This window comes from Brachyhypopomus gauderio, unplaced genomic scaffold (genome assembly GCF_052324685.1).
Source record: "Brachyhypopomus gauderio isolate BG-103 unplaced genomic scaffold, BGAUD_0.2 sc45, whole genome shotgun sequence".
Lineage (NCBI taxonomy): Eukaryota > Metazoa > Chordata > Actinopteri > Gymnotiformes > Hypopomidae > Brachyhypopomus > Brachyhypopomus gauderio.
Window position 1 is genome coordinate 68371 of NW_027506871.1, and position 72089 is coordinate 140459.

At 45.0% G+C, this 72089-nt stretch overlaps 2 protein-coding genes across 10 annotated transcripts in view; both read left to right on the top strand.

Annotated features, from left to right (window-relative positions):
- Positions 1–15590, top strand: part of LOC143486768 (polymeric immunoglobulin receptor-like) — a 24862-nt gene extending 9272 nt beyond the window's left edge. The window contains exons 2-6 of one of the 7 annotated variants that reach the window (XM_076986195.1): positions 10118–10237; positions 11618–11737; positions 12602–12916; positions 13158–13478; positions 13867–15590. In XM_076986195.1, coding sequence (XP_076842310.1) covers positions 14306–15589 — 1284 coding nt within the window. In that variant the 5' untranslated portion in view covers positions 10118–10237; positions 11618–11737; positions 12602–12916; positions 13158–13478; positions 13867–14305 and the 3' untranslated portion in view covers position 15590. Of the gene's footprint in view, positions 1–10117; positions 12917–13157; positions 13479–13866 lie in introns of all 7 variants that reach the window. The other 6 variants (XM_076986198.1, XM_076986192.1, XM_076986191.1 and 3 more) reach the window with 6 other exon arrangements.
- An 18504-nt stretch (positions 15591–34094) lies between these two features.
- Positions 34095–60551, top strand: LOC143486770 (polymeric immunoglobulin receptor-like). 3 transcript variants are annotated; one of them, XM_076986200.1, is made up of 6 exons: positions 34095–34201; positions 35202–35498; positions 42538–42855; positions 49886–50203; positions 54623–56910; positions 60239–60551. In XM_076986200.1, exons 1-5 carry the CDS (start codon positions 34153–34155, stop codon positions 54634–54636), a joined length of 996 nt encoding a protein of 331 aa, XP_076842315.1. In that variant the 5' UTR covers positions 34095–34152; the 3' UTR covers positions 54637–56910; positions 60239–60551. The 3 variants fall into 3 exon arrangements, with proteins under 3 accessions (XP_076842315.1, XP_076842316.1, XP_076842317.1); XM_076986201.1 differs by lacking the exons at positions 49886–50203; positions 54623–56910; positions 60239–60551 and adding an exon at positions 46516–48348; XM_076986202.1 differs by lacking the exons at positions 49886–50203; positions 54623–56910; positions 60239–60551 and adding an exon at positions 43181–44292.
- Positions 60552–72089: the final 11538 nt, after the last annotated feature.

Below are 72089 nucleotides of genomic sequence, written 5' to 3' on the forward strand. Positions count from 1 at the left end.
CTACTACGAAGACCAATATATGTGTAGTGTGCAGAAAACAGTTCAGAACATTGGAAATTCTGACCAAAAATGTTGTTTAATTTAGGGAGTTTTGCTCAGGATATTGGAAGAATTGAAGTAAATCAGAAGATGTTTTTTAATACCATTTTAGATGGTAGACTTTCTTTAATTTCCCAGGCCTCTGCCATAGGCATCTTCATAGTGCCTAGAAGTGGTCTTCTGCATGCTCAAAACAAATGACTGGATCTTCATCATCTATAGATTCATCATCTATAATATGAGCTGTCACACCAAGATCATTCTTGTTGCTAACAGAGGTCCAGTGATCCCCAGTCAGAGCCACATTTGTGGCACTCTTCACAATAACCTGTTTTAATTCTTTCCTCATCATACAGCTGCTGGATTTTCTTCGACATTGTCTTTCTGGGGTGAGTTTCCCAAAACGTTCTTAGTGCCAAGTACTTCGTCACCTCGTTCTTACGTACGAGGTTAAGAAGTACTTGGCGCTAAGAACGTTTTGGGAAACTCACCCCTGGACGGTAGTTCGTAACTTGCATCAGTTGACGCAATTCGCAGCGCTTCTTGTAAGCATTTATCTTCGACCACAGAGAGCGGACAACACAAATAATGTGACGCATCATGTATAAACGTGTGCGGAGTTGCGCGCTACGGCCATTCGCGAAAGTTTAATCCAGTCTTAATGGTCCAATGAAGGTCATTTAAAAACCAGGATGTTTCCTCACAGGATGTGAATTACGGACGTTTGGTCACCCTATCGTACTAGGAATACATTTAGCAGCTAAGTTATCATTACTGACCTGCGCGTTAAGCTGGGCGTACACTGCGATTTTTGGCCCATTTTCAGCTGATTTTTCACTCGTTTCGGCTCAATCGCGTGTCGTGCATCGTATAGTTTACACAGGTAAACGAGGAACGATTCACACCTCACGACCAACTCCCAATCAGAAATCGCAGCGTTGCAAGAACATCAAACATGTTTGAAATTCAAATCGCTCCTCGTGAGAGTATCGCACTGTTGAAGCAGCTCCACGAGCCGACTCTCCCTGCGATTTAGTCGTACAGTTTGAGCTGGAGCTGAGTACACGATTTAAAATATCGCACAGTGTACGCCCAGCTTTAGCAACATGTTTTGCGTTGAGGTGGTAACGAAGGGTGGAAGTGCTCCTGTGATAAGCGAACTCCTTCCTACATAAAGTGTAAATAACACTATTTTTGTTTGTACTTCCATCTGAAAGTTTCTTATATTTAAATTTCCCATCCACCAGCGTAGCCTCTTCAGTCATCTCCATCATGATCATCTTATTGTGTGTCCATAATCTGTATGCCCGGAACTCGCGCACTGAGAAACATTCCACGGTGCAAAAGTGTCTCGTCCGTTAAATGCGTTAAAATGCGTTAATTTTTTAGTGCGTTAATTTTCCTGTAATTAATTAATCGAAATTAACGCGTTAAAGTCCCACCACTAATATATATATATTTTTTGTGCCGCAAGTCACTCAAAAAATATCGAAAATATCCACATTTTGGTGGATTAAAATAATAATAATAAATAATAATACATTTTTATATAGCGCTTTCCACAATGTTCAAAGACTCTTTAAAATAAGAAAGACGTCACGTTACAGCCCCTGACCCCTCCCTTTTGGGTGTGTGTTTACGTTGTCTACGTCTAGTCATCTGCGTCTGTGGATCTTCGTGGGTGTGGGTGTGTCTTAATGTGTTCATCCGTCTCACCTGTGGCTCGTCTCGTCATCACTCGGGGTTTATGTGGTTCGTCTATTTAATGTGCATTCGCGCAGTGTCCCGTGCTTGTCTTTGTTTGCGTTGTCCACATTTACATGTGTAAGTGTTATACGTGTGCTGTCTGCGCTACTTTGTATATTAATAAAGTGACAAACAAAGGCGAAGGAAACGCGGTGGAATTAAGGAAAGACTCAGACAAACACCGCATCGGCTTTCATTACCCAGCATTTTTCTCGCTAATGTGCGGTCTTTGGTAAATAAAATGGACGAACTACGTCTCCGCATCACCTACAGTAAGAGACTTATGGACAGTAATGTATTTATCTTCACGGAAACATGGCTAAACGGCAGCGTACCTAACAATGCTATCGAGCTGGATGGACGCTTCACACTCCGGGCAGATAGAACAGCTGATGACTCCGGTAAGACTAAAGGTGGAGGACTGTGTATTTATATTAACAAAGCTTGGTGCACAAACTTTACTGTTGCTGGGAGTCACTGCTCAGCTAACCTTGAGTTTCTTATGGTTAAGTGTATACCTTTTTATCTGCCTAGGGAATTCACCTCCACCATTATAACAGCAGTCTACATACCACCGGATGCTAATGCTAAGCTAGCTATAAACGAACTTTATGCAGCCATTAGCAAACAACAGACTGCTGACCCCAAAGCTGCTTTTATAGTTGCTGGTGATTTTAATCACTCTAACTTGAAGACAGCACTTCCAAAATTTCATCAGAATGTCTCCTGCAGCACAAGAGGAAACAAAACTTTGGATCATGTCTATACAAACATCAGTGGAGCTTACACCGTAACCCCCATCCCCCACCTGGGGAAGTCTGATCACCTTTCTTTGTTCCTCATTCCCAAGTATTCACCGCTTATCCAACGTGTGAAGCCATCAGTAAGAACCACCAAGGTGTGGCCAGCGGAGACAGACTTACTACTCCAGGACAAGTTTCATAACACAAACTGGAGTGTGTTTGCCTCACAGGCTACCAGTGGCTCTCACGTGGACATTGACTTGTACACCTCATCTGTACTGGATTATATCAAGACCAATATTGACAACATCACCACACAGAAACAGATCACCACATATCCAAATCAGAAACCATGGATGAATAAAGAGGTGCGTCTTCTCCTGAAGGAACGTGACTGCTTTCAAATCAGGTGACGCACAGGCCTACCTCATATCCAGGGCTAATCTGAGGAGGGGCATCAAAAAGGCTAAGCACTGCTACAAGCTCAAAGTGGAGGATCATTTCTCCAACTATGATCCTGGACGCATGTGGCAGGGCATTCGAAACATCAGCGAATACAAGACCACCAACTCCACCCCGATAAATGCTGATGTCTCCTTTCGGTATTGTCCACCCTGGATGTCCTTGGCCCGTTCCGGGACTGAGGTGTACCTAAACCGACCTTGCTGGAGATACCAGATGGACTCCTAGTCTCAACATGGAAGTGGTCACGTCGGCTCTCAGACCATCATGAGAACAACAAGCGTGGAGGGGGTGTGAGGGGAAAAGCCAATGAACGATTGTCAAATCATGTGTGATTTATGTTCATCCAGTCATATGATTTAATCACCTCATGTTCACCCCGTGGGCATCTTATGTGCTTATGAACTAGAGTATAAGAGATGAGAGCTCGGAGTGGGGAACTAATAATAATAATAATAATAATAATCTTTATTTGTATAGCACCTTTCATACATACATGCAACTCAAAGTGCTTTACAGTATAATTTAAAAAGAAACATAAAAAGAAGATAAGACAAAAAGAAAATGTTAAAAGAAATTAAAGATAAAATATTAAAATAACATAAAATGTAAAAAAAGTAAAGTATAAAAAGAAAACAAACAATAAAATAATTAAATAAGGTGACAAATAATAAAATAACAGAATAAACTAAATAAGGTTGAGAGTTTCTTAACTAAAAGCAGATCTAAACAGGAATGTTTTGAGACTGTGCTTGAAACTATTCAGGGATGAAATGCCTCTGAGCTCTTCAGGAAGAGAATTCCAGAGCTTTGGGCCATAGTGGCTAAAGGCACCCTCACCGATCTTTAATCGGCTTTTAGGAATCACCAGTAGATTACTGTTTGAAGACCTGAGAGACCTGACTGGAACATATCTAACCATCATTTCACTGAGGTAAAGAGGGGCAAGACCATGAAGACATTTAAAAACCAAGTCTAGAACCTTAAAATCTATTCTAAAGCTGAAAGGTAACCAGTGCAGTGAGTGGAGTGCAGGTGTAATATGATCTCTCTTTCTCCTGCGGGTCAGAACCTTTGCAGCTGCATTCTGAACTCTCTGTAGGTGCGAAATATAGCTCTTTGGAAGAGCAGATAGAACAGCATTACAATAATCTAGCCTTGATGTGATAAATGCACGGACAAGTTTTTCACTTTCAGCAGGAGAGAGCATATCTCGGACCTTAGCGATGTTTCGAAGGTGAAAGTAAGCTGTCTTGCATGTAGTCATGATGTGTGATTTGAAGCTGAGCTCATTATCAAAGGTGACGCCCAGGTTCTTAACTCATTGACTGGCATTCAGATTCATTTGATTTAAATAAGTCTGGACATCATTCCTTTGTGAATCACTGCCAAGAACAAGAACCTATGTCTTCTGTTTATTTAATTGCAGAAAATTGTCAGACATCCATGTCTGTATATCATCTATGCAGTCAAACAGTGAACAAATTGATTGTAGGGCTTTAGGTTCTAGAGAAATGTAAAGTTGGGTGTCATCTGCAGAGGTGGGACCAAGTCAGTGTTTTGCAAGTCTCAAGTAAGTCCAAGTCTTTATACCTCAAGTCCCGAGTCAAGTCTCAAGCAAAGACACTCAAGTCAAGTCAAGTCTCGAGTCAAGACAGGCAACAGTCAAGTCAAGTCCCAAGTCTGAAACTTGGAATTTCAAGTCCTTTTGAGTCTTTTTTTTTTTTTTACCAATGTTGCAGGTATATTTTAAATGTAAATAATAGACATGCGTTCTTTTTTAAATCTGTATTCTCCTCAAATCTTGATAAAACATGTGCAACTGAAAACACGAAGTATAAAAAAAATTTAAATTACACCTCTTTATTGCACAGTTCAATTTGTTAAACTTAGCTGCAAAAATATTCATACTTTAAACTACAATTTTCCAGAAATAAATATTCTGTGAAAAAGTCATAAGTAGAACTCCATGTTCAAATAAAAAGTGCTGATATTTTCACAGTACAATACAAAGAACCATAACAGCATTTTCCCTCTCTTCTCTTATCTGGTTTCTTGGAGAACATGTGTGAGTGACACAAGACAAACAAATATAAGAACTGAACAATTAACAGGAATCTGCAACTTTAGACATTTCAGTAAACTATTCTGCATTGCATTTGCTGGCCAAAAGTCTGTATGTCATTTGTGCACGATGAATGATGTCCCCATAGCTGAAAACTCGCTCCACTTTTGTCAATATATTTTTTTCTCGACGTAGATGTCTTCAAATACACAATCCATGCTGAGATAGAACTGGATATGATGGTGACAGAGAGAGGCTCTCTTCCCCGAGTTCAGATACAGAACCCAGGGTTGCCAACTCTCACGCATTGAGCGTGAGACACACGCATTTGACCGTCTTCACACGCTCTCACGCCACACATCCGATTTCTCACGCCGGAAAAAAATCTAGTTTATTTACCTCTGATCCACATCTATGATTCAATGAGTTACTAGTTCGCTCTGGCACCAACCACTGGCGATCGATCGATCGCGATATAATACTTAATTTGTGTCCATTTTACACCCCGTCCGGTAAAAATTTACGTTCGCTGACCGCCCCATTTGATTGGTTGTGCTGCAGCTCATGCACACACACACGTACAGAGTGTGGAAAAGCAGAGGACCGGTCTGCGTCAGAAGGACGGAAATGAAATTAATGGGGCGCACTTTATAAATATTAATATGCGTTTTAAAATTTAGATTTGGGGTAAAAAAAATCAAGTCTTTGCAAGTAAACAGGTTCAAGTCCAATTCAAGTCCCAAGTTATTGGTGTAAAAGTCCAAGTCAAGTCTAAGTCTCTGAATATTTTTTCAAGTCAAGTCAAAAGTCTTAATATTAATGACTCGAGTCTGACTCGAGTCCAAGTCATGTGACTCGAGTCCCCACCTCTGGTCATCTGCATATTGATGATAACTAATACCATGTTTATTAATGATATGTGGTAACGGAAGCATATATAGGTTGAATACTAACGGCCCAAGAATTGATCCTTGGGGGACCCCACAAGTTATTTTTTGACGTGTGGAGGAAGAGGTACCTAATGCTACATAGTAATCACGCCCAGTTAGGTATGATCTAAACCAGTCTAAGACTAAGCCACTAAGGCCTACCCAACTCTGTAGTCGATCAAGAAGTATTTCATGATCAACGGTGTCAAAAGCGGTGCTTAAATCTAGCAGAAAAAGGACTGAGAGTTTGCCTGCATCCTTATTCAATCTCAAGTCATTTACTACCTTAACTAGGGCTGTTTCAGTGCTATGGAGAGCTCTGAAACCAGATTGAAAAGTGTCATTTATTTGATTTACTTTGACATAATCATTTAACTGGATTGACACAACTTTTTCAATGATTTTGCTGAGAAAGGAAAGGTTAGATATAGGTCGATAATTATTGAGAATTGTGGAATCAAGATTTCTGTTCTTCAATAGTGGTTTAACCATTGCTGTTTTAAAAATGTTAGGGAATTCACCCAATTGCAGAGACTGATTAACAATCCTTAGAACTTCATTTGCTAATGAGCTCAGAACCTGCTTGAAAAAGCTTGTTGGTAGAGGGTCCAGTTCACAAGTAGAGGATTTTAGTGATGAAATCACATCAAGTAGTGTTACCATGTCAACTTCTTGAAAATAAGACATATTAAAGTTAGGCTGAGTAACTGATATAAGGGTTGATAGTCTATTAGTGCTTGTAGCTATGTTCTGCCTTATACTAGTAATCTTGTCCCTAAAAAATATTGCAAACATCACATTTTTCAACTGAAACAGTCTCAGGGAAGACACAGGAGGTGGGGTTTACTAGCTGATCTATACTTCTGAACAAGACAGCTATCATCAGTACATCAAGACAGTACATCAAAATGTACTTGCAATTTTGACCTTCGCCAACGTCTCTCAGCCTGCCTACAATCTTGCCTAAATTTTACTATAGATGGAGTATTTCTCCAGGGCATCTTAATTTTACCAGAGATAATTTTAGTTACCTTTGGTGCCACAGCATCAATACAGTTTCTAACTCTGTGTGTGAATGTTTCAACTAGCTCATTCCCATTTTCTGAGAGGGGAGGGAGGGACTGTATCATGTCTGTGAAGGCCACGGCACTGCCAGCACTGAGATAACGCTTGGTTATTGTGCGCTTTTCACTGAGTGTTCAAGTAGATAATGACATATTGAAAAATACACCAAAATGGTCAGAGATTGTAACATCAATAATTTCAGTATTAATAACCTCTATGTGTTTAGAAATGATCAAATCTAAAATGTGGCCATGCTTATGAGTTGGGCCTGATACACGCTGTATGAGATCAAAAGAGTTAAGCATCCTCATGAACTCTGAAGTGATTGGATTTGTGGATGTATCCATGTGAATGTTAAAATCCCCAGCAATTAAAACATAATCAAAATCAATTAAAACCCTTGAAAGCATTTCTTCAAAATCTTCAAGAAAATCTGCATGTAGTCTGGGAGGATGATAGATAACAATCAAAAGAACTGAATAAGTACTGTTGAGTTGTACTGCCAGATATTCAAATGTAGGATGTTCCCCTAATGAGATCTGCTTACAGCGGAATGCTTTATGGTAAAAACATGCAACACCACCACCTCTCTTATTTACTCTAGAGACATTAAAATAGTTAAAGTCAGGAGGCGAAGCTTCATTTAGCACTATTGCTCCATTGCTATCAAGCCAAGTCTCTGTTAGAAAAAGAAAGTCCAGACAATAATCTTCAATTAATTTAGCTATTATGAAAGACTTGTTTGTGAGTGAACGGACGTTTAGTAAGGAGACTTAGAAGACTTGATGTGTTTGATCAGCATCGCTTACATCACTTTTGCATTTCACTGGGATCAAATTTTGTTTGTTACAATGTTTTGTGCCCTTATGTTTTCTTCTGATTACATTTTTATTTCGATTCTGAGAACCATGCCACCGGCTATTTAAAAGAACTGGAATGTAACACTGACTAGGAGCATGGGTTCCAGTGTGTCAGACCTGAGAATTCACTGAGTGTGCAGGAGAAGTAGGTGAGTTCCTACAAGACTGCAGACTGTAGTGTTGCAGAACCTCTTCAATCTCCTGAAGTTTACCTCTGAGTCTTTGGACAGATTCTCTGACAGGAGATGGTGGGCTCCTTTGACTGACATTACTGACGTTACTGCTGGCGGTTGGGTGCAGGTTCCGAATGTGAGTGATTCCATACATTAGATTATCCACAAGCATTTGAGTCCCAGCCCTGTTAGGGTGAAGCTGATCCGGTTTAAAAAGCTCAGGACGCCTCCAAAAAATGTTGAAATTGTCAATGAAGTTTACCTTCCGATGAGCACAGGCTGTAGTGAGCCAGCTGTTTAGAGCCAGCAGTCTGGTAAAGTGACCACTGCCCCGACGTGCAGTTGGTATTGGTCCAGAAATGAACACTTCACACCGGGAAAACTCCAGAATGTCGAGCAGATGGTTAAAATCCTGTTTCAGAATCTCAGACTGTTGTTTGTAAACATTGCTAGAGCCGACATGTACAATCAGTCTTTCCGTAGCTGGATGTTGCTCCATACATCTCTGATGACTGAGTCCCCAATCGGCAGCGTTTTGGGATGTGGTGGTGTTCCTCGTCTCCTTTCACCTTTAATGCCTCGGCGGCTAACATGGTTAGCATCCTGATGGCTAACATGGTTAGCACCCCGATGGCCAACATGGTTAGCACCCCGATGGCCAACATGGTTAGCACCCCGATGGCCAACATGGTTAGCACCCCGATGGCCAACATGGTTATCACCCCGATGGCCAACATGGTTATCACCCCGATTGCCAACAAGGTTATCACCCCGTTGGCCAACATGGTTAGCACCCCTATGGCCAACATGGTTATCACCCCGATGGCCAACATGGTTAGCACCCCGATGGCTAACCTTATTAGCACGCTTATTAGTTAGCAGTCGACTGGCACGGATTGCAAGCTGGTTGGGACGACTCTTAACATGCTTGTTAGCATGCTGCTGGCTCACACAGTTGGCAGCCTGGTGGTTGGTATGCTGATTGGGGTGTCCTTGATGTCCTAGAGAGGGAGGCAGTGTGTTGTGATGAGACTGCTCAATTTCTGCTATTTCAGTTGGGGCGAGAGCTTCATATCTGTTATCTAAGAGAATGTTCTGTTCTGAAGATTGCTGCTTGCCGCTGCTGCCGTGCTGGTTTCTGCTACGTTCCTTCCCCCGAACAAGAGTTCAGCCCTTATCATTGTTGTTGTTAACGGGATTAGGAGTTGAGGCCAAGATGAGCTTAGGCTTTGCCCCCAGTACATCCCAGCGACAATGCAGAGAGACGTCTCTTTCTTTGCCAGTCACAGGGACTGTTAGCAGTTTGTGTGGCAAGAATCGAGTCCAGATATTCTTCCTCCTCCCTTATAGAATGTAAGGTATGGATTCTTTCCTGAAGTTCTGCAACCCTCTGAGATAGTTTGATACACTCAGAGCTCAAATAGATGATGTGGAAGCATGAGCCATAATCGCAAAAGCACCGGGCACACAAGGCTCAAATATCCAAGTTAAAAATCCAAAGTGCAAAATTAACACCCAATAAGTTCTGGCATGTATCACAGCTGAAAACAATATCAGCTGCTGATAAAACAGTGCACAAAAACCACTCACAAGGATGAGGCGCAAAAAACAGTTCACTCGCAGTGTCGGACTGTCAGAATGTCAAAAATGCTAAATTATCCTTTATAGATGAATGTAAAAAAGCTTACCAAGTGAAGTAACGAGTAATGGATCCTTTTAACTTGTAAAAAATAACTTAACTTGTAGTTATAACTCAAATAAATGAAAAAAACAGTAAAGGACAGGCAGAGCTGGCAGAAAAGCGTCTGTACAGGAGGAAAGCAGGAATTAGCTCTCGTTAGCAGGTGCACTTGAGTGTATGTACAATGAGAACTCTGGATTGATCCATACTTGTTTAATAAATTTATTTAACTTCATTATCTTACCTAACTGTTTCTGACTTTTATTGTGCATACCATTTATGGGTTACATAATTTTCAGAACACTATGGCCACTCTTCATCTGAGTATGTGTGTGTGTGTGTGTGTGTGTGTAGCATGTGAGACACAAGGCTTGCGGGAGTGTAAGAGTGGGCAGTGTATCCCCAGTAGGTTTCATTGTGATGGAGACATTGACTGTGAGGATGGGAGTGATGAAGAAAACTGCCTCCAGCTGAGTGAGATTACACACACACACACTCACACACACACACACACACACACACACACACACACACACACACACACACACACACACACACACACACAGACCCACACCAAACAGCTGGGTGAGATCACACACACACGCACACACACACCACACAGCTGGGTGAGATCACACACATACACATACGCACGCACACACACACACACACACACACACCCCCCAAACAGCTGGGTGAGTATAACACACACAAACACATACGCACGCACACACACACACACACACACACCCCAAACAGCTGGGTGAGATCACACACATACACCGAACAGCTGGGTGTGTATAACACACACACACACACACACACACACACACACACACCACACAGCTGGGTGAGTATAACACACACACACACACACACACACACACATACAAACACACACCAAACAGCTGAGTGAGTATAACATACACGCACACATCAAACAGCTGGGTGAGTCCAACACACACACACGCACACACACACACACCAAACAGTTGGGTGAGTATTACACACACAAACACATACGCACGCACACACACACACACACACACACACACACACCCCAAACAGCTGGGTGAGATCACACACATACACCGAACAGCTGGGTGTGTATAACACACACACACACACACACACACACACACACACACACACACACACACACACCACACAGCTGGGTGAGTATAACACACACACACACACACACACACACACATACAAACACACACCAAACAGCTGAGTGAGTATAACATACACGCACACATCAAACAGCTGGGTGAGTCCAACACACACACACGCACACACACACACACCAAACAGTTGGGTGAGTCTAACACACACACAAACACACACACACACCAAACAGCTGGGTGAGTTTAACTCACACACATAGTCCAAACATCTGAGTGAGTTCAACACACACACACACACACACACACACACACACACACACACTGAGGTATCACTTCAGTTTGATTCTGTGTGTACTGGTCATAAGTACCTCAGTCTCTAACCTGGGAGGGTCTATTTCACATGCTACATCTGTATGTCTCTGTTACCTCATTTAAAGAACTATTCTCTATTAACTGTGTATTGTAGTGTGTTTCACCTACTAAACCACATATACAAACACTGTGCCTCATAATTATTAATCAATCCCATTAAACACATAAATTAATCCCATAATCCTAATGATCTAAAATAGACAATCTGAAATTGTCTTTAAAAAATAGTTACTATCATTAGTAGCCTACTAATATTAATTTTACATGAAGGATAATCCCTATGAGGGGTACCTATGGCCACTCTCCATCTGAGTGTGTGTGTGTGTGTGTGTGTGTGTGTGTGTGTGTGTAGCATGTAAGGCACGAGGCTTGCTGGAGTGTAAGAGTGGGCAGTGTATCCTCAGTAGCTTTCACTGTGATGGAGACATTGACTGTGAGGATGGGAGTGATGAAGAAAACTGCACCCAGCTGAGTGAGATTACACACACACACACACACACACCCTGGAGTGTGTGTACTGTGTGTAGATAACACTTCAGTTTGATTCTGTGTGTACTGGTCATAAGTACCTCAGTCTATAAACTGGGAGGATCTATTTCACATGCTACATCTGTATGTCTCTGTTACCTCATTTAAAGGACTATTCTCTATTAACTGTGTATTGTAGTGTGTTTCACCTACTAAACCACATATACAAACACTGTGCCTCATAATTATTAATCAATCCAATTAAACACATAAATTAATCCCATTTAATTATCCAAATAGACAATCTGGAGAGAGAAAATGATACAGTACTTCTCTAACACACAGACAGCATTAAACAGTATGTTTACAGCTATTTAGTGTGTGTGTGTGCATGTGTGTGCGTGCGTGCGTGTGTGTGCGTGTGTATGTGTGTGTGTGTGTGCGTGTACGCATGTGTTGGTTGTTATGGTAACTAGACAGTGTGGTGGTCCATTCCTCTTTCCCTTGACCAGGTCCATGTGCAACAACCTCATCTCACTGTGCTGTTTCCCACAATGCAGTGGGAGATGTGCACTGTGCTGTTTCTCACAATGCAGTGTGAGATGTGCACTGTGCTGTTTCCCACAATGCTGTTTGAGATGTGCACTGTGCTGTTTCCCACAATGCAGTGTGACATGTCCACTGTGCTGTTTCCCACAATGCAGTGTGAGATGTGCACTGTGCCGTTCCCACAATGCAGTGTGAGATGTCCACTGTGTTGTTTCCCAACATTGCTCTAGATACAGAACATGAGTTTCTCAGATCACAGAGTGAATGAATATGTTAGTATGAAGGTGGAGGTGATGGAGGTTTGGATGTGTGTCTACAGGCTGCACCAGGCTTCATCCACGTATGATCTCCAGATCCCCAGGAGAGTCTGTACTGCTGCTGTGCACTTGTACCCTTGAACTGGACACCAGTGCTAGGAGAGTCACATGGAGTCACATTAAACTAAACCTGTTTGGGGAAGACACAGTGGTAACAGTGTCTAATGACACACAGACCTTCAGGGACAGAGTCTGGGTGTTTGAGAATACTACATCCAGAAACTTCTCTCTGCTCATCTCAGACCTCACTGAAGAGGATACTGGATTGTACTTGTGTGGAGAGAACATTAATCAACATATACACCTGATAGTTACAGGTCAGTCTCTCAAACTACCTCAGCACAGCAGTGTGTAGTGACTGGTGGGTTTGTAGTCGTTTAGGTGGTTTACTTACTGGTCAAGAGTGTAAACACTACAAAATTAACATAATCAAATTAATATAATCAAAATACAAAATATAGAGTTTCAAAAGTAATGTTTAGAAGAATAACTGGTAGATGAGGGAAGATTTTCATTCATGCTCTCTCTCTCTCTCTCTCTCTCTCTCTCTCTCTCCAGGCTGCAGTCTATCAGAGAATAAGCAGCATGTTGAGGTCAGTAGATCTGCAGGAGAGTCTGTGTTCCTGTCCTGCTCCTGCACTCATCTGAAGGAGGACGTGTGGAGTGGAGAGTTTAGAGTGGAGTGGAGATCACCACACCATGAAGATCTCCACTCTACTCAACTCAGTCCCCGCTACAGTGGCAGAGTTCAGATGTTTAATGAGGAATCTCCAGGAAATCTATCTCTACTGATCTCAGACCTGACTGAAGAGGATAGTGGATTATATTCATGCTGGATTAATCACAATCAACATAGGAACTTCACTCTCGCAGTTAAAGGTACACTGATGAATTTGATCATGTTGTGTTACAGGTGCAGAAATATTTCATGCAGGTTAATTAATATCTAATTAATGAGAGTTTACGGGTGACAAAGTGTGTAACCAGTAACCCAAGAGCATCTCATAGGAACAGCCCTGTTCACTCCTCATGTTGTGTGTGTGTGTGTGTATGTTTGTATGTGTTTGTATGTGTGTGTATGCGTGTGTGTGTGTGTGTGTTTGTATGTGTGTATGCGTGTGTGTGCGTGTTTGTGTGTGTGTGTGTGTGTGTGTGAACATGTGTGTGTGTGTGTGTGTGTGTGTGTGTGTGCGTGTGTGTGAATATGTGTGTGTGCGTGTGCGTTTGTGTGTGTGTGTGTGTGTGTGTGAGTGTGTGTGTACTGCAGGTCATGATCACCACAGCAGGTTCTGTGTGAGACAAGAACTCATGCTGAGCTCAAGATCACATGATCTTCATCCACCAATCAACAGGCATCATTCCCAGCATCTGAGTCCCACCCAGAGATCACAATGTGCCATTGTTTGCTGTGTTTCATTTACACTGTTCCATTTACTGTGTTTTAATCTACACTGTGTATCTCACACTGTTCCATTTACTGTGTTTTAATCTACACTGTATATCTTACACTGTTCCATTTGCTGTGTTTTAATCTACACTGTGTATCTCACACTGTTCCATTTACTGTGTTTTAATCTACACTGTATATCTTACACTGTTCCATTTACTGTGTTTTAATCTACACTGTGTGACTCACAAAGCTTGATTTACAGTTTCATTTACTCATTACTTATATTTTAATAATAATAATATTTAGAGACACCAACATGCCAGGCTACGCCACCCGGCATAAGAAGGCAGATCGCCCCAGCAAACGGCACCACCGCTCTTCTTCCTCTCCCCCGCGCCGCAAAGCCCCACCGACTCGGGCACAGTTCATGCAGGACCCCGAGTGCTCGTACCAGCTGGCCTCAGCCCGGCGGCTAGAGGAGAGGGAACCCGAGCTGGCAGAGTCCCTCCGCCAGGGCGCGGTACGGATTTGGAGGGAGCGACACTCCCCTCCATCCCGCGTCCTCTCGCCTCTGAGGGTGGGCTCCTGCGTATTCGGTGCTACCGAGTCCACCCCAGAGAGCGAGTTTGGGGAGGAAGACTCCGAGGATGAGGAGCAAGAGGACGCGGAAGAGGCCTACCCTCCCTCTCTGTATGATGCCTCCACCGTTGACTATGGTGGGGAAGGGGAGGAATCGTACCCTCCGTCAGAGGACTCCGCCTCCACCGTGGACTACGGTGAAGGGGAGGAGGAAGAGGCGTACCCTCCGTCGGAGGACTCCGCCTCCACCGTGGACTACGGTAGGGAGGAGGCGGAGTCGGAGGAGGAATCGGAGGACGAGGATTACCTCCCTCCGCCTGTGTGCCCCTCTCGCACCGCAGAGAAGGGTGAGGAAGACGAGGGCTCCTATACCATGGAGGAAGAAGAGAGCCCTCCCCCCTCAGAGATGTCTGCGGAGACCGTGAGAGGGAAGCGGAAACCCTCTTCCGCTCGCTCCGGCGACAGTGCTATGGACTGCTCCCGGGGTGGCAGCCCGGAGCAGTCCATGGAAATGGAGACCGAAGGGGACCACCCACACGGCCCGTTCGGCCAGTCCGCCAGCCGTGATGCACCAGGCGGGTACGCCAGCCACGGCGCGCCAGGCACGTCAGTCCGCCGCGCTGCTCCTGGCACGTCAGCCCGCCGCGCTGCTCCTGGCACGTCAGCCCGCCGCGCTGCTCCTGGCAAGTCCGCCAGCCACGCGGCACCTGGCGCGTCGGCCAACCGCGCTGCGCCCGGTGGAGGATTTGCAGCAAGGGCAGGAGGAGCACCTCCCACCGCAGCGCCTGCAGCACCTGTGGCTCCCGGTCTCGCTCCCCTAATCGCTTTCCTCCTGGCGCGCAGCCTGGCGCCACTGTCATGTGTGTCTGTCCCAGTGTTTGTGAGTTTGCCCATATGTGTACCAAACCCCTTCTTCCCTCTTGTTCCTCTGTGCGTGAATGTACCTGTGTGTGTATTCGTGTCTGTTCCATTGTGTTTGTCTAACGTCTTTTCCCCTGTATTCCCAGGGAGGGTGTTCTAGGCGGTCCGTGGCGGACGCTTCCCCGAGGGTAGTCACCTCCCAGACGCAGGACTGAGCGCGTCGGATCCGCCCATCGCCGTGGGTTCGGGGCACTCGGTCCTGTTGGCACCCCGGGACGGGTAGTGCCCTTGGAGGGGGCGTCTGTCACGTTGAGGACCCCGGCCCCTCCCTTTTGGGCGTGTGTACACGTTGTCCACGTGCTTTGTCCGCGTCAGTGAACTCCGTGGTGAGGGCTATGTCGTGTGAATAATGTGTCTCACCTGTGAATCGTCTCGTAATCATGTGGGGCTAATGTGGTCTGTCTATTTAATGTGCGCTCGCGCAGTGTCGTGTGCTCGTCGTTGTCTAGAGTCTACACGTTTCTGTGTGTGTATCTCTGTTCTCCGTGCGCTATTGCGCAATATATGTTAATAAACTTAAAGTGACGTCCGTCCAGAAGGATTTCGTGTCTCGTCCTTCGTCCAGCCCCGAGCGTCACAAATGGATGGTTCATGGATGAATGTTACAGGTTTAGTTTCATTCTGTCATGACACAAATAGGAAAAAATGAAGGAAAATTAAATTATAAAATTAACATTTTGTACAGTTTTCCCATTAATGTTTTTAAACCCAATATTCCTAACTAACTCTCCACTGTCAACTGTCAAACAATAATGTTTGGGCTAATAAATCTTTCTGAATAGCATATCTAAATATCCATCTTTTAGATTTTCTCTTCTTGTGAAAACATGCAAACAATAACTTTGATTTTATATCTGATTAGATATTAAAATTATATTATTAATGTGATTTAAATAAAATAGTATTGTAAAGTGTTGAATGTTATCATTGGTTCTGTTATGAATACAAATACGAATACTTTAATGTGTCACGTTGAGGACCCCGGCCCCTCCCTTTTGGGCATGTGTCAACGTTGTCCACGTGCATCGTCTGCGTCAGTGGATATTTGGGGTTAGGGTTATGTCGTGTGATTAATAAGTCTCACCTGTGAATCGTCTCGTGATCACATGGGGCTAATGTGGTTTGTCTATTTAATGTGCGCTCACACAGTGTCCTGTGCTCATCGTTGTCTATGGTTTACACGTTGCTGTGTGTATGCTGGATGTTCTACGTGCGCTATTGCGCAATATCTGTGTTTTCCGTGCGCATTCAAGCGCTAAAATAAACGTGACGTCAAAAGACAAGGATTTTGTGTCTCGTCCTTCGTCCAGCCCCGAGCGTCACAGAACGACGAGCCGTCTGAGACACCAGGAAGATGCCAGGCTATATGACTCGGCCAAAGAGGAGTCAGCGCCCCATTAAGCGGCATCACCGTGCTTCTTCCCCTCCACCGCGCCGAGACGCCGCCCCTACACCGGAGCAGCTGAAGTTGGACCGGGTGTGCGCCTTCATGCTACGCGGGGTCCGAGTGACCGAGGATCCCGCGTTAAAAGCGGACCTCTACCAGGGAGTGGTAGACATGTGGAGGAAGCGAAACCCCTCTCCTTCCCTCACCCTCTCGCCTCAGAAGGCAGGTGCCTGCACAGTCGGCGCCACTGCGTCGACCCCGGAGGAGGAGTTTGGAGAGGGGGAGTCCGAGGAGGAGTCAGAGGAGGAGGAGTACCCCCCTCCACCTGTGGGCCCTTCTCCCGGCGCGGGCTATGAGGAAGAGGGGGAGGAAGAGGAGGATTACCCTCCATCCATTTACTCCGCTCCTACCATCGACTATGTTGGGGAGGGGGAGGAGGATGAGGAGTACCCTCAGTCCATATGCGACGACACCACCGTCGACTATGCTGAGGAGTACCCTCCGTCCATCTACGGTGAAGAGGAGGACTACCTCCCTCCGCCTGTAGGTCCCTCTCCCGGGGTACAGGAGGACTATTCCCCGTCCGTGAGGTCTGGAGTGTCGGAGAGCGACCCCTACACGGAGGATGAGGAAGAGAGCCTTCCCTCCTCCGTGGGGACTGTAAAGGGGCGGAGGACTCTGGGGGAGAACGCGTCTTCCAGGGCCAGCCCCATGGACTGTTCCCGGGGTCAGGCCCGTCGCGATGGGGCAGGCAAACCAGGCAATTGCTTGGGGCCCCAAGCTGGCCTGGGGCCCCCAGACAACAACAGGTTAAGAATTAAATGCAGCGACAAACTGTGTGAGCCCCCTTTTACATTCTCAAAGTCATGAGCAATGACACTGTTCTCAGAATCCCCCTCAAGGGGGCCCCTCCCACCAGCTGCTTAAGGCAGGCAGACACTGTCCTGGCAGACAGCCAAGTTTTAGACGCCGGCAAATATGAAACTTAACCATGAAGCGAATTTATCCATCAGGAAGCCAAAAGAGAAAACAAAAGAAGGAAGAGGAACACAAAAAAACTAGTGGTGGGCCGTTAACGGCGTTCGTTAATTTGATACTCTTATCGGGCGATATAAAAATTATCGCCGTTAATATATCTACTAAATGGGTAAGCAAACTATGATGACTTTCAACTTGACAGTTTAGCTCGGCTGTATTCCTAACCAAATTGCACAGTAGGGGCGAGAACGAGTTTTCAAACCTGTGAATTAAAAATCGTACGTGTGTTTACATGGATGCAGCCACGAAGTCGCCAGGTTTGCTTCATGGAAAATTCATTTTTAGGAACGTAAAATATTACCGGAGCGGAGCTCGGAGCGGTCGTTTTCTGCATGGTCCTAGCGCTAGATTCGTCGCTATTTAAATATTTATTTTTAACCGTTAAAACTTCAGAGGACCAAACCGGCTTTTGAAAAAGTCCCCCCCAAATTATGTCCGTGAGATTAAATGTACTAAATGTTGGCTTACATTTCAAATACCATGTTTAGCTGAATAAACATGTTATCAACCCCTTTTAATGTACAGTATGTAGGCTTACAAATTCATGTTTAACTGAATAAACCGTTGAACACGAGTAGCCTACATTTTATTGAGTATGTTTTTTTCTTCAAGTATCAAAGTAGAACAGCTTCCTCAAGCAGTCATTGATGCATTTTGGAAACAGGAGATGAGCCCCTGGTCTAATGCACCCTCTGTATTAAGAAACCCTATCTCAAAAGCTGACTTTTAGTTATTACTTGGGTAGCACACATATGAGCCATTTTAATATAGATTAATCTAGATTAATTTCAAGATTTCAGTGAGATTAATCTAGATTTAAAAAATTAATCTATGCCCACCCCTAAAAAAAACACAAGACAGTGGTAAGTGATGATTTACACTGGATAAATTAGGCCTACCTGTACAAATGGTGTAATTTAGCAGCAGGTAGGCTAAAAACAATATATACGTCCCGGGTAATCCCATACTTAAATCTGCTATGTTCAGCTACAAGTAGTAAATTTGTAAAGTAGTTAGTTTGAGGTGTATATGCTGTGGTTCTTGAAGGTGGACTGCGGCCAGATATGTTTTTTTTTTTTGGCCGGAGGGGGGTTTGGGCATGAGATTTCTGGTGTGGAGGTTGGGGGGGCCCCGGTTGGTGTCTTTGCTTGGGGCCCCCAAATACCTTGAAACGGCACTGCCCGGGGTGAGAGCCCGGTGGAGTCCATGGAGGGGATCCTGGAGGGTGAGGAGGAGAATATGGACACGGAAGAGGAGCTCCCTCGCGCTGCACCGGGCGCGTACGAGAGCCGCGCTGCACCGGGCGCGTACGAGAGCTGCGCTGCACCGGGCGCGTACGAGAGCCGCGCTGCACCTGGCGCGTCCGCCCGCCGCGCTGCACCTGGCGCGTCCGCCCGCCGCGCTGCACCTGGCGCGTCCGCCCGCCGCGCTGCACCTGGCGCGTCCGCCCGCCGCGCTGCACCCGATGGAGGGTTCGCAGCGAAGGCAGGAGGGGGACTGCCCAACGCAGCGCCAGCAGCACCGGATCTCTCACCCCTACTCGCTCTCCTCCTGGCGCGAAGCCTGGCGCCCATGTCGTGTGTGTGTGTTCCAGTGTTTGTCAGTCTTCCCCTTTGCGTACCAAACCCCCTTTTCCCGTTTGTGTCGATGTGTGTAAGCGTGCCTGTTTGTGTGTTTGTTCCTGTGCCGTTTAATGTGTCTAACATCTTTTCCCCCGTCTTCCCAGGGAGGGTGTGCTAGGCGATTCGTAGCAGACGCTTCGACAAGGGCAGTCACCTCCCAGACGCAGGACTGAGCGTGTCGGATCCGCCCATCGTCGTGGGTTCGGGGCACTCTGTCCTGTTGGCACCCCGGGATGGGTAGTGCCCTTGGAGGGGGCGTCTGTCACGTTGAGGACCCCGGCCCCTCCCTTTTGGGCGTGTGTCAACGTTGTCCACATGCTTTGTCTGCGTCAGTGGATATTTGGGGTTAGGGTTCTGTCATGTGATTAATAAGTCTCACCTGTGAATCGTCTCGTGATCACATGGGGCTAATGTGGTTTGTCTATTTAATGTGCGCTCGCGCAGTGTCCTGTGCTCGTCGTTGTCTATGGTTTACACGTTGCTGTGTGTATGCTGGATGTTCTACGTGCGCTATTGCGCAATATCTGTGTTTTCCGTGCGCAATCAAGCGCTAAAATAAACGTGACGTCAAAAGACAAGGATTTCGTGTCTCGTCCTTCGTCCAGCCCCGAGCGTCACATAATGTCATTGCACAATGTATGTGTACACTCGTTCAACGAAAATAGGGTCCAGCCTCCATCATGGTACAAATATGTTATATACACTAATATAATAAAATGGATTTAAGAAAACAAAATAGAAAATAGAATAGTCGGAACCAAAAAAAAAGGCAAAACAGAAGAAGCAGAATTGTTATTGCACATGTGAATTAAGTTGCACATTTCCCAGTAAAGTGAACATCTTTAATTGGGTTGAATACATATATTGCACAGTGCCCGAATAAATGCTTTAAGAGTTTAACAGAGCAATAGCCCTGTTGTAAAAACTGTCCCTTAGTCTATTCGTCTTTACTTTGAGTTGCCTGAACTGTCTACCTGATGGCAGCAGTTTGAATAAGTGATGCCCTGGGTGTGTACTGTCTTTTATTATTTTATCGGCCTTTCTGCGACTCCGGGTGTTGTAGAGCTCCTTCAGTGTTGTAAGAGGGTAGCCAATGATTTTCTGTGCGGTGTAGATGACCCTCTGTATGGCCTTCTTGTGTTTGATGTTACAGCTGGCGAACCACACAGAGATACAGTATGTTAACACACTCTCCACGGAGCAGCGGTAGAAGGCCATCAGCCAGTTCTTTCCTCAGGTTAAGCCTCCTGAGGATCCTCAGAAAGTGGAGGTGCTGTTGGGCCTTTTTCACTACCGCTGAGGTGTTTGTGCTCCATTGGAGGTCTTCGTCCAAATGTACCCCCAGAAACTTAAAGCTGGCTACCCTTTCCATACACTCCCCATTGATCCAGATTGGTCTCAGGTCGGATTTTATCTTCCTGTAGTCCACAATCAGTTCTTTGGTCTTTGATGTGTTAACGACCAAGTTGTTGTCTGCGCTCCACTTCACAAGCCTTTGGACATCCTCCCTATATGCTGATTCATCGCCATTTGAGATAAGCCCGACTAGAGTGGTGTCATCCGCGAACTTGATTGTGACATTGTTCTGGTGTTTACTGACACAGTCGTAAGTGTACAGAGTGTAGAGTAGTGGACTAAGTACACACCCCTGTGGTGTCCCAGTGTTAAGTGTGAGGGCTGCGGAAAGATGTGATCCTACTCTGACCTTCTGTGTCCGGTCCGAGAGAAAGTCCGTAATCCAGTTGCAGATGTTGGTTGAGATACCAATGTCCATTAATTTGGGAGTCAATTTATCCGGGATGATGGTATTAAACGCTGAACTAAAATCCATGAAGAGAAGCCTAGCATAGCGTCCATGCAGTTCTAGGTGAGAGATGGTCGTGTGAAGTGCTGTTATTATAGCATCCTCCATAGACCGGTTTGCCTTGTATGCAAACTGAAATGGGCCCAGCTTGGGTGGGAGACATGACATGATGTGATGTTTTACCAGCTTCTCGAAACACTTCATGACTGTTGAAGTCAGAGCTACAGGTCGGTAGTCATTAATTGATTGTGAAGCATGAAGATTTATTTTTGCTGTGGAACTGAATTCATTAAACATTTAGAGAAGTTAAAAAGTAAATAGTATTCTACAGTAACACAAGCCTCCATGTTGTTAAAGAGTCAGTGTTAATAAGAATGACACCAGCATTAGACCAGCAAGATTAGCAGGAGGAAACACCGCCCCCTGCTGTTCTAACATTTAACATGTTAAATGTTCCAACATGGTTGCTGCTCCATTATGTGAACAAAATCTCATAAAGATCTTGACCTGTTTGTGTGTGAATATCTGTTCATAAGTGAAATGGTTCTGGTCTTTTAAATCTGTGTTCCTACCTTACACAGGTTCCCCACATTTAGTACAGCTGTTGTCACCCAAAGACCAAAACAGTCAACTCAGACTCCACCGTCAACTCTGATTCTGACTCCAAGGTCTCCACTCAGAACTACTGTCAATCACTTAATTAACCACTAGATGGAGCCAGAACTCAACAAAGACTTTCAACAACTTAAATAATGTACATTAACATAAACACGGCCTTTACTGTAGGACACAAGGTCTGGCATCGTGACATGAATGTCAAAAAAATAATAAAAATTACTCAAAAACATATCAAAATATAGTGGAAATGCTCAAAATAAGACTGCATGTAATGCAGAATTAAATGTGAAATTAGACGGAACTCAATGGATCCTATTGACTGTGTAGAAGAGATGTGTGATCTGTGTTCAGCAGTGTTGCTACTCAGTAAGGTCAGTGTATAAGGTGCTGAATTTACCTTTACAGTCTTGATATTAAATGTGACTTTTACAATCTTTTACATTGTATAATCAAACATCTATTACAGTTTTTCTCAGTCGATTCGGTTCATTTCTCAGATAGGCCATAAGGTGAACATCGAAAAAAAAAAATTTCCGCTTCGCGTTCTCCGAACCAAACACGCTTCAGCTCATAAAAAATAACGAGTTATGTTGAGGTTTAAAAAAAAGGTTTCGCGAGTCACGTGACTGCGGCGAGAGATGTGGTAGCTTTTTTGCAAGAGCTCTGCAATTACCCTCTAAATTTCACTTTTTACCACGTATTGGGCATTTTATATTCTTGGCCAAATTATTATATTAGTAGAGCTTAAAATAGCAATGGCGAAAACTAAACAAACTCAAGACCATATTCGTGCGGTCGACAGCGAGGAACTTTCCAAGCTAGTTAGGCTAGCAGTGGCAGAAGCTATCAAGGAAGCTCTTCCCAAATTCATAGACGTTGTGGTTTCTCAACTTTCAGAGAAAACTCATGCCATTGTGGCTGAACAAATGTCAGAAATTCGAAAAGACATGTCTTCCATCCAGGCGGACACCTCGACGTGCATGTCGCAAATTGAGACTAGCAACAACCATTTGACCGAAGTCGACAGCCGACTCTCTGCCTCAGTGGATAAACTCAATGCGCTTTGCAACAAACTGGAGATCAAGATTGCCGATTTGGAGGATCGTTCACGCAGAGACAATATAAGGATTCATGGGATCCCTGAAAACCATGAAACTGCTAACACTCTATCCTATTTGTCTAAAGCTATACCCAAGTGGTTTCCGGACCTAGGTTCAGTTGAAATAATGCGTGCCCATCGAGTTGGTTCGGAAAGAGTGGATGCCAACCATAAGCCGATCCCACGTACTATTCTGCTGAAGCTACTACGATTTACGGAACGTGATAAGATTCTAGCCGCGGTGCGTAAAACAGTGGTAGAGTTGGACGGTAAGGCGATCCGGTTCACCCCGGACTACAGCCAACAAACTTTTGCCCGCAGGCTGGCCTTCTCCAACGTGATAGATAGTCTACAGAAGATGGGTTTCCGTACATTCTTGCAGTATCCTGCTAAATTGAAAGTGATGCGAGGTGCAGCCACTCACTTCTTTGAAACTCCACAGGAGGCAGAAGACTTTGCGCAGTCTTTCAATGGCTAAGTATTGCCAACATTTGGAAAAATTTTGATATTGTCTTGCTACTGTTATTGACCGAAAGTGTCTTTTACTGTCCTTGTTTAAATTTGAACCAACGCTTAGTTTAGGCTACTTGACGTTGTAATTTGGGAACGGCCTGTAAATGTAGCTTACTTTCATTTGCTCACTTAATAATTTGTGACTTACTGAACCCAGTGTGGTATACAGTTGTCTGATTAATGAGAGGGGATTGTGGGGTTTGGTTAGAGGGTTTCCACTGTACTCAAGGATCACGGGTCCAATGCTTTGGGGTACACCAAGCTCGTTAGGAGCTGAAGGGGAATGTTGTGTTGTACCGCTCTCCAGTGTTCTTTGGAGGGCTTCGGGGTCATGGCGACAGTGTTATGTGGGTGGGTATGGATCTCTTACTCTATTTTAGATATCTTACCTGTAAATGACTGCACTGAGATACTTTGTTTAATTCTATTTTATGTCATACATCATAGCACATCTTTAACATTATGGCAAAGCTCCATGTAATTAGCTGGAATGTAAATTGCCTTAATGGCCCTATTAAGCGTGCTGCTTGCTTGGATTTCTTACATAGTCGACATTGCATTCATACAGGAATCACATTTAAGAACACAGGATACTAAATGCTTTGCAAACAAACACTACTATGTGGCATCCTCAGCATCTTTAAATTCAAAAACCAGAGGTTCATTAATAGTATTGAAACGCAGTCTCTCCTTGAGCATAATGGGGAAGTATGGGAGCGAAGATGGTAGAATCACATACATTAAAACCATCATCTCAGGTCATAAATTTGCTTTTGTTTCTGTTTATGCCCCATCTCAGTATGAATCAGATTTTTTCCCTAACTTAGTTTCAGTTCTTGCACAACTACACGACTTTTCACTTATCTTAGGTGCAGATATGAATGCATGTATCAATCTAGCTTTGGACAAATCAGTTCAAAAATCGACCCCCTCCCAATTAAGTGCATCAAATGATATTCAAAATGTCCTGTCATCTCTCAGTCTGGTTGACATTTATCGCATAATTAATCCCACTTCAAAACAGTATACTTTCTATTCAGCCGTACGTCAGACTTCCTCTAGAATAGATTACATATTGGCATCTCCAACTTCCTTCTCCGAAATTCATAATGTAGCGATTATTCCCTCTCCCTTATCAGATCATAGTATGGTTTTAGCTCATATTACATTAATCCATACTCCTCCTAGAGCCCCAAGATGGCGCTTTAATATATCCCTCCTCCAAAGTGAGGAATTCTGTATTTTTCTTAGTAATTCCTTAAGCACTTTTATAGAAATTAATACAGGTTCAGTAGAAGATCCTAGATTTTTATGGGATGCTATTAAAGGATCAATTAGAGACTCAACTATCTCTTTCTCATCTTATCTTAATAAAAGTAGGCTTCGTAAAATATGTGAATTAGAAGATGCTCTTGTTCAACTTGTGTCAGAAAGGAAAGACACACAATCTGATATCTTGTTGGGGAAAATATCCACAATAAAAATTGAGCTGAACTATTTATTGAGACAGAGAGCTGAGTTTTTAATACATAGAACCAGAAGAAATTATTATTATAGCTCCAGACCAAGCCATCTACTAGCCTTACGACTTAAACAGAACGAGAAACTTTCCTGTATAATGACTATTAAGACACCTACAGTCTCTGTAACTGAACCCCGTGAAATTAATACAGCTTTTAAAAATTTCTACTCCAACCTCTATTCCTCTGAGGTATTCCTAAACCTGGATTCCTATAAAAACGTTTTCCATGACCTTGAACTCCCTACCCTTACTAGCCAAGATTCAGGAAAATTAGCTGCTCCAATCACATTGGTAGAGTTGAAAGAGGCTCTTGTGAATATGAAGAAGGGAAAATCCCCAGGCTGGGATGATATCCCTCCTGAGGTATACTTGACCTTTTGGGACATAGTTGGACCACCGATGTTGAATATGATTAATACTGCTATTGACAAAGGTGCTTTTAACTCAAGTGTTAACACTGCAATAATCACATTACTACTTGAATCAAACAAAGATCCCTCCGAATGCGGGAACTACAGACCCCTATCTCTTTTAAATGGAGATGTGAAATTATATGCCAAGGTTCTTGCCTCACGACTTGAAGGCTATTTGACAGCGTTAATTCATAATGATCAGACTGGATTCATCAAGGGCAGATTAGCGTCCGATAATGTACGCCGACTCCTTTATATCATCCATGCTGCTAAGGAGATCGATCTACCATGCTCAGTCCTGTCACTAGATGCCGAAAAGGCGTTTGACAGGCTAGAAAAGGATTATTTATGGATTACTCTCGATAAATTTAGACTAGGTGCAGATTTCATCAAAATGATTAAGGTCCTATACGCTAACCCCTCTGCCATGGTTTATACCAATAATATTTTCTCTTCACAGTTTCCTATATCAAGGGGTACACGCCAGGGTTGTCCCCTCTCTCCTTTAATTTTCGCTCTTTCTCTTGAACCACTGGCCCAAAAAATAAGACAACACCCCGCTGTTGTTCCCATCTCTATCAATAATTCTGAACACCGTATATCCTTATTTGCTGATGATATTCTTCTTTACATTGGTGATACAGGCACTTCTCTTTCACATATATTATCTATCTTTGATGCATTTAGTTCTCTATCTGGATATAAAATTAATTGGGGTAAATCATCATTAATGCATTTAAATTCAATTCGTTCGGTGACACCCTTACCTTCTAATATCCCTGTAGTTGGTCAATTTAAATATCTTGGGATAGATATTTCACCTTCTATCTTTCACACAGCATCCCATAATTTTCAAAACATACATAACCAAATTGCAAAGGATTTAGAACGTTGGTCTAAGCTTCCAAACTCCCTCCAAGCCAGAGTATCAATAGTCAAAATGGATATTCTGCCCCACGTCAATTTCTACTCCTCAATGATCCCCCTTCCACCCCCAAAAGGTTACTGGGATAAGTTACAGTCTCTGGTAGCTAAATTCATATGGAATGGGAAGAGGCCCCGATTGGAAATGAAAACTCTTCAGCGAGATAAGATGCAGGGAGGTTTGGGTTTACCGAACTTCAAAATGTATTTTTGGTCTTTTGTTCTTCGACCTTTGTATGTATGGTTTAATTCAAGTGTGTCTGTGTCCTGGAAATCAATCGAGGAAAATATCTCCCATCCATACAGGCTCCAAGACCTGATAAACTCTAACATACCAGTTAAAGCAGCGAAAACTCACTTAGGCCCTATAATTTCCTATTTGCTCAGGACTTGCAGTACTGTAATGAGTCGTGCTGGGATGGACTTAAAGTGGCATAAGCACTCCCCTATATTTAATAATTTCTCCCTCCTGGTTGGGAAAAAGCCCCTCTCTTTTTTAGTGTGGAGGGATAAGGGAGTTCACACTTTTGATAATCTGTTTAATAATGATGGTTTGCGTGCCTTCAATGATTTACAAGCTCAATATGACCTGCCGGATACATCTTTTTTCTTCTATTTACAACTGAGATCTGCCATGAAGGCGTATGGTGTCCCTTGGGGTGCTCCATTGCCAACCCATCCACTGAATAAGATATTTGCTCCACAAAATCATACACGTGGGTTGGTTTCAAAATTTTACAAACTAATTTCTGATCCCCATACATCGTTGCCAGTGGAAAGTGTATGGGCTAGAGACCTCACTCCTATGGTAGAGGAAGACATTTGTTGGGACACAGTATGGGAAAATATACACAACACCTCCAAGAATCCTGACCACCAGCTCATACACTTTAAATTTACCCATAGGATGTATTTAACTCCCAGGAAACGGCATGCAATGAAAATTATCGCTTCTCCTGATTGTGATTTTTGTACTTTGAATGCTGTTGGGACTTTTTTACATATGTATTGGGAGTGCCCCAGGGTCTCTGAATTCTGGAGACTAATTTCTTCCACCTTGAGCGATATGCTCGAGACTGACATCCCATGTTCACCATCTTTACTCCTGCTCAATGATGACTCCACCTTTAACTTTTCTTTGCAACAAAGGTGCATACTATGGGCAGGACTTACAGCAGCTAAGAAAATGCTGGCAGTGAGATGGCAGCCACCTCATACTTTGCCATGGCGGCAATGGGCAAACACTTTTCTGGACATTGTAATGATGGAGAGATCAGTGGCCCGGATGCATGGAGCCAGCTAAAGAACAATTCATTCATGGGATGCAGCATACTCTCTCGTAAAAGGAAAAGTGCAGGACAACCAGCCATAATGTATCAATATGATGATATATGTTGTTAAATAATATTTTCCATTTCTTTTTATTGTTTTTATTTTACTCTGAGATCCTGAATGGGTTGGGTGGGGGTCGCCATGGGGGTGGGTGGGAGAGGGACAAATTGTTAGTGTACGAGTATTGCTAATGGGATTCTTTATTCTTTTATTTCCTGTCTTTAACTCTGATTCTCGTTAACACTGTATTGTACATAATTTCTTGGAAAATAAAAAACATTTGATAATTAAAAAAAAGGTTTCGCCGCTCAAAAGGGTACGTGGTGGTGGGACAGGGGGAAGAAGAAGATGAGGAAGAGGAGGAGTGAGGGTACGTGGTGGTGGGACAGGGGGAAGAAGAAGATGAGGAAGAGGAGGAGTGAGGGTACGTGGTGGTGGGACAGGGGGAAGAAGAAGATGAGGAAGAGGAGGAGTGAGGGTACGTGGTGGTGGGACAGGGGGAAGAAGAAGATGAGGAAGAGGAGGAGTGAGGGTACGTGGTGGTGGGACAGGGGGAAGAAGAAGATGAGGAAGAGGAGGAGTGAGTGTACGTGGTGGTGGGACAGGAGGAAGAAGAAGATGAGGAAGAGGAGGAGTGAGGGTACGTGGTGGTGGGACAGGGGGAAGAAGAAGATGAGGAAGAGGAGGAGTGAGGGTACGTGGTGGACAGGGGGAAGATGAAGATGAGGAAGAGGAGGAGTGAGGGTACGTGGTGGTGGGACAGGGGGAAGAAGAAGATGAGGAAGAGGAGGAGTGAGGGTACGTGGTGGTGGGACAGGGGGAAGAAGAAGATGAGGAAGAGGAGGAGTGAGGGTACGTGGTGGTGGGACAGGGGGAAGAAGAAGATGAGGAAGAGGAGGAGTGAGGGTACGTGGTGGTGGGACAGGGAGAAGAAGAAGATGAGGAAGAGGAGGAGTGAGGGTACGTGGTGGTGGGACAGGTGGAAGAGACCGAGGAGTACAATCACACTGTGTTGTCCCAGATTAAATTCGGGCGACGCTCATTGACCACGTTATACTGTAAACCATCGCATCACAATGGCATAGGCAGGTCGATGAGTTCAACCCAATGTGCCTCGGTGTACCGTCTCCAACGGGCCAAAGTGGAGGTCCCAGGCCAGGGAGGGGGCAATCTGATTATGTGTGAGGGTGAGGATTGTGGCCAGGTGAGGGAGGGTGAGGATGGTGGCCAGGTGAGGGAGGGTGAGGACGGTGGCCAGGTGAGGGAGGGTGAGGATGGTGGTCAGGTGAGGGAGGGTGAGGACGGTGGCCAGGTGAGGGAGGGTGAGGATGGTGGCCAGGTGAGGGAGGGTGAGGATTGTGGCCAGGTGAGGGAGGGTGAGGCAGTGTTTAGTGAAGTAAAACCACACCCCCACTTTATTTACATTTTATTTCAGTGGCGTGCAAAGACATTTTGGGGGGCAAGTGCTGGGAGGAGGGGGGGGCACTTTTTAGCACACGTGGAACAATTCATTATTTAAAAAATTACAAGCGCATGTTGAATGAAATTTGACTTTTATTAGTAACATTCTCTAAACGTGAGTTTTCAATGGAAAAAGTCACTCCGCCAACTGATAAAATCCATATCCAATATTAACTATATACAGTCATTGTCCTTCAGTTAACTTCTGTTTACCCTCCACTGTCTGCAGGCATTGTTGCATATATTTTGCAATTAGTAAATCAATATAGGCCTACAATTAAGACAGTAAAAAGACCAAAAAGTAGGAGAAGGAATTATAGGCTACTGAGTGTTGTCATTACATGAATGCAGATGGACATTTTTCACAGGTAATGGGGAACTTCCGTTTCTTCTTTCACAAACTTCATAATTTATGTTGCCTAACAAAACCTATACAACAGAAAACGTTCAGCTTAACACACAGATTTGCAAACTCTACCTTAATTATTTGAATGTCGTCGTCCTCACGTTATCTATCATTGATTTGGGCTAGAGCAACTAGTTTATCAGGTGACCAGTCGGCTAAAAATGTTTAGTAGTCTGGTGCTGTATGAGACATTTTACTGCACAAGAAAATGATTTCACGTTGGGCTTAGAGGGCAAACGGTACGATTTGACTTGATGTGTATGTGACCTGGCTGGTGGGGCACGGGAGAAGAAGTCTATCTGTGACCGTGTGTGCTGTGTTGAAGACGCTTCCTTCCACTCGCTGAACTGAACTGCTGCTGTAGCGCGTCTGGTGTTAAAGGAAGAGAGAGGTCGGGTGTGTGCGAGGTGGTGGCTCATTTCAGGGCATTGTTTTTAATCGCTCAGGTTTTCAAAAGATCATTTCAAACCGACCTCAGTAAAATAATAATAATAATAAAAAACGAAGTTTCAAAAGGGCACTTTCGTTGATAAAGGGCAGAGTTGAGGTCTATGTGTGCACGCCACTGTTTTATTTGATTGCATTACAGAATGGGCATTGTGTTTACATTTCCTTTTTACACTACAGTATTGTTAGCAAGTTCATTTTTGTGTGATTAGAAATGGGTTCAACTTCCTTGGCGTTATTAGTTTGATGTGTGATTAACCTTTGTAAAATCCTTTTTTTCAGTTTTATACACCATTATTGTGACACTCGAAAGAGGAGGCATGACGAGCGTAGGTACGGTGCAACATACAACGTTTTATTCACAAGAAGGCATGTTAAGCTCGGTGCGGAGCGCAAGTACAAACACACGAAGCTCACACAGGCACTAAACTTTAGACAAATTGCGCGATTGAGACAAATTGAGACATTGCGCGAACACACATTAAATAGGTGATTAACACATTCCCCAGTGATCACGAGACAAGGCACAGGTGAGACTACGAACACGCTCACAAATGACCCACGCCCACGGAACTACAAACATGGACATAACTGCACGCAGACAGAACGACACGTCCACAGGGAAGGGTCCAGAGCTGTCACTGTAACAGAATCCCCCACCAGGGGCTCGCTACTCCCCCCGCAGCTGGAAAGCCCCGAATCTACACCGACGGGCAGGTCCGGAGCTGCCGGGATCACGAGCCTCCGAGAGCCGTCTCCCCCGATGGTGGGAACCGCTGCGAACAGCTCTAAAACACCCTCCCTGGGAAGACAGTTGAAAATACATTAAACACGGGCACATGCACAAACACACACACTGGAACATTAAACACAAAGGGCACAAGAGGGAAAAGGGGATTAGGAAGAAATCGGGACAGACAAACAAACAGGCACAGGCAGCCACGACAACATTCTGGCTGCCTGCCACAGCGCTAGCAGTGGCGCGACCCCTCCTGGGGTCGCAGGCGGAACAGGCAGCGGAGTTCCGCCGGTACTCGAAGCCGAACTCTGAGCGCGTGTTGCGCTGCTTTGTGCTCCCGCTGACCGTGCGCCTGGTGGCCTCCCTTGGGGAGCTTCGGCCGCCTTTTTTGGCGCTACCGGAGTCCGGGCTCTGCGCCGCGTGGTGGCGGGTATCCGCAGCATGTCCAAGGGCCGAACCCCCACCTTGGACCGCTGGCTACGCAGAGACCCTCTCGCACTCCCGGAGATACCGGTCGCGTTGCCCCTCGACGTCTCCATCTCCTCCTCGCCCACCGAGATGCTCCAATCAAGGGACATCGGTTCCTCCGCGGTCGTGCAGCGGGAACAGTCCATACTGCTCCCCGCTGAGGGGGACCGAGGAACCTCCTTTCCAGAGTAAACGTGTCCTCTGAGCACGACAGTGAGAGTGAGGAGAAGTTAACCAACTCGGAGTGCTCAGAGGACACCGTTTACTCCGGGAAGGAGGTTCCTCAGGGATGGACGAATAGACGGAGAGGGACCGACTTCTTCCTCCTACTCACTGTAATACTTGGTGGACTCCGTGCATACGGATGATGGAGGGCTGACGCCTTCCTCCCCTTCACCATAATACTCGGTAGGGTGGCCGAGTAAACGAAAGGAGGAGGGCTGATCTCCTCTTCCTCCGCACCATGGTGCTCGGTGGAGTTCGGGTGAATGGACGGAGTGGGGACGGCCTCTTCTTCGCCTCCCCCGTAATACACCATCGGTACCAAACACAACGATGACGGGGGGCTGACATCCTCTTCTTCCGATACTCAAGAAGCTGCAGACACTGGGGGGGAAACCACTAGCCTCGCCCTCGCTCGAATCCTCGTGGCCTCAGGATTCCACGTCTCCTTTTTGCGGATGATGTGGTCCTGTTGGCATCATCGGGCCACGACCTGCAGCTCTCACTGGATCAGTTTGTAGCCGAGTGTGAGACGGCCGGGATGAGAATCAGCACCTCTAAAACTGAGACCATGGTACTCAGTCGGACAAGGGTAGAATGCCCTCTCTGGGTCGGGAATGAGTCCTTGCCTCAAGTGGAGGAGTTCAAGTATCTCGGGTTCTTGTTCACGAGTGAGGGAAGGATGGAACGAGAGATTGACAGGTGTATCGGTGCTGTGGCTGCAGTATTGCGGACACTGTACTGGACCATTGTGGCGAAGAGAGAACTGAGCCAAAAGGCAAAGCTCTCGATTTACTGGTCAATCTACGTTCTGACTCTTACCTATGGTCACAAGCTCTGGGTAGTGACCGAAAGAATGAGACTGCGAATACAAGCGGCTGAAATGAGTTTTCTCCTCAGGATTAACATCCCCCCTTAGATAAAGGTACAGATCCAGGGGTTCATAGATGAAGGGTTTTATGGTAGACTGGGGCGCTGGTGCTGTCGTCCTGTCACTGCTCGTGGTCACTCAAGTTTGTTGACAGTGCAGTGGATGGATGCCATTGTCTCAGAATGCCCCCAAGCCTATGTTACCTTCTGGTTCTGCCTTTTTAGCTAGGCTGTAATAGTTTAACTTAATGCCGGAGTTGCTGCCACACTCCAGAAATGTGTTTAATTTCAACTGTCCTGTATATGTCCTCATACAGAGCTAATTTTCCGTTTTATTTTCTCCACATGGCTGCCCGCCTGCTCGAGGAAAAATGAGATAAGGAGAGGCAAGCAAGTTATCCAGTGCCAGCCACCTACTGCCTGACCGGATAAGCCTACACCATGATGGACAATACTACATCTTTTCCTTTTCTTTATTTCTTTCTGTCTAAATTGTTGTTGTTGTCATGGTGACCGGTGTCGGCCAGAGGAGGATGGGTTCCCCCCCTGAGTCTTGGTTCCTCTCAAGGTTTCTTCCTCATGCAAAAAACTAGGGAGTTTTTCCTTGCCACTGTCGCCCTTGGCTTGCTCACTGGGGGCTAGGACTCGGCACTTGTAAAGCTGCTTTGTGACAACAACTGTTGTAAAAAGCGCTATATAAATAAAATTTGATTGATTGATTGATTGAGGATGTCTGGGCTGTCCCTTAGAGATAAAGTAAGATCGGTCATCTGGGAGAGGTTCCACGTAGAGGAGCTAGCTGAGGTGGTTCTGGCATCTGGTCCGGATGCCACCTGGGTGCTCCAGGCATGTCAAACTGGGAGGAGACCCCAGGGGAAGACCCAGGACACGATGGAGTGATTATGTCTCTCGGCTGTCCTGGGAACGCCTCGGTATCCTCCCAGAGGAGCTAGAAGAGGTGGCTGGGGAGAAGGAAACCTGGGCTTAGGCTACTGCCCCCGCGACCCAAACCCGGACAAAGCGGATGACAATGAATGGATGGATTTTGCATTGGATTTATGTAATTAAATTGAATGGAAAATGTACATGTAAATGAAATACAGTATTATGTATAGCATAACTGTTGGGCATTAATATTTTTTTGAGTGCAGTGGTGTAGCTTATGTTTGCTGCAGATTGTGAAGACAGACAGACAACAACACCACAGTGAGTGAGAGGAACTGAGCGGAAACGTCCTTACCACAGAGGAATTATAACAGCAGAAGAACAAAACAAAACTAGCTGGTGAAGATCTTGACAAGCCACTTTGTAAAAATAGCAATACTTTCAGGAAGCAGGACTGTATTATCTGAAAGATGTTTGACCAGTCAGAACATGTATTGCATTGTCTTAAAACTATACAGGACCCAACAGATATGGCATACCATTACACCAACATATGAAAATGACTATAAACTAATTAAACTAAACTGAACTTTAAATATTCAAGAAATCATAGAGTATGAGTTAAACCATAAGTGTTGTACGCACAGGATACAGAAAGACAGAGAGAGAGAGAGAGAGAGAGAGAGAGAGAGAGAGAGAGAAATAGTTCTCTATTGATTTAAAGGGAGAATGCTTTACAGCCTAAATAAAAATGCTTCACATTGCTGAAGAATGTGTTATTATGAGGAACTAAAATGCCTGTTATACATCACAGAGAGAAAGAGAGATAGAGAGAGAACAAGGAAGCAGTGTGTTTCCAGAGCTCCACACCTGTTTGAGTCTCTTGATTAAAGATGCTGGTGTGTGTGTTTCTCCTCTACTGTGGACTACAGGTGACTGCAGGTGAGTTCTACATGTGTATCTGTGTGTGTCTTCATGCTGTGTGTGTGTAGCACTGCTGTGTGTACGATAGAGGACATGGAGACAACCCCAGTGCCTGGGTTTAGTTACTAGTGTTTGATATTGACCTGTCCTCTGGGTTTAGTTACTAGTGTTTGATATTGACCTGTCCTCTGGGTTTAGTTACTAGTGTTTGATATTGACCTGTCCTCTGGGTTTAGTTACTAGTGTTTGATATTGACCTGTCCTCTGGGTTTAGTTACTAGTGTTTGATATTGACCTATCCTCTGGGTTTAGTTACTAATGTTTGATATTGACCTGTCCTCTGGGTTTAGTTACTAACATTTGATATTGACCTGTCCTCTGGGTTTAGTTACTAGTGTTTGATATTGACCTGTCCTCTGGGTTTAGTTACTAGTGTTTGATATTGACATGTCCTCTGGGTTTAGTTACTAGTGTTTGATATTGACCTGTCCTCTGGGTTTAGTTACTAGTGTTTGATATTGACCTGTCCTCTGGGTTTAGTTACTAGTGTTTGATATTGACCTGTCCTCTGGGTTTAGTTACTAGTGTTTGATATTGACCTGTCCTCTGGGTTTAGTTACTAGTGTTTGATATTGACATGTCCTCGGGGTTAAGTTACTAGTGTTTGATATTTACCTGTCCTCTGTGTTTAGTTAGTAGTGTTTGATATTGACTTGTGCTTCTCATCTTACAAAATACATTAAGAGAATAACTGACCAGACTGTGTCCCTAACAGACCAGACTGTGTGCCTAACAGACCAGACTGTGTTCCTAACAGACCAGACTGTGTCTCTAACAGACCAGACTCTATGTTCTTCGTTCTGCTGTGTTCTTGTCTTGTCTGGTACAGTCTGTTCCAACATCAGTTCCTCCTCCACTCACAGAACAATGCATTAGAGATCACTGAATGAAGTAATGAATGTGTGGTACACTGCAGGTAGAAGGTGATGATGGTTTTATTGCACTGTGTCTTCTGCAGGTTGCACCAGGATGGATTCTCAAGAATTCTTTGTCAGTGGTTCTCCAGGAGAGTCTGTACTGCTGTCCTGCCGTTGTCCAGACAACCATGACGTCATCAAATGGACCGTTGGATCTTCACTTCAGTCTACAGGTCGCACTGTGGTGTCTAATGAGGCAGGACGCTACAGGGGCAGAGTCTCCATATTTGATCAAACACCCTCCAGTAACTTCTCTCTGCTCATCTCAAACCTCAGTGAAGAAGACACAGGAATGTACTGGTGTGGAGAGTCTACCTATGTCAAACTAAACGTTAGAGGTGAGTCACTCACATCCCAGTTCCAGCAGTGTGTAGAGGCAGTTTGGAAGTGTTCAGATGGTTTATGTTAGTGGTCAAGAGTCTAAGGACACATGCTGGAAAGGTTTTTCTTTTTGTCAACTGAAGATTAAAACAACAAACTGCACAAAAACACAAAATGACAATGTAGGCAAGTCAAGGCAAGTTTATTTCTACAGCACCTTTCATACACACTGGAGACTCAAAGTGCTTCACACACAAAAGAAAGAAGCTCATTCGGACGGAGCTCCATCATGTTGGGAAGGTCACTGCAGTGAGGAGGCAGGAGCAGCAGGTGGAGAGAGTGGAGCTGTTACGTCTTTAATGTCCAGAACAACAGAGAAGAACCTACACACATCACCAAACTAAAGGAAGACGCTAGATGCTACAGTAAGGGCTCCCAGCGCAGAGCTAAACAGACACTAGACTGGGCTGCTGGAGGAGAGAAGGAGACACGTTCAGGGTGCAGCAGACTGGCTCTCTCAGGACAGACTGGAGGATTCACACCACTGAACGGAGGGACCTGTAGACATTTATAGACTGATACATGAGAAACAGGAGAGTTAGATGATAGGGAGGTGTGTCAGTGGGTGGAGACTGTGAGTGGGGGTGTGTCCTTGTGTAGGTGTGTTACTGGGTGGGGACTGTGAGTGTGGGCGTGTCCTTGTGTAGGTGTGTCAGTGGGTGGAGACTGTGAGCAGGGGCGTGTCCTTGTGTAGGTGTGTCAGTGGGTGGAGACTGTGAGCGGGGGCGTGTCCTTGTGTAAGTGAGTCAGTAGGTAGAGACTGAGCAGGGGTGTGTCCTTGTGTAGGAGTGTCAGTAGGTGGGGACTGTGAGTGGGGGCGTGTCCTTGTGTAGGAGTGTCAGTAGGTGGGGACTGTGAGTGGGGGCGTGTCCTTGTGTAGGTGTGTTTGGGAGTGGGCGTCTCCCCTGTGCTCTGGGACCAGCCTACCGTGACAACTGCCAACAAAATATAACACATAAGATAAGATAAGATATTCCTATATTCATCCCACCACGGGGAAATTTGCAATGTAACAGCAGTGGAGAGGAAGGAACAGAGAAAGGAAGTATTAAAAAAATATCTAAGATAAAAATTTTAAACTGAATCTATATGTATAAAGGTTTACAAAACATAATGAAACTGAAAAATATAATTTGATGAATGGTGAGATATTGCACATAGATGTATTGAATATTGCACATTAGCCGTATTCATTGCACATTGTTCTTCATGTGGTAGTAATGTTAAATATTAACTACAGGCTATTGAGAGCAGCATGTGTTGTGGCTCCCAGATGGTGGAACGAACTTCCACTGGCTATCCGAACAACGAACTCTCTCGTGGTTTTCAAATGCAGACTGAAGACCCATCTCTTTGTAAAGCCCTTATAAGCACTAATCTACTGAAGCATTGGTATAAATCGTATTTGCACTTTATCTCTGGGAACACTTGCTAATTATTGCACTCACACTGCATGTAGTCTTGTAGGTATTTCAGTCTTGCTAGGTATTGCTCTGTGTCTAATCTTATATTTTGTTTCTAGGTATCAACTCTAGCAACTGTTTATGGCAATGCTTGAGCTCGAGTAGTTTGGACTTAAACCTGTTTATACTAGATAGAGATGCATATTCTGACTAAACACTTAGCACTTTTGTAAGTTGCTCTGGATAAGAGCGTCTGCTAAATGCTGTAAATGTAAATGTAAATGTTGAACAGTCTGACGGCGTGTGGAAGGACCTGCGGTATCTCTCCTTCACGCACCGCGGGTGCAGCAGACGGGCACTGAAGGAGCTGCTCAGTGCGGTCAGAGAGTGGTGCATGGGGTGGGACAGGTTCTTCAGTATGTGTTTTAGCTTAGACCTCATTCTCCTGTCTCCCACCACCTCCACTGGGTCAAGAGGACACCCCAGGACAGAGCTGCACTTCCTTATGATCCTGTCCAGTCTCTTCCTGTCAGCGGTGGAGATGCTGCTACCCCAGCAGACCACTCCGTAGAATATGGCTGATGCCACCACAGCATCAAAGAAGGACCTCAGGAGTGACCCCTGCACACCAAAGGATCTGAGTCTCCTTAGGAGATACAGTCTGCTCTGACCCTTCCTGTAGAGAGCAGCTGTGTTGTCAGTCCAGTCCAGCTTGTTGTTAAGGTGGACACCAAGGTATTTGTAGGACCTCACAATCTCAATGTCTGTGCCCTGGATGTTTACAGGAACAGGATGAGAGTGTTTAGTCCTGCAGAAATCCACCACCAGTTCTTTAGTTTTGCCTGCATTGATCTACAGGCGGTTCTTCTGGCACCATGTCACAAAGTCCTGCGTCAGTCCTCTGTACTCCCCGTCATCTCCATCACTGATGAGGCCGACGATAGCAGAGTCATCAGAGAACTTCTGCAGGTGGCAGCTGGCAGAACTGTACTGTAAATCTGCAGTGTAGAGGGTGAACAAGAAGGGAGCAAGAACTGTTCCCTGTGGAGCCCCCGTGCTGCAGACAACAGTGTCACACTGACAGCCCTGTGTCCTCACGTACTGCGGTCGGTTAGTGAGGTAGTCCAGAATACATGTGGTGAGGTGGTGGTCCAGTCCAGTGCACTCCAGCTTGTCCTTCAGGAGCATGGGTTGGATGGTATTGAAAGCACTGGAGAAATCAAAGAACATGATTCTCACAGTGCTCCCAGTGGTCTCCAGGTGGGACAGAGATCTGTGTAGCAGGTGAATGATGGCATCCTCCACCCCGATGCCAGGTTGATAGGCGAAATGAAGTGGGTCTATTGATGAACTCAAGAGTGGGCAGAGGTGGACAAGGAGTAGTCTCTCCAGGGTCTTCATCAGGTGAGATGTTACTGCTACTGGCCTGTAGCTGTTGAGGTCTTTGGGGTGTGGGGTCTTTGGCACCGGTACCACGCAGGATGTTTTCCCACAGCTGTGGGACTCTCCCTAACCTCAGGCTGAGATTAAAGAGGTACTGGGTCACACGGCACAGCTCATCTGCACAGGTCTTCAGGAGTCTTGAGCTGATGCCATCTGGACCTGCAGCTTTCCTGACCTTTATTTTCCTCAGTGCACATCTCACCTGGGATGTTGTCAGCATCAGACTGGAGTGATGGTACTGAGTGCTGGAGTCTGTGTGAGCAGTCTGTTGACGTGGTGTCTGCCAACATACAACACACCTGTATGAAGGGAGGCCTGTTGACGTGGTGTCTGCCAACATACAACACACCTGTATGAAGGGAGGCCTGTTGACGTGGTGTCTGCCAACATACAACACACCTGTATGAAGGGAGGCCTGTTGACGTGGTGTCTGCCAACATACAACACACCTGTATGAAGGGAGGCCTGTTGACGTGGTGTCTGCCAACATACAACACACCTGTATGAAGGGAGGCCTGTTGACGTGGTGTCTGCCAACATACAACACACCTGTATGAAGGGAGGCCTGTTGACGTGGTGTCTGCCAACATACAACACACCTGTATGAAGGGAGGCCTGTTGACGTGGTGTCTGCCAACATACAACACACCTGTATGAAGGGAGGCCTGTTGACGTGGTGTCTGCCAACATACAACACACCTGTATGAAGAGAGGCCTGTTGACGTGGTGTCTGCCAACATACAACACACCTGTATGAAGGGAGGCCTGTTGACGTGGTGTCTGCCAACATACAACACACCTGTATGAAGGGAGGCCTGTTGACGTGGTGTCTGCCAACATACAACACACCTGTATGAAGGGAGGCCTGTTGATGTGGTGTCTGCCAACATACAACACACCTGTATGAAGGGAGGCCTGTTGACGTGGTGTCTGCCAACATACAACACACCTGTATGAAGGGAGGCCTGTTGACGTGGTGTCTGCCAACATACAACACACCTGTATGAAGGGAGGCCTGTTGATGTGGTGTCTGCCAACATACAACACACCTGTATGAAGGGAGGCCTGTTGACGTGGTGTCTGCCAACATACAACACACCTGTATGAAGGGAGGCCTGTTGACGTGGTGTCTGCCAACATACAACACACCTGTATGAAGGGAGGCCTGTTGATGTGGTGTCTGACAACACACAACACACCTGTATGAAGAGAGGCCTGTTGATGTGGTGTCTGCCAACATACAACACACCTGTATGAAGGGAGGCCTGTTGACATGGTGTCTGCCAACACACAACACACCTGTATGAAGGGAGGCCTGTTGATGTGAAGACACAAAGTGGACCGCCTGAACTTGGCAGCTGTATTTACAGCTGTAATTTTCTGAAAAGTCAACATGTATCAAAGCCTCTTCCCTTGACATGTTCTTCTTCAGTTCACAACAGAAGGCATACTGCTGCTTAATGTTAAAGTGATGCTGTTTAAATCTGTGGAAGAGTTGTGGAAGAGCTCCATGAGGTATTCTTCTGTGCTCTCCAGATTGACAGTTGCCTTTTCTCCCTCTTTCTTTTTACCCATCTCCTCCTTTTGGGGTTAACATGGCAATTTGCAGTTATTAGATTTATTTTTGACCATGGTGAATCAGAATGTTTCCTTAAACGTTGGCACCTTTTTTTATTTTTCCTTCATTTTTCTTTCTTTTTCAACTTTTTCCTTGAGTTCTTGTATTTGCCTCTTGAACTTGTTTCTTTATTTTCTGTTCCTCTTCTGTGCCACCAGATGTTGCCTACAAAACAATACAGTGAAGTTAAGGGTTATGTGCCTTGCTCAAAGGCACTTCAGTCATGACCTGTTGGCTCTAGTAATTAAACCGGCAACCTTCCTATCACAAGCCAAGTGCACTAAACACCAGGCCATGGCTGCCCCTAGTATTAGTATTGGTAAAAGAATGTTAATCAAATATAATAATTCTTAAAATAAGTAGGTAACAACAACCAAAATCTAAAAATCACAACCCCATCACAATCTCTCAACCCCATTACTGTCAAACGTAACGGGGTTGAGTGTGACGGGGTTGTGATTTTTGCACAAAAAGGCAACTGCTCTACATACTGTATACCAGAGAGATAGCACAAGGCATGCACGAGATTCAGAATTAGCATATAATTTTGAAAAAAAAACAAACTTTTTTATAAGTAAGTTTTCTGTCTTTTTTTTATGTGACGGTGTTGAGTCAGAGTTTGGTGACCACAATATCACAAGATAAATGACCAAAATTTAATAAAAGAAGGAAGCCACTTGCCTGTCTTTGATGTCCTGTTGTCCAAAAGACTTGAGTGATGTCACTTCTTGATGTACATGCTCATACGGATCATACCATTGATTTTGTGGGGGAGATTCATTTGTGTTACGGGGTTGAGGGGTTACTCAGGTACAGAACTAAATAATGTGTTTTTAATGAATCATTATCAATTAATTTTGAAAAAAAATATCACAAACAATTAAACACAGACAGTTGTTTAGGTTGATAGCAAAATATATCAACTTTTTTATAGTTGTATTTGGTATATTCTAATTATACTTTCATTGAAGGCCATGAGGGACATGACAAAATAGGTGGTGTCAGCAAAAATAAATAAAGTTTTCATAAAAAGATCAAACAAAAAAAATTATACTGTATTAAAGGAGATATTTCAATGTATGTGTAAAGCTGTTAAAATATAGATTTTTGTGACCAGATAGATAAAATACACCTAAAGAGGAGATAGGGACTCAAAATGTGCCATTTCCAAGGAATGACCCATATATTATATATATAAATTATATATATATATATATATATATATATATATATATAAATTATATATATAAAATGACTGCTAAAATGACTGCTAAGTCTGAATATATGGAATGAAACCTGAGAATATGGAATGAAAGTCTGAATATATGGAATGAAAGTCTGAATATATGGAATGAAATTCTGAATATGGAACGAAACCTGATGTCATCGACGCAGTTTGCAGGGTTGCTACACACGCCACACATCCGATTTCTCACACTGAAAAAATCTAGTTTATTTATCTCTGATCTACATTTATGATTCAATGAGTTACTAGTTCGCTCTGGCGCCAACCACTGGTGATCGATCGATTTAAGTCTGGTTTATACTTGACGCGGCGCGAGGGTACGCGCGGCGAAAATGACGTAATCGCAGTGGCTCCGCCCGTGCGCGAGGGTCTCTGTCGATTCGCGAGGTCGTGCACCTCTCAAATTTTGTAACTTCGCGCGCGCCGCACATCAGCGCAATGAACAAAGTCATGTTTGCAGGGTTCATACACCTTTATAAGGTGGAATTCAAGCACTTGTACGTCACTTTAAAGGTCTATTTCAATATTTCCCAGCACGTTAAATATTTATACATATACTCGAAATGATTCGAAATAATTCGCTTTTATCACATTATTTAATGGTTGTTTATTTTCAAAACGCCCAATCTTAACGTCTTCACGTTCTCTCATGTTTCGTCCTGGAATTACAAGAGGCTCATATTTGTTAATGTAATAAAAGAGAACTGTTCAGTCAGATGGCTATTTGTTGTGAAACGAAGTAGTTACAATTTCCTATAATACCTGGTACCACAAACTGAAAGCACAAAACGGCGCGAGTGCGTCGAAGACGTCAGGTTTCATTCCATATATTCAGGGTTTCATTCCATATATTCAGGGTTTCATTCCATGTATTCAGAATTTCATTCCATGTATTCAGAATTTCATTCCATGTATTCAGAATTTCATTCCATATATTCAGGTTTTCATTCCATATATTCAGGTTTTCATTCCATATATTCAGACTTTCATGTGGTGAGCTAATTTATTAAAATAAATTTAAATAAAATAATGTAAAAAAATTTAAAGGAAATGTGTTAAACGCTAAATATAAATATGAACATACATCAAAATATGAACAACATGACTGAAATAACAGAACAAACATGACTGTAATATCTGTCAACATACAATGTTTTTGTAAATGTATTAAGCATTGCTGGAAATTAAGGAGACATTTAAAGAAATTCTTTCTCCCTCCCTCTCCCATTCTCTCTATTCCTCTCATTCTCTATCCCCTCTTTCTCTCTCTTTCTCTCTCTCTCCAGGCTGCAGTCTGTCAGAGAATAAGCAGCATGTTGAGGTCAGTAGATCTCCAGGAGAGTCTGTGTTCCTGTCCTGCTCCTGCACTCATCTGAATGAAAGGTGGAGAGGAGAGTGGAGAGTGGAGTGGAGATCACCACACCATGAAGATCTCCACTCTACTCAACTCAGTCCCCGCTACAGTGGCAGAGTTCAGAGGTTTAATGAGGGATCTCCAGAAAATCTCTCTCTGCTGATCTCAGACCTGACTGAAGAGGATAGTGGATTATATTCATGCTGGATTAATCACAATCAACACAGGAACTTCAGTCTCACTGTTACAGGTACACTGATGAATTTGGTCATGTTGTGTTAGATAGATACAGTGGGGAAAATAAGTATTTAGTCAGTCACCAATTGTGCAAGTTCTCCCACTTAAAAAGATGAGAGAGGCCTGTAATTGACATCATAGGTAGACCTCAACTATGAGAGACAAAATATGAAAAAAAAAAATTGAGAAAATCATTTTGTCTGACTTTTAAAGAATTTATTTGCAAATAATGGTGGAAAATAAGTATTTGGTCACCTACAAACAAGCAAGATTTCTGGCTGTCACAGACCTGTAACTTCTTTTTTAAGAGGCTCCTCTTTCCCCTCTTTCGTTAACAGTATAAAAGACACCTGCCCCCAACCTCAAACAGTCACACTCCAAACTCCACTATGGTGAAGACGAAAGAGCTGTCGGCGGACACCAGAAACCGAATTGTAGACCTGCACCAGGCTGGGAAGACTGAATCTGCAATAGGCAAGCAGCTTGGTGTGAAGAAATCTACTGTGGGAGCAATAATCAGAAAATGGAAGACCTACAAGACTAATTTCCCTCGATCTGGGGCTCCACGCAAGATCTCAGCCCGTGGGGTCAAAATGATCACAAGAACGGTGAGGAAAAATCCCAGAACCACAAGGGGGGATCTAGTGAATGACCTGCAGAAAGCTGGGACCAATGTTACAAAGGCTACCATCAGCAACACACTACGACGCCAGGGACTCAGATCTTGCAGTGCCAGACGTGTCCCCCTGCTTAAGCCAGTTCATATCCAGGCACGTCTGAAGTTTGCTAGAGAGCATTTGGATGTTCCAGAAAAGTATTGGGAGAATGTCATATGGTCAGATGAAACCAAAGTAGAACTATTTGGTAAAAACACAACTCGTTGTGTTTGGAGGACAGTGAATGCTGAGTTGCATCCAAAGAACACCATACCAACTGTCAAGCATGGGGGTGGCAACATCATGCTTTGGGGCTGTTTCTCTGCAAAGGGACCAGGATGACTGGTCCGTGTACATAAAAGAATGAATGGGGCCATGTATTGTGAGATTTTGGGTGCAAACCTCCTTCCATCAGCAAGGGCAATGAAGATGAAACGTGGCTGGGTCTTTCAGCATGACAATGATCCCAAGCACACTGCCAGGGCAACAAAGGAGTGGCTTCGTAAGAAACATTTCAAAGTCCTGGAGTGGCCTAGCCAGTCTCCCGATCTCAACCCCATCGAAAACCTTTGGAGGGAGTTAAAAGTCCATGTTGCCCGCCGACAGCCCCAAAACATCACTGCTCTAGAGGAGATCTGCATGGAGGAATGGGCCAACATACCAGCAACAGTGTGTGCCAACCTTGTGAAGACTTACAGAAAACGTTTGACCTCTGTCATTGCCAACAGAGGATATACAACAAAGTATTGAGATGAACTTTTGTTATTGACCAAATACTTATTTTCCACCATTATTTGCAAATAAATTCTTTAAGTCAGACAAAATGATTTTCTCAATTTTTTTTCACATTTTGTCTCTCATAGTTGAGGTCTACCTATGATGTCAATTACCAGCCTCTCTCATCTTTTTAAGTGGGAGAACTTGCACAATTGGTGACTGACTAAATACTTATTTTCCCCACTGTAGATTCAACTTAATTGTCATTGCTCAGTACAAGTACATGGCAACGAAATGCAGTTAGCATCTATCAGAAGTGCAAATAGTAGCAATAGTGTAAAAAGACAGGGCAAGTGTGCAATAAGTGTACATAGTATACATGTACATAGTACATAGATTGATGGAGTAAATTACTATTCTAAATGTGCAAAAAATAGATTCACTATGGATATGGTGAATATTAGTGATATAAATATACAAAAATAAATTAACTGTGGATATGAACATGTTGGAGACTGCAATGAAACTAGTCCACTGTGTGCAGTATGAGTAGTAGTGTTATCGGTGAGGTGTGGTGTTCAGCAGAGTTGGTAGTGCGCTGTGTGCAGTATGAGTGGTAGTGTTATTGGTGAGGTGTGCAGTATGAGTGGTAGTGTTATCTGTGAGGTGTGGAGTTCAGTAGAGTGATTGTGGAGGGAAAGAAGCTGGACCTGAGACGGCTGGTTCTGGCCCGGATGCTCCTATATCTCCTCCCGGATGGAAGTAGGTTGAACAGTTTGTGGTTGGGGTGGGAGGGGTCTCTAATGATGCTGTGTGGGGTGGGAGGGGTCTCTAATGATGCTGTGTGGGGTGGGAGGGGTCCCTAATGATGCTGTGTGGGGTGGGAGGGGTCTCTAATGATGCTGTGTGGGGTGGGAGGGGTCCCTAATGATGCTGTGTGGGGTGGGAGGGGTCCCTAATGATGCTGTGTGGGGTGGGAGGGGTCTCTAATGATGCTGTGTGGGGTGGGAGGGGTCTCTAATGATGCTGTGTGCTTTACGCACACAGCGCTGGTGGTGAATGTCTTCGATGGCAGGGAGCTGTTACAGCTACACAATCGTATGTACGCGTGTTACAGCTACACAAACGCATGTACGCGTGTTACAGCTACACAAACGTATAATAAAATTACAGTGAGATAAGCTTGGAATCTGTGACATTTCCAGACAGGTCAGGCAAAGCTGATGCATTTTATTTAATTTAAATCAGGTAAAGATCAAAACCACTAGAACAAGATAAAAACCAGGGGGCATAACATCACAGTTAGAAACCAGTCTGAGATCAAACCAGGAAGCAAAATGGTACACAGAGACCAGTACACGTGGATAAGAACAGACAGACAACATGGAGAAACCATGAAGTACTCTTGGAGAACTGGAGACAGTTCCTCACAGGGAATCAAGTTCTCCTTAATCCTGCTTCTAGTTGTATGTGTAACATTCTGGTGAGGTAGACAAGATGTAAGTGTGACTCTAGAGTGGTTTATTAACAAAACAAACACTACAAAAAGTAACTGACAAGAAACAAAGACAAACCAAACAATAACCAAATACACCACCCAACACTGAGAGCAAACACTACTACATATAATAGGGGAGACATAAAGGTATAGAAGACATAGAACAGCAGGATGACACAAAGCAAACAAACTAGTGGTACTTACAATCACCTACAATACAAGAGACACAGGACTTAAATACACTGACTGAAACAGGGACCCAAAATAAGACAAACCTGACAGCAACGATGAGGGGGTGGAGAACAAGGGTGGGGCGTGAAGTCAGACACAAAATGGTATTTCAAAATAAAGGTACTGTAACGAATCGGCAGACGGGAGTGACGCATACGCAAGATTAGACTCGTATGCAAATAACGGACAGGCTTTAATAATACTACGAGAAACACACAAGACAATACGAGCAATAACAAAGACACAAAGCAGTAAGAAACCTTTCACAAACACATAACGTTACAACAGACCACTATCCTAAACATAATGAAGGAAACGGTAAACCTACAAGAATTAAACAAACACGGAGGGAAGGGTAAATCATATAACAAGAACAACACATACCGCGGGAATCAGCATATGAAAGAAATCATACAAGAGAGCAGGCTACTAAACACAGTAAGGGGACAGAACGTAAGGACTAACAAAACCATATGAGTATAAGGAGAATACACAGGGGAGTAGTCTACGAGGGACAGTAAGGGAAACAGAACACAAAAGCTAAGCAATGATATTTAAACACAACCTGCAGGTACACCAAGAGCGCGGGGAAGGGAATACAGCAAACACACTAAAGGTAGACAACAAGAACGTTCAGAGACAACCGACGCGGAGGGAGCAGACCTCAAGGAAGACACCAAACACAGAAAATCCAGGACAATGACCGACAGGGAACAATAGACATGACGGGGAATAAATACACAGAACCACTAAGGAATAACACAAAACAGGTGAGTAGAAAATGACAGGGGCGTGACCGAAGGAAAGGAAACCTAGGAGACGGGAAAACAAGGCGGGGCCAGGGTAGACAAACACGGGACTGGGAAGGAGGGCGGAGCTGGACGTAACAGGTACACAAAGACAAAAAGCAATAAATACAATCAAAACCAGAGGGTTGCTGAGGAGATTGTGACAGTATGTTGGAAAACCTCTAAAGAGGCTTCATGTGTGTCAGTGTGTGTTTGTGTGTGTCAGAGTGTGTTTGTGTGTGTCAGTGTGTTTGTGTGGGTCAGTGTGTTTGTGTGTGTGTCAGTGTGTGTTTGTATGTGTGTCAGTGTGTGTGTGTGTGTGTGTGGTCCAGTGTTCTGTGTAGCAGCTGTTAAACACCGTCTGAATTCTACAGATTACACACACTGAGGAAACAGTGCTGTGTGAACACTGATAATCAAACGTGATATTAGAATCAAGCTTCATTGTGTTTTATAATGGAACAAATGCCCCTTCTCAAGACCTCACACTAGAGACCAACTACACCCAGCACAAGTCCTCACACTAGAGACCAGCTACACCCAGCACAAGACCTCACACTAGAGACCAACTACACCCAGCACAAGACCTCACACTAGAGACAGAGTCAGCTACACCCGGCTCAAGGTGGTTGTTAGGGTAGATCATTTGACTGTGACTTGTTCCTGGTGGAGCTCCTGTTATAGAAGAAGATCTAGAAGAAAATTCAGATCTAGGCAGGATGGGATGTGTTTATCTGGTCATACATACATGTACACGTGTGTACGGTACACTGAAATGTCTCTCTTCACGTATCCCAACTTCTTTATGAACTCAGAGGGTTACAAGACCTACTTCACCTGCTAAAAGCTGATATTAAGTGTGATTATCAGATTAATATAAATTACTTCAAATGAAAGACATGATGTCCTTTAATATTAGGTCATGTGACTTAGAACATCTATTTACATGAAGCTTAACACTGGATAAATGTAAGGGTTGGATGTATTATGTAAATCCAACAGATGTAGCTACTACACCTTGTATGTGTACAGTGAGAGACTACAGCTACTACACCTTGTAGGTGTACAGTGAGAGACTACAGCTACTACACCTTGTAGGTGTACAGTGAGAGACTACAGCTACTACACCTTGTAGGTGTACAGTGAGAGACTACAGCTACTACACCTTGTAGGTGTACAGTGAGAGACTACAGCTGATCTGTTGTCATGTTCAGATTATAAAAAAGCATCAGAAATTGAGTTAACAGATTCAGTCCTAGACCACCATAATAGTTGGTGCTTTAGTAATGGTAAATATAAAGAGACTGAATTCTGAATCTATGGTCAATGTGCCTGTAGGAGTGCTCGGATGTGTTCCTGTGGGGGATGCAGGATCTGGTGTTCCTCCATAAAACCATGGGGGGCAACAAATGGTGGTTTACCTCAAGAGGTTTCCAGAGCAATGGGATAAAACTGACCATTTGTATTTTAGTTATGTCAGTATGTTTGTGTGGCATGTTTAGTCTCATTTTGCAGCTTGTTGTGTACTGGGTAAAGGTTATGCTAACAGGATAAGATTCAAGATTCAAGATTCAAGAGATTTATTGTCATGTGCCCAGCAGAAACAGGCAGTTACACTGTGCAATGAAATTCTTACTTTGGTGTTCCTCCATTCACCATTAAAAAATTAAAATATTTAACAATACAATAGTAAGAAATAATAATACAAGAGTAAATAAGTAATTAAATACAGAAAATAAAGTGGATTTGAATATTTCGCACGATGGCGAAATATTTAAAGTGTTTTGTGCAAAGTGTGTGCAAGTTCTGTGCAAAAAGACTGTGGACATGTGAACATTGGGAGTTACTGACGTAAAATATTCGAGATGTATGTGTAAACATTTCACATTAAGGGCATTTAAATGTGGTAAGGTGCAGGAACATGTAGAGTGTTGAGGGGGGCTTGAGAGGCATTAACGAGCCTGATTGCCTGTGCGTAAAAACTGTTTGTCAGTCTTTTAGTCCTGGACTTCACACTCCTGTAGCGTCTGCCTGAAGGGAGGAGTGTAAAGAGTCAGTGCTGTGGGTGTGTACTGTCCTTGATTATGTTGCGTGATCTCTTGATTACTCTGGAGTGATAGATGTCCTGTAAGGGTGTGAAAGTAGTTCCTGAAAAGAGTTCCATCACTCCCTGATAAGGTTTGTAGACTTCACCCCAAAGGTGGCAGTCCTGTATGGAATGCACACTGTATGCAAATGTACTCTGTTGTCTTTACCAGCAACCTGATTCCCATTGGTTAACCTGGTTTTTGTGACTGCTGTCCCTTTGAGATGCTGGGAGGATATAAAAGGAGAAGGTTGTGGGTGCAGGGGGGCTCTGGCTCTTCTTCTCTTCGCTCTTCTCTCTCCTCTTCTCTCTGAGCTTTGGCTTCTTCTTCTCTCTGGGCTTTGGTTTCTTCTCTCTTGGCTTCCTTTGGGGTCCTTCTCCGTGAGGCAGCCTGCACCGGTTGGTATCTCTGTTTCCATTAGGTATTATTGTTACTTTAATCTAGTATGGTTGTTATTGTTTTATATTTTGTTGGTTATTGAATAAATCTGGTTAATTGTGTAGCCACGGTCTTCCTTGGTTATAGCTATACTGAGCCAGATGAGCTCATTATTAGTATCAGTTAAAAGGTAAATCAATGCTAATGCCAATTCCCTCTAAAGTATCCCATCTGCTACGCATGTTTATGATAAACCTCTGACAAAGCAGGCTATTGTTTATAGCAAGGTAATTTATAAAGTTGGTTAGGTATATTCTATAACCTGTACTGATCTATTTGAGAAGTGAGTTATTTTAGATTCTTACCAACTATAATTTGGAGTCAGATATTTAAGTTTTATGCACGTCAATCCTTCTTCTGCACCTATTTCTGTACTTGGTTGTAGGCAAGCAGGTAGGTTAGTTATATCTCATAACTATAACCCCTACACACACAAGCAGGTAGGTTAGTTATATCTCATAACTATAACCCCTACACACACAAGCAGGTAGGTTAGTTATATCTCATAACTATAACCCCTACATGCCGTTATTAAATAACAAATCTAAAGGTGCCTAAGACGTCTGCACAATCATGTATTTCATAAATGAATTCAATCTCCAGTAAACAGATAATTCATGTTTGACAGACTGCACATTGTCAGAGAGTCCAGGGGCAGAACTGATCAAATACCCCGGAGAGTCTGTTCTCCTGCCCTGTTCCTGCACTGACCACCACACCAAACCTGCCAGTGTCAAATGGGAGCATCTGATCTCCAGTACTGAGTCTGCATGGACAGAGGTGTCCAACGGGACCAGACACCACAGAGACAGAGTCCACATGTCTCACCAGAACCATCCAGCAAATCTCTCTCTACTCCTCTCTAACCTGACTGAGGAAGACCAGGGAACATACAGGTGTACAGTCAACAACAACCAGTACATCAGCATCCACCTCTCCATTAAAGGTAAAAGAGTTCAAGCTCAACTAAACCTTTCAGCACTGTGGTTCTGAGAGGGAGTGGCAGACAAAACCCTCACCATGTGGATCTCACAGTGCTGACTGCACAAATTAATTCATTAATTCAAGTTGCATATCAGAATCACACATGGATCACTACATTAAGCCAAAATAGCGTAACTATCAAATGAAGCCTGATACTGTAGAGTTGTATTAATCTACAGCCAATCACACACTGTCATATAAGGCATACCTGTCAAGTGTCCCGTTTTGGCCGGGACAGTCCCGTATTTTACCGCTCTGTCCCGGCGTCATCCTGTATTTTTACTTTCCCGTATTTGTCCCGTATTTTCAGTTTTAAATTTTTATTTTTTTTAAAGCATTCATGTGCCACTCCAAACAGAATTCTGTCACTAGCCTTGCGAGAACTGCCACCCAGACTACTGCAGGTGGAACTGACACCCAGACTACTGCAGGTGGAACTGACACCCAGACTACTGCAGGTAGAACTGACACCCAGACTACTGCAGGTAGAACTGACACCCAGACTACTGCAGGTGGTACTGACACCCAGACCACTGCAGGTGGAACTGCCACCCAGACCACTGCAGGTGGAACTGCCACCCAGACCACTGCAGGTGGAACTGCCACCCAGACCACTGCAGGTGGAACTGACACCCAGACTACTGCAGGTGGAACTGCCACCCAGACTACTGCAGGTAGCAGTTCTCGCGAGACTAGTGACAGAATCTGGCGCGGCACATGAATGCTTTAAAAAAATAAAATTGAAAACTCGCGGGTTTAGTGTCGACAGTGGGAGCAAACCTGGAACAACAAATCAGAGATGGATTTAACGAGAGAAGGCAGTCCTGCCTAAAAAGCTAAGCGTACGTGTAAGTACCTTGACGAATGGGACTGGGAATTTACTTTCCTAAAGTGGAGCATGAAGGGGCACAGCTACTCATTCTGTAAGATATGTAGCTGTGATTTTAGTGCCTCTCATGGGGGAAGGAACGATGTCCGTCAGCACGAACAATCTGCCAAGCACAAACGCGGGCTAAAGGCACAGAAATATGCCCAGGAGATGTCCCCATTTGTAGCTACAAATAACACTAGAAAATTTTTATTTATTTATTCATTTGTAGTTCAAAACATATTTGGGGTGTTTTTTCTTCACTTTTTGCCACTCCAAAGATGTTTTCGTCTCTCCTTGTAACGCGTTACTCCGCCCCCCCTCATTTACTTGCGTTTATTCGTCGGTTTTAGTGTTTTGCACCGCCTAGTTCCAGCCCTTGGTATTATGGGTCTCACCTGTACCTCATTGTTGTTTAAATAAGTGGGTATTTAAATCCTTAGTTAGGACACGGTCTTTGGCGATCGTTGTTTCATGCCCTCCGCGTTTCCAGGTTGTCCAGTCCAGTTCAGTGCCGTCTGTTAGTGCTCTAGATTTTAGTCGATTCACTTTAGTCTTCGTTTTCAGTCTTTATCAGTCTGTTCTGTCTCTGGTTATTACAAGTTATGTTGTTATGGTTATCGTGTGTCTGTCTCCTTTGGGGTTGGTCGTTGCCTTTGGTGAAACGTTGTCCTTCTTGTTCGCAGCCCTGTTAGGTTTGGCCGTTCCCCGTGTTTGTTCCTTTGATTTCCCTGTCTGTCAATGTTTCTATATTAAGGTTTATGTCCGCGGGTGTTCTAATTTTGAGTTACGTGGTTAAAGTCCTATGTAGCTGAATACTTAAAGTGTCGTTTGTCTTTTCTAAATCTAGGTATTTACTCCCTTTCACACGCGAATTATCAAAGACTACTGACGTGGTTGTTTCTAATGTCTAATCTGGTCTAATGTTGATCTGGTCACCGTTTAAAGAGTTGTTACCGCCCATAATGTTATGTGGTTTATTTAAATGCCTCGGTGATCTAGTCGTCACGTAAAGAGTGTTACTGCCCATGTTGCATGTGTTATGTACTGTCGGTGATCTAGTCGTCACGTAAAGAGTGTTACTGCCCATGTTACATGTGTTATGTACTGTCGGTGATCTGGTCGTCACGTAAAGAGTGTTACTGCCCATGTTACATGTGTTATGTACTGTCGGTGATCTGGTCGTCATGTAAAGAGTGTTACTGGCCATGTTACATGTATTATGTACTGCCTCGTTCATCAAGTCACCATGTTAAGAGATGTCATTGTTCTGTCTTAATATTGTTATATCGAGGTATTACAGTGAGTTGAGGTAATCCCAGTGTTTCGTGATCTGTCCAGAATGCCTCGTCGGTCTCGTCACCGTGTCGGGAGTTTGTCAATTGGTCATCTGTCTTTGGATTCTAAATTAAATATACAGTCTACTGCAAATGCAACCCTGGTCTCTATGCGTTTGTGTCCTACTTTACCCAAGTCCGCAACAGAATCGTTACACTCCTACTGTAACGCTGGGCTCCGCACGAAGGACGAGACACGAATCCTTGGCTTTGAATTCAACGTCACTGCTTTATTCATGTGTTGCGCAAGACAACACAACACGGAAACACATCAACACTAACACACACACACGTAACGTGCAGACTAAAGACAACGACAAGCACACGACACTGCGCGAACGCACATTAAATAGACAGACTACACGAGCCCCGAGTGATTACAAGACGAGCCACAGGTGGGACGGATGAACACACGCAGACAAAACCACACCCACGAGTTTCCACCGACGCAGACGGCAAGACGCAGACGACGTAAACACACGCCCACAGGGAAGGGTCCGGAGCTGTTCCGTGACACCTACAGCCTCGATTGCAGCTATATGCAAATAAAACTGATTATGCAAATTAGGCGATGACGTCATACACAGGAAATGTCTGGTATTTTTAAATACAAAACTTGACAGGTATGATATAAGGACATGTCCCCACACCTGTCATATAAGGACATGTCCCAACACCTGTCATATAAGGACATGTCCCCACACCCTGTCATATAAGGACATGTCCCCACACCTTTCATATAAGGACATGTCCCCACACCTGTCATATAAGGACATGTCCCCACACCCTGTCATATAAGGACATGTCCCCACACCCTGTCATATAAGGACATGTCCCCACACCTGTCCCCCACTACACGGACCAGTCAGACAAGTACAGTCTCAGTGTCTCAGACATGACTGGGGTCTCCATGAGCACGACAGCACTGAAACCAGTATCCACTGTGTAAAGTATTGAACAGGCAGAGAGGGATCCAAATGCAGAAGAACACCGCTTTTATTGAAATGAGACGCTGGTACAGAAACAGGCAGGTGTATCACAAGCACTATGACTAGTAACAACTGCGTTTTCTTGGCATGGTCAGGACGGTCCAGGGTCATACCGGGGGAGCAGAAGTCATGAGGTACAGAGGGACTAGGCAGGAGACAAGGTCGGGGACGTAAGCGAGGGTCGGAACACAGGAAAGCAGACAGGTAATAGAAAGGCTTGGTACGCGGCATGAGTCGGCAATACTTCGCGACTAGGAAGTGGAATGTGGGCGTTTAAGTAGAGATACAGGGGGTGTGGTGATGAGCGTCAGGTGAGGCTGGTTAGGTGGAGATCAGGTGGCATTCCTTACAGTACCCCCCCCTCAAAGGAGCGGCTCCTGACGCTCTACGACGAGCCGGGGGTCTACCGCGGCGCCTGGGAGCGGGAAAGTTGGGGTGCGTTGCGTGGAAATCCGCTATCATGGTAGGGCAGAAGACATCCCTCGCCGGAATCCAGGCCCGCTCCTCGGGACCGTATCCTTCCCAGTCCACCAGGTACTGGAGTCCGTTCCTTCGGCGCCGAGACTCCAGAAGCTCTCGGACGATGTATGCCGGTCGACCGTCGATTTCCAGGGGATCCGGAGGGCTAGTGGGCACAGGGGGAGTGGTGAATGGACTATAGTGAACTGGCTTAAGGAGAGAGACATGGAAGACAGGATTGACACGATAATGAGCAGGCATAAGGAGCTTATGCGAGACAGTGTTGACTCTGCTGAGTATCTTGAATGGCCCGATGTACCGTGGGCTAAGCTTTTTACTACGCTGTTTCAAATGTAGGTTTTGTGTCGATAGCCATACCCTCTGTCCCGGATGATAGATCAGGGCAGGAAGACGACGGCGATCTGCGTTGAGCCGGCGTGTGTGCAGGGCGCGGCGTAAATGGACATGTGCCATCTCCCAGGTGCGGGAACTGCGCTTGAGCCACTCGTCCAGGGCTGGGACGTCAGCAGGTGTCTTGTCCCAAGGGAAGAATGCAGGTTGATAACCATAGACACACTGGAAGGGTGTGAGTTTGGTTGCGGAGTGTATGATGGAGTTGCGGGCATATTCTGCCCACGGGAGGTATTTGTGCCAGTCATGTTGGGAAGCACAATACTGACGGAGGAACCTCCCTAATTCTTGATTGTATCGTTCTACCTCTCCGTTAGATTGGGGGTGGTAACCCGAAGTCAGACTAACAGTTATGCCTAGAAGCTTGCAGAACTGCCTCCAGACCCGAGATGTGAACTGTGCTCCTCGGTCTGAGACGATATCTTCAGGTAAGCCGTATATGCGAAAGACATAATTAAACAAATCCAGCGCGGATTCCATAGCAGTAGGTAGTTTGGGGCGAGGAATCAAGCGGCACATTTTAGAGAATCAGTCTACGATAACCATAACAACTGTGTTACCTCCAGAAGTGGGCAGATCTGTGACGAAATCCACAGCGAGGTGAGTCCAGGGCCGGAGAGGAACAGGTAGAGGAAGGAGTTTTCCTGCTGGGAGAGTACGGGGAGTGCGGGATTGGGCGCAGACCGAGCACGCTAACACGTAATCCCTGATGTCATCTTCCCAGGACGGCCACCAATAACGTTGTGAGATGAGGTGTCGTGTACGTGTAATACCTGGGTGACCTGTGCCTGCCGTGTCGTGAGCGAGTTGGAGGACATGCCCCCTAAGGGGTACAGGGACATACTGTTTACCCTCGGGGCATTCCACGGGACCTGGATCGGTATGCAGGGCTTCATCCAACTCCTCCTGAATCTCCCACCTGATGACTGCAAGGAAACAGGAATCCTGCAGAATATATTCAGGTTCCTTAACAACAGTGTCCTTTTCATGCAGTCGGGAAAGGGCATCCGCTTTGACGTTCTTTGATCCGGGTCGGTAAGTTACAGTGAAGCGAAATCGAGAGAAGAATAACGCCCATCTGGCTTGCCGCGGGTTCAGTCGCTTGGCAGATTTCAGATATTCTAAATTCTTGTGGTCTGTATAAACTAAGAAGGGGTGTGTCGCCCCCTCCAACCAATGATGCCACTGTTCGAGGGCAAGTTTAATGGCTAGGAGCTCTCGGTCACCGACGTCGTAATTCATCTCGGCGGCTGACAGTTTCTTTGAGTAATAGGCACAGGGGTATAACTTCGGCGGGTTTCCCTGACGCTGCGAGAGAACAGCGCCTACTCCCACCTCCGAGGCGTCGACCTCCACGATGAACTGGAGCAGGGGGTCAGGGAGATGTAGTACAGGAGCCGACGTGAAAGCCCGTTTAAGGAGTAAAAACGCTCGGTCTTCCTCGGCAGTCCAGATAAATTCCCGTGACTTTCCCCCTTTAAGGAGATTGGTAAGAGGAGCTGCCAACTCACCGAAGCCGCGGATGAAACGGCGACAGAAGTTGGCGAAACCCAGGAATCGCAGCAGTTCTTTAGTAGAACGGGGGGTTGGCCAGTCCGTGACTGCCTTGACTTTATTGGTATCCATGGAAACCTGACCAGGAGAGAGCGTACATCCGAGGAAGGTCACTGTGGAACGATGAAATTCACATTTCTCAGCCTTTACATACAGGTGGTGTTCCCGCAGGCGCTGCAACACCGCTGAGACGTGCCGGACATGTTCAGAGACAGACGGGGAATAAATTAGGATATCGTCAATATAGACAAACACGAAATTATCAATCATATCACGGAAGATGTTATCCATAAATGCCTGGAACACGGAGGGACAATTCGTCAGTCCATATGGCATTACGAGGTACTCATAGTGCCCCCTGGCGGTGATAAAGGCGGTTTTCCACTCATCGCCCTCTCGGATTCGAATCAAGTTGTACGCACTCCGTAGATCCAACTTCGTAAAGAGGTTCGCCCCCATCAGGCGTTCTTGTGAGGCGGTGATAAAGGGAAGAGGGTAAGCGTACTTCGATGTGACTGCATTAAGGGCACGGTAATCAAAACAAGGACGTAATCCCCCTCCCTTCTTTTCGATGAAGAAGAAGCCAGCTGCGACAGGAGAAGTGGAAGGTCGGATAAATCCCTTCTGTAGGGCTTCGGTGACGTAGGACTCCATCGCCTGATCCTCGGGACGCGAGAGAGGGTAAGGTTTCGTCCTGCGAGGTAAGGGGGCTCCTGGAAGGTCGATTGCACAATCACATGGCCGATGGGGAGGCAGACGACAGGCACTGTCCTTGTCGAACACGTCAGCGAATCCACGATACTGTACGGGGATGACATCAGACAGGGGTGTATCAGGACTTTCTACTGAGGAGGACCGGAGTGGTAAGTGAATACAATTTTCGAGGCAACAGGTTTTCCACCGCATCAGCTCTCGTCTCTTCCAGGAGATCTCCGAGTCGTGAGCCGATAGCCAGGGAAAGCCTAGTATGAGAGGATCCCAGGGCGTGGATATCAAGAAAAACTCCCGCATCTCGCTGTGGAACAGGCCTACTCGTAGCTCTACGGGGCAGGTACGAAGTGAAATTACACCCTCGCCCAAAGGCTGTCCGTTTAGCGAGTTAATTTTCAAGGGAGGATCCATAGGTACGGTGGGAAGGTGGAGGTGATAGGCTAGGTCCCAGTCTATGAAATCGCCTGCCGCTCCTGAATCCACTAAAGCCGACAGGTTTGTGTCTATGCCCCCCCAAGATACTAGTACTGGTAGGTTAACTTGGTTTTTCCTCTGGGTAACCAGTAAGGGTTGGTAAGTGAGTGGGGACCTGCCTAGCCACAAGGACTCAAAGTATTCAAAGTATTGAACAGGCAGAGAGGGATCCAAATGCAGAAGAACACCGCTTTTATTGAAATGAGACGCTGGTACAGAAACAGGCAGGTGTATCACGAGCACTATGACTAGTAACAACTGCGTTGTCTTGGCGTGGTCAGGACGGTCCAGGGTCATACCGGGGGAGCAGAAGTCAGGAGGTACAGAGGGACTAGGCAGGAGACAAGGTCGGGGACGTAAGCGAGGGTCAGAACACAGGAAAGCAGACAGGTAATAGAAAGGCTTGGTACGCGGCATGAGTCGGCAATACTTCGCGACTAGGAAGTGGAATGTGGGCGTTTAAGTAGAGATACAGGGGGTGTGGTGATGAGCGTCAGGTGAGGCTGGTTAGGTGGAGATCAGGTGGCATTCCTTACACACTGGTTCAGAAGGTTTTACTTTAATAATAATAATAATAATAATAATAATAATAATAATCTTTATTTGTATAGCACCTTTCATACATACATGCAACTCAAAGTGCTTTACAGTATAAAAAATAAACATTAAAAGAAGATAAGACAAAAAGAAAATGTTAAAAGAAATTAAACATAAAAACATTAAAATAACATAAAATGTATAAAAGTAAAGTAAATAAGATAATAATAATCGGGAAAACTATTAAGATAATTAGAACAGATTTAGCTACTCACCCACACTCTCTCATACAACAAACACTCACACAGAGCGCTCACTCAGTCTTCCTATAACAACACAAAACGTCACATTAAAGACTAAATTCACCCAGCACAAGATGTCACAATAGAGACCAGCTCAACTACACCCAGCACTAAACCTCACACTAGAGACTAATTCAGCTACACCCAGTGCAAGTCCTCACACTAGAGACCAAATACACCCAGCACAAGACCTCACAATAGAGACCAACTAAACCCTGCACCAGACCTCACATTAGAGACAGAGTCAGCTAAACCCAGCACAAGTCCTCACACTAGACAGAGTCGACTACACCAGCACAAGTCCTCACACTAGAGACAGAGTCAACTACACCCAACACAAGACCTCACACTAGAGACAGAGTCAGCTACACCCAACACAAGACCTCACACTACAGACAGTCAGCTACACCCAGCACAAGACCTCACACTAGAGACAGAGTCAGCTACACCCAACACAAGACCTCACACTAGAGACAGTCAACTACACCCAGCACAAGACCTCACACTAGAGACAGAGTCAGCTACACCCAACACAAGACCTCACACTAGAGACAGTCAGCTACACCCAGCACAAGACCTCACACTAGAGACAGAGTCAGCTACACCCAACACAATACCTCACACTAGAGACCAACTACACCCAACACAAGACCTCACATTAGAGACAGTCAGCTACACCCAACACAACACCTCACACTAGAGACAGAGTCAGCTACACCCAACACAACACCTCACTAGAGACAGTCAGCTACACCCAACACAAGACCTCACACTAGAGACAGTCAACTACACCCAACACAAGACCTCACACTAGAGACAGAGTCAGCTACACCCAGCACAAGACCTCACACTAGAGACAGAGTCAGCTACACCCAACACAAGACCTCACACTAAAGACCAACTACACCCAACACAAGACCTCACATTAGAGACAGTCAGCTACACCCAACACAACACCTCCCACTAGAGACAGAGTCAGCTACACCTAACACAACATCTCACACTAGAAACAGAGTCAACTACACCCAACACAACACCTCACACTAGAGACAGAGTCAGCTACACCCAGCACAAGACCTTACACTAGAGACAGAGTCAACTACACCCAGCACAAGACCTCACACTAGAGACAGAGTCAGCTACACCCAGCACAAGACCTGACACTAGAGACAGTCAGCTACACCCAGCACAAAACCTCACACTAGAGACCAGCTACACCCAGCACAAGACCTCACACTAGAGACCAACTACACCCAGCACAAGAACTCACACTAGAGACAGAGTCAACTACACCCAACTCAAGGTGGTTGTTAGGGTAGAGCATTTGACTGTGGCTTGTTCCTGGTGGAGCTCCTGTTATAGAAGAATATCTAGAAGAAGATTCAGATCTAGGCAGGATGGGATGTGTTTATCTGGTCATACATGTACATGTCTCTTCACGTATCCCAACTTCTTTATGAGCTCAGAGGTGTACAACACCTACTTCACCTGCTAACAGCTGATATGAAGTGTGATTATCAGATTAATATAAATGACTTGAAATGAAAGATAGTATGTCCTTTAATATTAGGTCATGTGACTTCGAACATCATTTATTTACGTAAAGCTTAACACTGGCTAAATGTAAAAGGGGAGGGTCCTGTGCATTATGTAAATCCAACAGATGTAGCTACTACATCTTGTAGGTGTACAGTGACAGACTACAGCTACTACACCTTGTAGGTGTACAGTGAGAGACTACAGTTACTACACCTTGTAGGTGTACAGTGAGATACTACAGCTGCTACACCTTGTAGGTGTACAGTGAGAGACTACAGCTGCTACACCTTGTAGGTGTACAGTGAGAGACTACAGTTACTACACCTTGTAGGTGTACAGTGAGATACTACAGCTGCTACACCTTGTAGGTGTACAGTGAGAGACTACAGCTGCTACACCTTGTATGTGTACAGTGAGAGACTACAGCTGCTATACTTTGTAGGTGTACAGTGAGAGACTACAGCTACTACACCTTGTAGGTGTACAGTGAGAGATTACAGCTACTACACCTTGTAGGTGTACAGTGAGAGACTACAGCTACTACACCTTGTAGGTGTACAGTGAGAGATTACAGCTGATCTGTTGTCATATTCAAATTACAAAAAAGCATCAGAAATCGAGTTAGCAGATTCAGTCCTAGACCACCATAATAGTTGGTGCTTTAGCAATGGTAAATAATAGACTGAAAAATGAAGAATCTATGCTCAATATGCCGTTACTAAAATAACAAATCTAAAGGTGCCTAAGACATTTGCACATTCATGTATTTCATAAATGAATTCAATCTCCAGTACACAGATAATGCATGTTTGACAGGTTGCACACTGTCAGAGAGTCCAGGGGCAGAACTGATCAAATACCCCGGAGAGTCTGTTTTCCTGCCCTGTTCCTGCACTGACCCCCACACCAAAGCTGCCAGTGTCAAATGGGAGCATCAGATCTCCAGTACTGGGTCTGCATGGACAGAGGTGTCAAACGGGATCAAACACCACAGAGACAGAGTCCACATGTCTCACCAGAACCATCCAGCAAATCTCTCTCTACTCCTCTCTGACCTGACTGAGGAAGACCAGGGAACATACAGGTGTACAGTCAACAACAACCAGTACATCAGCATCCACCTCTCCATTAAAGGTAAAAGAGTTCAAGCTCAACTAAACCTTTCAGCACTGTGTCTCGTCTCAACTACACCCAGCACAAGACCTCATACTAGAGACTAATTCAGCTACACCCAGTGCAAGAACTCACACTAGAGACCATCTACATCCAGCACAAGACCTCACATTAGAGACCAACTACACCCAACACAAGACCTCACACTAAAGACCAACTACACCCAGCACAAGACCTCACATTAGAGACCAGGTACACCCAGCACAAGACCTCACACTAGAGACCAACTACACCCAGCACAAGACCTCACACTAGAGACAGAGTCAACTACACCCAGCTCAAGGTGGTTGTTAGGGTAGACCATTTGACTGTGGCTTGTTCCTGGTGGAGCTCCTGTTATAGAAGAATATCTAGAAGAAGATTCAGATCTAGGCAGGATGGGATGTGTTTATCTGGTCATACATGTACATGTGTGTCCGGTACACTGAAATGTCTCTCTTCACGTATCCCAACTTCTTTATGAGCTCAGAGGGGTACAACACCTACTTCACCTGCTAACAGCTGATATGAAGTGTGATTGTCAGATTAATATAAATGACTTGAAATGAAAGATAGTACGTCCTTTAATATTAGGTCATGTGACTTCGAACATCATTTATTTACGTAAAGCTTAACACTGGCTAAATGTAAAAGGGGAGGGTCCTGTGCATTATGCAAATCCAACAGATGTAGCTACTACATCTTGTAGGTGTACAGTGAGAGACTACAGCTACTACACCTTGTAGGTGTACAGTGAGAGACTACAGCTACTACACCTTGTAGGTGTACAGTGAGACTACAGTTACTACACCTTGTAGGTGTACAGTGAGAGACTACGGCTACTACACCTTGTAGGTGTACAGTGAGAGATTACAGCTGATCTGTTGTCATATTCAAATTACAAAAAAGCATCAGAAATCGAGTTAGCAGATTCAGTCCTAGACCACCATAATAGTTGTTGCTTTAGCAATGGTAAATAATAGACTGAAAAATGAAGAATCTATGCTCAATATGCCGTTACTAAAATAACAAATCTAAAGGTGCCTAAGACATTTGCACATTCATGTATTTCATAAATGAATTCAATCTCCAGTAAACAGATAATGCATGTTTGACAGGCTGCACACTGTCAGAGAGTCCAGGGGCAGAACTGATCAAATACCCCGGAGAGTCTGTTCTCCTGCCCTGTTCCTGCACTGACCCTCACACCAAACCTGCCAGTGTCAAATGGGAGCATCAGATCTCCAGTACTGAGTCTGCATGGACAGAGGTGTCCAACGGGATCAGACACCACAGAGACAGAGTCCACATGTCTCACCAGAACCATCCAGCAAATCTCTCTCTTCTCCTCTCTAACCTGACTGAGGAAGACCAGGGAACATACAGGTGTACAGTCAACAACAACCAGTCCATCAGCATCCGCCTCTCCATTAAAGGTAAAAGAGTTCAAGCTCAACTAAACCTTTCAGCACTGTGGTTTCAGCCCTTCACTACTCTCTCTGACTGTCTCCCCAGTTATAAGGTGTCTCGCCACCTTCCTCTCTCTTGCTTTTTCTCTTATTTACTTATTCGAGTCTCTTGCGCTGCTCTCTGGCCCATCTCAAGTTTTCCCCCAGCTGTTATATTTTCTATCAGTTTTACTTTTACTTTGGGAAGGTTTTTTTGTTTGTCGCATTCGCCTGCTGCCAGTTACTGGCAAATTCCCCCTTCGTCCTTAGTTCTATTTTTTACACGTTGAGTTTTTCCACGTTGCTTTGTGTTTGCCTTCTTCCCGAATACTTTCGGTTGATTATTTCTACACACGTTGAGTTTTCCGCGTCATTATTTGTGTGTGGTGCTTTTGCTGTGTGTGCGCATTCCACTTTCTCACTGATTATTGGCTCACTGTCAGTGTGAGCCGGCACTTGGGTCCACCCCTCTCTCTTTACACGCGGTATGTACACGCCTGCACCCACCTGTACCCACCGCGTTACAGAACAGCACTGTTCACTCCTCTCATAGGAAAACCCTATTCACTTCTCATTTCTGTGTGTGTGTGTGTGTGTGTGTGTGTGTGTGTGTGTGTGTGTGTGTGTGTGTGTATGTGGTGTGTACTGCAGGTGTGTACTGCAGGTCATGATCACCACAGCAGGTTCTGTCTGAGATAAGAACTCTGAACATCACATGCTGAGCTCAAGATCACATGATCTCCATCCACCAATCAACAGGCGTCATTCCCAGCATCTCAGTCCCACCCAGAGATCACAGTGTACCATAATTTGTTGTGTTTCATTTACACTGTTCCACTGTTTTAATCTACACTGTGTATCTCACACTGTTCCATTTACTGTGTTTTAATCTACACTGTGTAACTCACACTGTTCCATTTACTGTGTTTTAATCTACACTGTGTATCTCACACTGTCCCATTTACTGTGTTTTAATCTACACTGTGTATCTCACACTGTCCCATTTACTGTGTTTTAATCTACACTGTGTATCTCACACTGTTCCATTTACTGTGTTTTAATCTACACTGTGTAACTCACACTGTCCAATTTACTGTGTTTTAATCTACACTGTGTATCTCACACTGTCCCATTTACTGTGTTTTAATCTACACTGTGTATCTCACACTGTTCCATTTACTGTGTTTTAATCTACACTGTGTAACTCACACTGTTCAATTTACTGTGTTTTAATCTACACTGTGTAACTCACACTGTTCCATTTACTGTGTTTTAATCTACACTGTGTATCTCACACTTCCATTAACTGTGCTTTAATCTACACAGTGTAACTCACAAAGCTTGATTTACAGTTTGATTTACACATTGCTTATTTTCGATTGTTTAATGTACGCTTCTTAATTTGAATAATTTCCATGTAAAAATAACATATGTTTAACTGATTTCATGGACATTACAGGTTTAAACTGTAAAATTAAAGTACAAAATTAGTATATTATACAGTTTTCACATGAATGTTTTTAACCCAGTATTCCTAACTGTCCACTTGTCATACAATAATATTTGGACTAATAAATCTTTCCAAATAACGTCTAAAAATCCATTGTTACGTTACGGCCCTGGACCCCTCCCTTCAGGAGTCTGTATGTGTAGTCCACGTCTATATATGTACTTCCTGTGGGTGTGACTATTTGTGTATGTGTTCACCTATCTTATTAGTCTAATGTGCTACACACAGTGCTCATTATGTATTAAGTATATATTTTATGAGTTAGTTTTGTCCCATGCTCGTCTTTGAGTCCTTTACGTTACATGTTTCATGTTGGATATTCATTCTGTGCTACTTGCTGTAGTCGCCAATACGATCATTAAACTACATGTGTTCCAGCATACTTGTTAATAAAGACAAACCACAGAGGGAGTAACTAAGGACACATCATTGCAGTACACAACACCACCTAATGGTAATTTATGATAAACTAAGGACACATCATTGCAGTACACAACACCACCTAATGTTAATTTATGATAAACTAAGGACACACCATTGCAGTACACAACACCACCTAATGGTAATTTATGATAAACTAAGGACACATCATTGCAGTACACAACACCACCTAATGGTAATTTATGATAAACTAAGGACACATCATTGCAGTACACAACACCACCTAATGTTAATTTATGATAAACTAAGAACACATCATAGCAGTACACAACACCACCTAATGAGTATATAAAGAGAAGAGGGCCTAGGACTGATCCTTGGGGGACTCCAGTGGAAAGTTTACATGGATTGGATGTAGATCCTCTCCATGTTACCTGATAGGAACGGTCTTCAAGATATGACTGGAACCATTTCCAAGCAGAGGCAGTCACACAGAGTCTAGAAAGAACAGAGAGGAGGATGTTGTGGTTGACCATGTCAAAGGCTGCAGAAAGATCTAGAAGAATTAAAACTGATGATAGCTTGTTAGCCTTGGCAGCATGGAGCGTCTCAGTCACTGCTTTGAGGGCAGTTTCTGTTGAGTGTGCCTGTTTGAAGCCAGACTGATTAGGATCATGGAGTTGGTTCTGGGTGAGGAAGAGAGATAATTGGTCAAAGACTGCTTGCTCCAGAGAAAGTAGAACCTTTAGAAAGTAGGACCTTATTATTAATGTGCCCCCATTTTCATGCAGAAAATTAAGCACAAAAGGGGATTCAGGGGAGGCAGTGATCAGATGTGTGTGAATCAGGACGAGAGATCCTTCATAGTTTTTTACTTTACAGTGTTTGTCCTGTAATTTCACGCATATTTGATGTGTGAAATGGCTGAAACATGAGCGACTGAGATGTTGATATCCCCAAACTGAAGAATGCGTGCGAGGCTGTTCGCATGGAGTTATGAAGACAGAGGACCTTCATGTAAGTGTCATAGTGTGTGATGGGCCTGATGAAAGTTGTGAAAAGATGTGGTTTAAAGATAAACAGCCCAACCGTGAAAGGCTGTGACTGGTGGACGTGTACTGGTCTCCTAAGAACTCACTCAGCTATTGTGGTTAAACACTCTGATGGTGCAAGAACTGAACTGTAATTCACACCCTCAGTTCCTTTATCTGTACAACACTGTGAGTGATAGTGTGTTGCTTTCAGTTTGCTAAAATTCCTCCCCATGTCTCCTTAGTAAAACCTGTTGAGACATGGCAGAGTTGGTTGGTAACTGTTGGTTGGGGAAAATGCACCAATTGAGTAATTGGGAAGAGTGAAAATCCTGTCATCTATTACAATAGTGAATTATCAGTGTTTAAATGCATGTGGGTGCTGGTACTGATGCTGAACGCAGCGTGATGATTTGTGAGGAGAAGAAGTGCAGGTTCAATCCTGTAGATATTTTCTCATGGTGGCACCACGGCCAGTTTCCCTCTATACAGATCCAGCTGCAGAATCAGCTGCCCGACCTGGGGAGCTGCACCCAAGACTGGCTGAGGTGCCCCGTGGGCTTCTGGGAAATATGATGTGGGTCTAATAAAGGGTGCCGTCCCAGTAGTGATTACGCCAGAGTCTCATTTTCTGCCTGAATAAGTGCAGTACCCCCTGAAGTCCGAGGTGATTGAAGGCATCAGGCCAGTTGTTGCGGAACTGTGGGAAAAGGGCATAATAGTACCATGTCCAAACTCTCCAGGCAGAACTCCTGTTTTTCTGTCAAGAAGGTCAGAAACCCCTCAGACAGATGATTGGAGATTTGTGCAGGAACTGCAGGCTCCTAATTATTCTTGTGTTGAATCTCCGTTGTGACCTCTGACCCACAGACCAGACATATCTGCTTTTCAATGGACCACATAATCAGAGGAGTCTTCCGTTTCTTTGAAGCTGGTGTTGCAGACTGCCCCCACCCTGGGCATTCCTGACCCAACACGACCTTACACGCACACCATGGATGAAAAGAATGGCTGTATGACTTCTGTTCTCTTACAGGACTGTTAAGAGAAATCATTCCTAGGTGGGACATTCCAAGTAAAATATCTAGTGATAACAGAACACCTTTCATCAGTGGGGCTTTGAAAGCAGTAGGAACATTTTTAGGGATTGACATGAAACATCACTCCACCAACCACCCAGTGAGTGTCGGGGTTGTAGAGAGAGAACAGCAACTACGTAAGACGTGCAGAAACTAAACTAGGGTGGACCAAAGTCCTCCCCATCATTCTCATGTAAATGATCATATAGATAAGACCAAAAATGACCTGAGCCCATTTTAAATTCTGTTTAGGAAGATGCCAAACACCAGAGTGGGTCCAGTGAGTGCGCAAGCAGACACTGTTATATACGAAACCACACCGAGTCGTACGGCTCGTCCACGCTTGTTTATTCACACACACTGCACCAGACAAGACGGGCTTCCCGCTAATCTGTGACCCTTAACCCTAGATGACGTAATGGCTTTTAAAGACATAACATTTTCCCCCCTCCCCAAAGGAACCCCCAAAACACATCCTATATAAACTGTACCATATAGACACCAGCGCCTGTATGAAATATAGTCAGGCGTTCAAAACTTTGTCCACAGACATAACCGTATGAGAACATTAACTAAGGCAGTGTAGGGGTTTCACCTACTAATCCTTTAAAGTAGATATAATTTGTTTTACCTTAATTATTAATCAGTCTCATTAATTTAGAATCAGTCTCATATTCTAATTATACCAGAACCATAACATATACCAGAACCATAACATTTAGTTAATGGTTTGGTATCTGAAGGATTTAACTATGAATTCTTTGGAGGTTTTGGCAACAACCACTTTTGAATGACATCAACACAGACAATTTGGTGAAAATAAATGATACATTTATTTAAAACCAACTATTCTAAAACAAACGGCATCAACAAGGATCAGTATATTTACAGTGAAGACTGGGTATCTCGAGTGTGTGTGTGTGTGTGTGTGTGTGTGTGTGTAAAAAGGGGAGGAGTGTAATGTGTGCACGCGCTTGTGCGCGTGTGAGGAGGCGGAGCTGTAATCTCTGTTCTCCTATAGAGAACAAAGCAACTAAAATGGCGCCGACTTTAAACCGTAGAGCAGCGCGACTGTGTTAATGAGCTCAGCTGGTTTATTCCAACGTGGTCAGAACAAAGAGTAATGGAGCTGGCTTAATAACTAAAAATTAATGTGGTGTGTCTGAGAATGGGGAAGACTACAAGTTGTCCATTAATCAGATAAATAAAAGATGGTGGCATGCACAGCAAAGAGAGCTTTGTATATACAAATCTTGATGAAGATTATGAAAATAAAGTTAAACACATTAAGAATGTATTAACAGAAAGCTTGGTTAACTCTACAGTTCAAATAACTTTGCCCTTTTATAAACTATGCCCAGCGTTAAGAGTCTCACGTGTTGAGGATTTGGGGTAGTGTCGTCGTCCTCCCTGAATTAGGAGGGAATTTCCACCGCAGGCTCCTCGTTGATAAAGCGATGTCGTCCAGGTGTGCTGGGAAACGTCCTTCTGGATATGAAGTCCAGGAATGAGAGTCTCGTTCACGGTTTAACTACAGGGAATTGATCGCCTTTGTTTCAATCCGTGTGGCCGCGTTAGCAAGCTTGATTGAAGTCGTTCGGTGAATCTGTTGTCGCGGTAACGTTGATCGGTTGCTGGTTAGATTACACCGTAACTCGGGCTCGTTAATTAAGTAGTACGACTTTCAGCTGTTTGCTGTTAGTCGTTGCAAAGTTCGCGTGTTCTCAAAGAAAAACCGGAGAGAGAGAAATGACGGAGCCTCTCTTTAATAGGTCTAACCTCGGTGTCAGTCAAACCAGAGAGAGAGAGATGAATGGCTGTTCAGGGTATTTAAACACCTGAACTGTAGACACACCCTTACTTCCGTCAAAGCAAGCTTGTTCCATGTGTTGCCAGTGGTACTGCCACCTGCTGGTTTAGCATGGTACCTACAGCAGGTTGACCTGAAACATGACAGATTAAATGATATTAATTATTTAAATTCAGTCATATAGGCCCTTAAGTAGCCTGGTTGGCCCCGTGTTGGGGTCCCTCGCCTGGTAGGATTGTCTGTGCTGGCCATATCAGTTTTTGTCTCCTGGTTGAATTCTGCGTCTGCTGCAGTAGGTGGCCGCACCCTGCGGAGGCGGCGTGCATGCCACCTCATTCCGTCCGACAGGCGGAAAGTGGCCGGACCTAGCTGCTTTGTCACTTGGAGAGGCTCGGACCAGAAGGACATTAATTTATGGCCCCGTGTTGGCCTCCGAATCCTAACCCAGTCCAGGGTCGCAAAGGCTGGGGTTTTGGCCCTATTGGAATGGTCAAAGTGCTGTTTCATCTCACACTGCCGTGTAGAGACTCTGTCACGGAGCCGGCTAGTGGACTGTCGCCGTGCATTGTGTTTTGTTTTTGGTGCCAGGTTGAACGGGGCCCGAAGTCGATCCAAAGGCCTCCCGTCCCAACATGAGGTGTGCAGGTGAGCTCTCTGTAGTGGAGTGTTGAGTAGCTCGATAGTGCAGCAGAGTTCGCCGTAGTGCCACAGGGAACTGGAACCCTTCTGCCAGGTGAGCTCTAATGCCATTTTTGAGTGTCTGGTTCAGGCGCTCCACTCCCCTGTTTGCCTGTGGGTTATAGAGTGCGGTGCGGATGTGTCTTATCCCCCGCTCCTTGAGAAACGTGGAGAACTCTGCAGAAATTAATTGTGGCCCATTGTCAGTGGTTATCGTTAATGGCATGCCCCAGCGGGTGAACAGTGTCTCCAAAAATTCGATGACCACATGTGTGGTAATAGTACCTGTCGGGTGAACCTCTGGCCACTTTGAGTAGAGGTCATAAACTGTAATTAAGACGCACTGGTGATGTGGGACACCTTGAAGCTCGCCACAAATGTCCATTTGAACATGCTGCCATGGTCCAGCTGGCCACTGCAGTGGCTGGAGGGGTGGAACTGTTGGAGGGCCAGTCTTTCCACTCGCCAGGCATGCTGTACAGTCTTTAACCATAGTCTCGACGTCCTCGTCGATGCCCGGCCACCAGACTACTTCCCGGCACCGCTGTTTGACCTTGACAATGCCCAGGTGGCCTTCGTGGGCCATAGCCAGTACCTGAGCCCGTAGGGCTGTTGGGATAATTGTGCGGTGGCCACGAGCCACACAGTGAGTATTCCAGCAGAAAAGCTCATCCTTGAAGCGGTGAAAAGGTGTCAGACTGTCTGGCAGGCCAGAAGGTAGAGGCCACCCTGAGTGAATGAAAGAACGGAGCTGTGTCAGGTCCGGGTCATGCTCCGAAGCCTGCTGGAGCTCCTGCAAGGACACCGTCTTCTCCAGGGGAGAGTGAAGGAGCTGGATAAGGTCATGGTCAGTACAGTCTTCCTGTGGGTCTGTGACTGAGAGATGCGAAGTGGAGAGGTGTGCGGAGCGTGACAGTAAGTCCGCCACCACATTTTCTCGCCCCGGTGTATACTACAGGCTGAAGTTATATTGGTGGAGCCGTTCATACCAGCGGTGTATGCGCAGGGGTCTATGCCCGGATCCTGAAGTTGCCAGTAATGCCGTGAGTGCCTGGTGGTCCGTCCGTAACATAAATGAGCGGCCATACAGATACACATGCCACCGCTCACACGCCCAGACGCATGCCAGGGCCTCTCGTTCTCCCACTGAATACTTCTGCTCCGCCGGATTAAGGGCCCGTGAAGCAAAAGCAATGGGTCGCTCTGTGTTGTCCTGGAGCTGAGACAGCACAGCACCGACTGCAAAGTTCGAGGCATCACAGGTGAGGAATGTCGGACTGGATGGGTCAAAGTGAGCCAGAACAGGTGGTGCAATGAGTTGGGCCTTCAGCTGTGTGATGGCATCTGCACAGGCTGGAGTCCAGGCCCACAAGGCATCCTTCTTAAGGAGCTGACGGAGAGGGGCAGTGGTGGCTGAGTACTGTGGGAGGAACCGTAGGTAATATGCTGTCATGCCCAGGAAAGAGGCAAGGTGAGCGGGGCTGGACGGCATGGGCAACCGTTGGATGGCTTCCACATTCGAATGTATTGGACTAAGCCCACCTGCAGTCAGACAAAAACCCACAAACTAGTTCAGATGCTGAAAAAATGCATTTCTTCCCATTCAGCGTCAAGTTATGGGAGGCCAGAGTGTCCAGCACTTGCGCGAGGCGTTGATTGTGGATGGTGGATGTTGGTCCATGTACCACAATGTCATCCAGGAAAACAATTACTCTAGGAATGCCGGAAAAAATAGTTGACATTATTTTCTGGAAACAGCTACCCTCGTGTAGCGAAAAACACCTGCGTGTGTGACGAATGCAGTGAGGTTGCGACTATCTGTGTGCAGAGGAACCTGCAGGTAGCCCTGGCGGAGATCCAGCTTGGTGAATACTTTTGAGCCATAAAACTGGCATGTCAGCTCTTCCGCCGTAGGCAATGGGTATTTGTCTGGGACCACAGCCTTGTTCACGGCTCTCAGGTCCACACAAACACGCAAACCTCCCGATTTCTTTTTTGCGATCACCAGGTTTGAGATCCATGGGGAAGCATTGACTGGTTCGATAACGCCTGCTTCTAACAACTTAATAAGCTCCCCTTTGACGTCGTCACGTAAAGCTAGGGGAATGCGGTGAAGAGGCTGTATGACTGGGTGCACGTCGGAGCGCAGGAGTGGTTGATGTGTAAAGTCTGAAATACAGCCCAGGCCCGAAAACAGCTGGGGCTACCGTTGCTCCCATGGTGAGCTGACCTGAAGGATTGCTGCCCCACAGTTGTCCAGGAACCTAAAACCCAGGCTTGTGATTAAATCTATCCCCATAAGATTAGCACCATGCTGTGCCACCTGGAAAGTGAATATTGGGACGCATTTGTTTCTGTGGCGCACTGCACAGCTCAAGGAGCCAACTAAGTTGATCAGTGTATTGCCATAGCCATGCAGCACTGCAGATGGCGTCCTCAGTGTTTTGTGGGGCAGGAAGTGCTTAACAGTGGACCAGTTGAGAAGAGATACGGCGGCACCTGTGTCTACTAGCAATGGCACACAGACCCCATCTAGTTCCACTGTGCACGTCTTGAACGGTACCTGGGCAGAGCTGACAGAGTGTATGGGGGTAGGATCGGTAGTGCCAGTTCCGGCAGGCCGTGAGCCAGCCCGCGATGCACCCGTAGGCGGTACGGAGCGGCTGACCCTGGCAAAATGGTTGCTCTTCCCACAGCGCTGACACACTTAGCCCCTAGCAGGGCACACTGCGGCTTTACTAGCATGCGAAGAAGAGCCACAGTCACCACAAGTACGGCGCGATTGGCCACGCATGCGGCTCATATGGTGTACACCCATGTCGATATCAGCGGATGCAGGGCTAGGTGGGCGCTCGGGTTCGTTTACATGCTGAGCGAATGCGAGCTGTGGAGTGGTGCTATGAGACAATTTGCTGGATAGCTCAGTAGCTGTTTCAATTTGCAGTGCAATTTCCAAAGCCTGGCTAAGTGTTAGGTCATCTGGGGACATTACTAACTTTTCTCATATTTTAGAGTGCGTTGCATGTTCCGCGAGTTGATCACTGATCCTCTTCCATGGTTCCGAATTTGCACAACGACGCTAAGCCGCGGAGATCGGCTATATAATGCTGAATGGACTCACCCGCATTCTGTCTGCACTGCCGAAATACGATTCTGCGCAGGATTACCGTCTGTGGAGCTGCGAAATGTGCTTCGAGTAATGTTGTAGCGTCCTTATACTTCTCCGCTTGTCCCAGTGTTCTGAATATGCGCTGGCCTTCGGTGCCTAAACAGTGAATCAAAATGGCTTTACGGCGCGCGTCGCTAGCTCCGCCAAGTCCGAGAGCTGCGAGGTATGTCTCAAATGATTCCAGCCACTGAATCCATGGTACCGGGGGCTCGCCTGGTAGCACGAGAAATGGGGCTGGTGGCGGAAGCGAAAGCTCCATCCTCGTCGCCAAATGTTATATACAAAACCACACCGAGTCGTACGGCTCGTCCACGCTTGTTTATTCACACACACTGCACCAGACAAGACGGGCTTCCCGCTAATCTGTGACCCTTAACCCAAGATGACGTAATGGCTTTTAAAGACATAA

Coding starts and splice junctions, on each gene's coding strand:
- LOC143486770 (XM_076986200.1), top strand. CDS start 34,153: ATGCTGGTGTGTGTGTTTCTCCTCTACTGTGGACTACAGGTGACTGCA. Junction 34,202..35,201: donor TGGACTACAGGTGACTGCAG/GTGAGTTCTACA, acceptor TGTCTTCTGCAG/GTTGCACCAGGATGGATTCT. Junction 35,499..42,537: donor TGTCAAACTAAACGTTAGAG/GTGAGTCACTCA, acceptor CTCTCTCTCCAG/GCTGCAGTCTGTCAGAGAAT.